The sequence below is a fragment of the Elgaria multicarinata genome, chromosome 13, assembly GCF_023053635.1.
Source record: "Elgaria multicarinata webbii isolate HBS135686 ecotype San Diego chromosome 13, rElgMul1.1.pri, whole genome shotgun sequence".
Lineage (NCBI taxonomy): Eukaryota > Metazoa > Chordata > Lepidosauria > Squamata > Anguidae > Elgaria > Elgaria multicarinata.
The window spans coordinates 23,258,478-23,318,857 of NC_086183.1; the positions used below are offsets into that span (position 1 = coordinate 23,258,478).

The following is a 60,380-nucleotide window of genomic DNA, read 5'->3' on the forward strand; positions in this document are numbered from 1 at the left end:
CAGCACATTAGGGGGTTCAGCGGAACCCTCTGAACCCCCTGTGCACACGCCAATGATCTACACTACTGCTTTATAATGGTTTATAACAGTATTGACAACTGTTGGGGCACATGACACATTCCATATACCATTTTCAAACCGCTTTTAAGTGTTATATCCTGCTTGGAGCTTGATGACCTTTCATCGGTTTGGCACCCTGGATTCAGTTCAGCCATTTGTAAACACACACACGCACACACACACCAGCTACTCAGCTAGCTAGTGGGTTTTCATTCTTTTCTTTTTTTAATTTTGAGCAAATGAAAACTGCCATTTCAATTGCCATTCAAGCTCAAATCAATTTCTCTAAATTGAAACTACAGTGTATATAATAAAAATAAAAGAAACAATTAAAATAAAAGAGGGTTACAGTACTTTCAATGCCCCAAATGGCTTGGGGCCAGGTGATCTCAAGAAATGCCTCCTCCCATATGTACCTGCCCAAACCCTAAGACAATTCTCAGGGGTCCTTCTGCATGAGCCCTTGACAAAGAAAGTGAGGCAGGTTGCTACCAGGAGGAGGGCCTTCTCTGCTGCGGCACCCTGACTGTGGAATTAGCTTGCTAGAAGGGTTTGCCTGGCACCTCCATTATACTCCTTTCAACACCAAGTGAAGACCTTTTTGTTTTCCCAGTGTTTAAACATTTTATCATACTTGGGCACATTTATGCCAAGCAGGATATAACAGTTTGAAAAAGTTTGGAAAACGGTATCTGGAATGCGTCCCGGGCTCGAACAGTTGTCAATACCATTATAAACCATGATAAAACAGTAGTGTGGGTCTTGCCTTGCCTTTTCACTTTGCTGTTTTAAATCTGTATTTTAAATTTGTATTTTAAATCTTTGCGTTGCTGCTTGGTTTAATTCTGGTTGTACTTTTCTATCGTACTTTAATATTGTGGTTTCAGTTTTACTCCTTAGGTTGTACTTCGTGGATTTTGGGTGGTATAGAAATGCAATAAAAAATAAATAAAGTCATCCCGACCAATAAAGTCATCCCGACCAAAAACTGCCCCTCCACTCCATTGTAACACCTACCAAGGATTGCTTGGTTATTGACAAAGTGACCTTGGAATTGGCATTTATAGGATTCCACAAAAGCTAAAATGCAGAGGTGTGAATTGATGGTCTCCCTACATTCAGGAGGTGGAGAACTCACCTCTTGCAGTTCTAGTCAAGCTGGACTTTGAAAGAGGACAAACCTCAAACAAATCCCAAACAAATACTTAATCCCCCTCTTCAATAGCACCAAAAGATTCCTCACTCACCTAGGAATTCAGCCTGCGTTTCACGGTTTCTCCCATCAACTACTTTTGGACTTTGCTACCTTCCTTAGAGTGATCTGTGCTCAATGAACAAGACAATCTCAGCTTGTTCATTAAGAATATTTTTAAAGGGGGGGCGGAGCTGGCCGCCTGAGCAATGGCGGGTTTCTTCTGAGGCTCTAAGCGGCGTTTGCCGGAAAAAGCAATTATCTCTCTTCTAATGGGCATAAATCTTTGAGCAAACGACAGAAAATGATTATAAAAGTCACAGGAGCTGGAAAAGTGGCGAGATTTGAAGAAGGGAGGTGAGATGATTGATGTTTAATACAATGTCTATCTACCCTTATCATCACACTATCGAAACCGAAAGTAAAGAGCAAACACTGACGCAGTTTAAAAAGAAGGAATTTATGCTTGCTGGACATTGATTTGTGTTATAACCTTTCATTCTTATCTCACATGGGAACGATTGAAATGCTGGCTTGTAAGGTGGAAGTTGTTGATTGGATTTATTGGCGTGGTGAGAAGGGGGGGAGAGAAGGTGGAAGAAGCTGCATTCGGCATTCGGTGAGGGAGATGTGGGAAGCTGAGAGGCTGCGAATGATTAAACTGATCCCCTCTAGTGAATGCTGTTGTGAACTGGATATTCCCCCCCCTCATGAAGAAGGAAAAAGTGTTTGATATATAACAGAGAAGCCAGCATAAGTTGCTAAGGAAGTGAGTTACACTCTAAGATTTATGCCCTACCCAGAAGAGTCCCATGCCTAACGTTAAAAGAAAGATCAAAAGTTGGGCAAAGCTTAATATACAAAAAAAGAAAAAAAAAAGAAAAAAGAAAAAAAAATAAGAAACCTTCAAATCATAAAAAAAAGGAACTTTCAAATCATAATTTGGCATACCTCTCCCTCCTGGAAAGGACAGCCCCTGGAGTTGAGCAAGAGGAGGAAGATAAAGACCCAGTCCCTTTGGATACAATACCAAATAAAGAAAAAAATATGACTGAAGGAGGAGAAAGTGGTAGTAACCCTCCCTCGTTGATGGAGATCAGGGCCATTATAGCTGAAAATAACATTGTTATATTTTAAAAAAATGGATCAGCATATGAGTGAATTTAGACATCAATTGTGTATTTAGCGGATAAAAAGGCGGAAAATTCGGATAAGATCAAAAAGATAGAGGCTAAAGCGGATTTGGACCAGAAGAAATAAGAGGCTTTTGAGAAATCAACTAATATACAATTTAAAGAATGGGTACTGTGATCGATTGCCTTGGAAGATTAATCTAGTAGATCTACTTTTTGAATAAAGCAGCTAAAGGAGTCGCAGGGAGAAGATCTTAGAGAAATCATCGTGAACTGGTTCAAGGAGCTGATGCCTGATATATCAATAGACGGATTGGATCCGGATCGAGTCCATCGTGTGGGGGGGCAAAACCACAAAGGGGCAAGAGACATTTTGGTGAAATTTGGTAATTATTATAAAAAAGAGCAAATTATGAAAGAATTGAGATTTAAGAATCAGATATAATATAAAGGCAAACCAGTGCAAATTTACAATGATCTTTCTCAACGTACATTAAATTGGAGACGTAGTCTTAAACCAATAACGGAAACATTAATGAAGAATAAAATTCCTTATGCATGGGGTTACCCGGTTTTTTTAAGATTTACATATGGGAGGAGGGAACACAGAGTAACCTCATTGGATCAAGGTAAAGATTTGCTGAAGAGGCTGGGTCTGGATGGGGAAGCAGATGGGGCTGGAGTGGGTGGGGGAGGGAATGAGGCTGGGACATCTGGAGAGTAAGAGAATTGTTAATTATGTTTGGAGATAATTGCAAATAAAAATGCTAATATAGAAACCTGCCGGCCAGGCACAGCACTGCCTCCCCCCTCCCCCTTTAAAGTAGATGGCTGGAGTACTAGACTCACGGGGATATGGGGGGGGATTAGAGTGGGGGGGTGGGGAGGGGGGGAAGGTAGGGGAGGAGGGATTGGGGTAGGAGGGTGGGGGTTTTATGTATGGAGTTTGTGTTTTTATGTAAGCAAGTTTGAACTGCTGAGCACAAGGGATCGGAAGAGATTTCAAAAGGGTGATTATGGATAAAAAGATAAAGGTATCAACACTCAATGTTAAAGGTTTAGGGGCAGTCGTGAAAAGGAAGAGAATAGAACAAATGCTTAATAAAGAGGGATCAGATATTATAATGATCCAAGAGACACACCAAGGCTCCGAGAATTCGAATATGATAAAATTAAAGTGGTTAGCCTATTATGAAAAGTCATTAGGGACATCAAAAAAAAATGGAGTGGCCACTTTGATTTCAAAAAAAAGTGGGTTTACATTAGAAGAGGTAAAAAAGGATGATAAGGGTAGATATCTTATGTTAAAAGGTAAAATTGAGGGAAAGGTCTATACTTTGATTAATGTTTATGCCCCAAATGAGAGGCATAGAGAGTTTTTTATAAAGTTGTTTAAAGAAATAGAAGAATTTAAGGAGGGGTATGCTATATTAGCTGGGGATTTTAATATGGTTATGGATAATAAAAGGGACAGGTCAAATCCCACTAATGCTGAAAAGAGGAACAATATGACTATATTGAATAAATTAGTAAAAGAAAATGATTATTTAGATTCGTGGCGTTTACTTAACGGGAATAGGCCTGGATTCTCATACTTTTCCCCAGTTCATCATACATACTCCAGGATAGATCATATATTTGTTTCAAAAGACTTTGCAACGAGGATTTGTAAAATGGAAATGGGGGTAATAAAAGTAACTGATCATGCCTTGTTAAGTTTAGAATTTACAGTTAAGAAAGATTATAAAGAGGCATATAGATGGAAGTTGAACACAAAGATATTGAAATACAATAAAATAGTAGATAAAATTCGGAAGGAACTGTCGGAGTCATGGGAAATTAATGAAAAAGGAGGAACAGCTGGGTCAGTCATTTGGGACACCATGAAGGCTGTAGCAAGAGGAATCTGTATTAGAGAAACATGTAGTTTAAAAAGACAACAACGTGCAGAACAGGAAAAGTTAGAGATAGAAATTAAAAACTTGGAGGAAAGATATTGGCGAAGTAAAGATAAATATAAATTAGTGGAAATACAAGCTAAGAAGAAACAATTAGAAAACTTAAATATAGAAGAGATTCAAAAGAATTTAATGTATATGAAAAGGGAATATTTTGAAAACAGTGATAAGAACTCGAGGTTGCTTGCCAAGCTCACACAAAAAGAAAAAGGGAGGAATGGGATAGAAACGTTGTTATCAGGAGAGAAGATACCTGAATCATGGGAACATTTAGTGATAATTCTGATCCCAAAACCAGATAAAGATTTGACTAATCCCGATTCTTATAGACCTATTTCTTTAATAAATCAGGATGCTAAAATTTTTACATCTATTATGGCCAAACGACTAAATAAATTTTTGGCAGAATATATAGGAGCAGATCAATGTGGGTTTGTGGTAGGAAGACATATGCATAATTTAGTGGGTAGAGTTTTAAATGTAATAAATGTAATAAAAAAAGCAAATATTAAGGCAGGTATTATGGCATTAGATATTTTTAAAGCTTTTGATTGTGTGAGCTGGCAGGCACTAAAGAGTATTATAGATAAATTGGGATTTGGAAATAAATTTAAAAATGTAATAGAACAGCTATATTCCCAAAATACGGCGGTAGTGGTGGTAAATGACGGACTTACTGAAAAGATACGACTAGCCAGAGGAACAAGACAAGGATGTCCGCTCTCGCCGGTCCTTTTTGTAATGGTTATGGAAGTTTTGGCGAAGGCACTAAGGGAGGATAAAGAATTAGAAGGAATTGGAGAGGTAAGGGAAATAAAGCTAAACATGTTTGCGGATGATACTTTATTGACCATTAAGAATCCATTAAGAAAATTAGAAAGAATTAAATATCAGTTGAGGGAATTTGAGGAAATTACAGGGTTAAAAATAAATTGGTCTAAATCAGAGATGATGTTGTTTAACTATACTAAGATGGAAGAAAAGGATTGGGAATTTAAGGGAATGGAATTGAAAGTTAAGAACGAGATTAAATATTTGGGAATTAAAATTACAAAAAATCTAGAGAATTTAGAAAGGGAAAATTTAACGAGGTTAAAGAAGGAGGTACTAGAGAAATTGGAAAAATATAAAAGATTAAATTTATCTTGGTTTGGGAGAATAGCTTTGATAAAAATGAAGATATTAGCTAAAATTAATTTTGTATTTAGGATGCTACCTATAAAAATATCAGAAACCGAGATAAAAAGTTGGCAAAATATTATTAATAAATACTGTAATGGAGAAAAGAGAGCAAGAGTGAATAAAAATAATTGGTACCTAAGCCAAAAAAAGGGGGGAATGGGTCTCCCAAACATAAAATTATACTACGTAGCAAATAGATTAAGACATGTTGTAGAAGCAATTATGGGAGTAGGAGATTTATATTGGATGGAAGAAAAAATCATAAGTAAGGTAGAGATGAACCTGGAGAATGTTTTTTTTAAAGATGGAGGAAGAAAGTGGGTTGGAAGTATAGATAATCCACTCCTGAGGACTCAATGGGAAATTTGGAGTAAATTTAAAGGGAAGCTGCTTTCGAGCAACTCTCCCTTAGCACCGATAATAATGTTAAAGAATTTCCCAGAGGATCTAAAGGGCAAATTATGTAAAATATTAAAAGAGAAAAATAAAATAAAATTAAAGGATTGGGTAAGAGATATTAAAACAAGAGAAGATATGGAAAATTTGTTAAAGGAGAAGAAGCTATCTTGGCTAGAATATGGTCAATTAGAACAATGGAATAAAAAGTGGATTAAAGATAATAGAATGTGCAGAAAGATGACGAGGTTTGAAGAATTAGTAGTAAGTAAGGAGAAAGGAAAAGGAGGTAGTATAGTTTCAAAAGGATTAATGAGTGAAATATATAAAATATTGTTAGAGAAGGAGTTTAGAGAGAATACAGAGAAAATGATTTGGGAATCAGATTTGAAGATACAAATAGGGCGACAGAGCTGGGAGGGACTATGGAAACAAAGAGTGTTGAGAAGTTTATCAGTAAGAATAAAGGAGAATTATTTTAAAATTTTATGGAGGTGGTACCTAACCCCGGTTAGATTGAATAAGATAAGTGATCAACATTCAGCAAATTGTTGGAGAGGATGTGGGGAAAAAGGAACGTATTTACATATGTGGTGGCAATGCAAATATGTACAAAGATTATGGAAGATGGTGTTTTCAGAAATTGAAGAAATAGTGGGAATGAAAATAGAACAAACACCAAAAATAGCATTGCTGTCACTATTTGAAGATATAAAGTGTGGAAAAGGAACTATAGAGCTGATATCGAGTTTGTTGGTTGCAGCACGATTGTTGATAGCTAGGAACTGGAAGATCCAAGGGGAATATTCTATTGAGGAATGGTATAAAGTAGTATGGGACATAGCCATTAATGATAAACTGACATGCAATATTAAGTGGAGAAAAGGCGTAACTAAAATAAATGAGTTCGAAGGAATCTGGAAACAGTTCCTAGTGTTCGTGTTTACTAAGGGAAGTGGGAAACCACCAGCAGAAGAAATGATTAGATTTTGGACTCAAGAATGATCCCGAGGTGGGGGGTGCACTTTTATGTTAAGAATGAAGATGTTGTAGTGTGATAAGGCATATGTAATAGTTTTTGATATTTGTACTCAACAATTATTCAATATGTATGCAGCAGATATTTGATGTATTTTTTTCTTATTGTGTTTGTTTCAGTTATATTTTGGAAATGTTTATCTATGTTCATATAGTGTTGAAAATGAATAAAAATTATTATAAAAAAAAAAAAAAGAATATTTTTAAAAATGGGGAGGGAAGAAGGCACAGGAAAGGGAACACAGGAACTCTGGCATCAGTACTTAGAGTTCCAAAGTTCTTCTGGCATCATTAGATATGATAAAAACACTCCAGAGTCAGGAGAAATAAATGGGCTGGCAGTGTCCTCTCTTTAGAGCTGATTAAATTAATTTTGCAGCCCCATCTCTGCAATGTATATATTTAAAGAACACGTCAGCTGTATGGAGGCATTTACCTATGACACAAGTGAGGTGGGTTGTGTGAGAGCAGCCATGGCAAATTCAGCTCCTGTCATCTGGGTCCTTGGCAGGCCAACAGTGCTTCCAAGGCCATTTTCCAATCTTCACACCGAACACAAAAAGTTCAAAGTAGCTAAACAGGTGGAGTGTGCATGCAGACACATGCCCCATCCCCACTTTAGCCGTACTCATGTGCCTGGGCCATTGCCATTCTTCAAAGCATCTCACGTTTGCCCAAAGGATGGTCAGTTTTTCAAAAGAAATGTAATTTCAGTCTGTGACATTACCCAGACAGCTGGGGAGCAAGCAAGGCTAAGCTTGACATCAGCCTAGAATTAAACATATAATGTATCCATGCGGCTTTGGGCATGTTTGCACTTCTCCCCTGTTTGGACTGTGAAATTCCTGCTCAGCTTCCTTCACATCTGGAGAAATAACACTACCCTGGTAATACAGCCCAATGATTTATTAGAAGGAACCTGAGCCATATGAGGCAAAGACAGGAAGAAAACAGAACAGCAGAAGCAGCAGTCTGGCCTTCTTCAGTCCCATGGGAAAGTCACATTCACTCCCCGCATCTTCTCCTGATAAACGCGGTCAAAGTGTTCACTCTGAGCCACTGTCAGGTGGCTCTTCCAGTCCCCGGAGATCCCTGGAACACCACAAGAGGGAGCAGTAAATGCAAAGAAGTTGAGTTGGCACACAGAAACGAGTCCCCGACTAGTATCCTGCTCCTGATAAGTGACAAGTCAGCACTGTTGGGAAAGACCCCTAATTGAACAAGTAGGCCGAGAGGCTTCCAGGCCAAGCCAGAGACAAGCGATGTTGGAGAAATCTGTTTGAGTGGGAGGTGGGAGGTAGTGGAATTCTCTGAGCTTTCAGCAGCTTGGTCGTCCAGACACAGGCTCCCTTATCATGGATTTTTTTTGGGGGGAAGGGCTCCTGAAAAACATCCGACATCAGCAGTGGAGCTCTGCATCAGCAAACCAAATGATAAAAGCTCCTTCCATAAATGTGCAGGGGTGGATTAGTGTGTGTGTGTGTGTTTAAGGGGGATAATGATTTGGGGGAAAATATAAATTCCTAAAACATCGGCAAGAATGGATCTGCTACAAACTTGGCATACCAAAAGCATTCCTTTAGAGCTAACTCCATGCCCAGTTTCATCTCTTTATATTTAAAAATTACGCAGATATATCCAGTTGTTAACTTTCATTTTAAAAATTCCTAAAAATCAAAGCATGAACTGATCTAATTCAATTTTTGTGAGCCAAGTTTCATCTCTTTATCTTTAAAAATGAAGGCTCTTTAAGCAATTGACTAATTTCATTGACTAGAGCAGATATTTGAAAATGGGAGGTTCTCCGATGGGTCATCTGGCAGGGCGAAATAAGGGGAGCCGCTCCAAAATCGGGGCAGAGAATCACCTCAACAGAGCTCTGGCTCGAACTTCAAGGTGAAAAAGACCCACTTTGCACAGCCCTAGTATTTGTCAGTAGGCCCTTTTTGGGGTTTGGAGCCCTCGGCAAGTGCCCAACTATACTTACCTTTGATGCTGGCCTTGGTCCTACCAAGCCCTTTTTATCACCTTTTGCTGGTTTGCAAACTGAGCCATAAAGGACCATAAAGAACAGGCTGTTGTCATTCATGCTTGTTCGCCACCAGTTTGGATTATGCCAATGCATCCAAGGTGTGGCTGCATTTGAAACAGGGCAGCAGAAGCAAACTCCGTTTTATTCTTGCTAAGTGAGTTTAAATTGCAAAACTTCACACGCTTTGGAGTATTTTCTTCTTCTTTTCAATCAAAATTTGCAATTGGATGTTTTGTCTTGGTTCTTTGTTTTTTGCTTTTTACCTTTTAGTATCAGTCATGCAGAAGCAATTCTGAAATATGGAATAGCAGGGCGATGGTGAAGAAGGGACATTTTGGATGCCTGGATGACAGCTGAACTGATACAACATGGCTGTGTTTGTATTCTGTGCTGCATTTTGCGGTTTTGATTTTTGTGAACCACCCAGAGAGCTTCAGCCATTGGAAGGTACATAAATGAAATAAATAAATAAATAAATAGGCTACTTCATAAGACAAGTCCAGAGTCACAAATTATATAACATGAACCTGTGCTCTGCCACAAATGAAAGCATTTCCTCTTACTCTTGTACTGAATGGTTGTTATCCAAATGTCCTTGACTCGTGACATTGAAGAAGACAATGGGAGCAGACTAACTGATACCACTGCCTCTAGTGAAATCAGAGCCTGGACCCAATTATGTCTGGGCCCAACTCCATGTATAGAAATGTGACAATAAAAAACAAGATTAAGACATAAAAGATCCTGCCTAAAGGTTGTTACCATGTAGGAATTAGTGCTTGCGTAACGCAGTTCACACCCTACAAGGAAATCTACTCGGAATGTATTCTACTTTAGTCTCTGTGAATCTCTGGACAGTGAGGAGTAGTGAGGTTAGGGAACTATGCAAAAATTATGACAAAAGGCGGTCAGTTTTTCAAAAGAAATGTATTTTCAGTCTGTGACTTCACCCAGACAGCTGAGGGGCAAGCAAGGCTAACCTTGGCGTGAGCCTAGAATTGTATAATGTATTCATGCAGCTTTGGGCCTGTTTGCACTTCTCCCCTGTTTGGACTGTGAAATTCCTGCTCAGCTTCCTTCACACCTGGAGAAATAACACTACCCTGCTAATACAGCCAGATGATTTATTAGAAGGAACGTGAGCCACATGAGGCAAAGACAGGAAGTAAATAGAACAGCAGAAGCAGCAGTCTGGCCTTCTTCAGTCCCATGGGAAGGTCACATTCACTCCCTGCATCTTCTCCTGATAAACGCGGTCAAAGCGTTCACTCTGTGCCACTGTCAGGTGGTTCTTCCAGTCCCCGACGATCCCTGGAAGACCACAAGAAGGAGCAATAAATGCAAAGAAGTTGAGCTGGCACACAGAAATGAGTGTCGCTTTAAAGGTTGGCCCTACCATTAGGCAGTGTGAGGAAGCCGCTTTAGGATGGGGATAATGGTGGGCAGCAGGGGCAGCCTTCCAACCTGGCTGTTCCCGTACGTACTATGATGTTCTTTTGAGCCAGCCCCATTCGTGCTGGTGTTTTTGTGTTCTTTAATGACCTGGGCCAGCTGGATGTAGGATCATAGCTTTCTCCCAACTGCACTCACAGAGCACCATTTGGGAAAGCTTGATTAAGCAGGCAGAATCACAGACTACTCAGGCAACAACAACAAGGTCGCCATTTACCTCCATTTTAAAACCTCTTAATGGAAACAAAATTATTTCCAGTTGGGTTTTTTCACAAAAGGCCACCTGTCATTAGAGCAGGATCTTATAAGTCAGAAGACAGCTGATTGGGCTGTAGGAATGCCAATCTCACACAAATGCCCCTCCCACCACAGGCACAGGAAAAGGCAACCCTTCGCCCTTAATTCTAGTTGAGAGAAACATGTGAGGAAGCTCAAGGCAGTGGGACATCTTCCCTGCCGCCCATCTCTCTTGGGCAGGATCTACACTACTGCTTTAAAGCACTTTATAACAGTTATAAAGCGCTTTAAAGTGCTATAAAACTGTTATAAAGCGCTTTAAAGCAGTAGTGTCGATCCGGCCTTGGTCAGTGGCTGCCACTTGACCTCCAGCAAATGCACACGTGACAATACCAGATACCCAAGAGGCTCTGCTTTTACCTTTCCTCAAGAACTTCCCTTTCTTGTGGTCGAAAAAATGATCTGGCACTGTGGTGAGGTTGGACTTCGGGTTGTCCTTCATCTTCTGGAAGGAGGCATTTTCCACCACAGAATCAATTTGCTGGCTATTCAGCTCCTTCCCAAGGAAACGGCAGATCTTCTCCACACTGCCTCGCAGGTCCTGGCAGAGAGACAAGCAGATGGCCTGGGAAACTTCCTGCCTGCTGCAGGGCTTGTGGACATCACACACCATCTACATAGCTTTGTAGACATTGCTGAGGTGGAGTCAGTAGTGGTGGCTTATGATGGTTCCCATGACAGGGGGTCCTAGAGACCACAATAAGTCTGTGAGGTAGGAGGACAGTACTGCCAAGGTGGCTTTCTCTTAAATGCTCCCTGTCCTAAATACAGGGCCATCTAAGCAGGCAAAATTGAGGAGTTTCAATATGTGGGTGAGATGGTGGTGTAGAGAAGAATGTATCAAATTTATAGGGTGCTGGAAAATGTTTTGGGACAAGCTGGGCCTGTACAAGAGAGATGGGCTGTATTTGAACCAGAATAAAACCCGACTGCTGATGCTTAACATAAAAAGGTGAAACGGCAGCTTTTAATTGGAACCCTGGAGGACAGCTGACAGTGCAAGCAAGGGGAAAGGCTATCAATGGCTACTACCCTAGAGCTGTGTACTGTATCAGATTGTATGTCTATGTACACTAGTTGCTGGGGAACAGGGGCAGGGGGGTGCTGCTCCACTCATGTCCAGCCTGTGGGTTTCCCATGAGCAAATGCTTGGCCACTGTGTGAACAGAATGCTGGACCAGATGGACACTTGACCGGATCCAGCAAAGTTCTTCTTATCTTATGTTCCTAGAGACTCTCTGCACTCAAGAGCTTCCCATTTTAAAAAACCTTCACTTGCAGAATTGAAGAAACAACGTATGCCAGGATGGGTGTGTATATAGCTGAAGGTCAAACCATACCTGGTGCATCTCTTCATAACTGTTGAAGAAGACATTGGGTTTCCCCTTCACCTCCAGCCAACTTTTCACATGGTCAAACCAGGAACCAAATATCACTGGAACAGCAAAGCACAGCCACAAGTGGCATGTCAACAGTCCGGGGGGGGGGGGCAGGAAGGTTACACTTCCTGCCTTCAGAGACAGATATGCATTATCATCTCAGAACAGTGGAACTGTGGCTTCACCATCTCCACCCTCCACATCTTAAGGTGATTCATATCCACCTGTGAATGGCATTTATTTATATTTTAAAAATGGAAACCAGTTTAATTAATGTGGCACATTTCCCCTTCCTTCCCTTTTGCCCTGTTGGGAATTACAGTTCTGTGATAAGGTTATGAGGATGGGGTAAGAAGAAAGCCATCATGTTGTGGGGCATAGCATGTTGGACCAGCCCAGGGGAGACTGGATTTCCCATCTTCACTCAGTCATGAGATACACAGAGTGGCTTTGGCCTAGTCTGTGGCAGTCAATATTTCTACCTTTCTACCTTTAAGCTCACACCACGATTATGAGGGGTAGCATGGGACAACTCCTCCACTCTTCTACCCAGTCTTGTAGCCTTGTGGAGGGCAGGATAAATACAATAACAGGTCCAGTTCACCACTCTGACAAATGTACGAGATTTCTTCAGAGAAGTCAGGATAATCAAATGAAAGACACTGTTGCAGCTACAAGTCTGAACTTCTGCAGGGCAGTGGAGTTCAGTGGTTATATTTCTCAGTGAGTCTCTTGGGCGGGGAGGAGTCCTACAAGCCAAATGGAGGAAGATGGTTGATTGGACTCTTTGCATACCGTTCCCACTCAGGAATTCCTCCAAGAACTCTTCCACAGTACCAGGGTCTTTGACTCCCTTGTAGAACTTGGAGAGGTGGTAAAATGAGACCAGCACATCCTTGGGATTACGCAGAGTATAGATCACCTGTAGGAGAGGCAGGGGTGACATTGTGAGTGGGCAGCATTTCGCCCCTGTTACAAAGAAGCTCCAAATGCACTTCATCTGGAACATGTCGTGTGCATTATTGTTTTACCCTAAGGCCCTGGATCAAGTTTTTTTTTCCCTGGAAGACATAGCCAAAAAGCTGTCAGGAGTACTGTTAAACAGTGGCAGAGGCAATGGATCCATAGAACGTATTTGCCTCCTATAAATGGTTTCTATAAAAATTCCTTGCTTCCTATCAATGGAAGGGGAGTCGACTCAGAACTCCCCATATAGCTGAGTTGCAGACTGGCAGGAAGTGAAAGTGGGCTTGATGTGAGAATTGTTTCTGTCTTACCTTAGCCTTGGAACTGAGGAACGATTTGGGGAAAAGCTGAAATGGCAAGTGAGAAACCATGAGTCTGGGTGGAGGATGTGCCAATACAGCCTTCATACCATTACTAGACGCCAGCCATGGTGACCGTTTCCACGCAAATGAGCTGCGAACCCATGATGGGTCCCCATTGTGCCAGATTAAGCTCAAGATCTCCGTCATCCAATTGGTACCTGGAAGGAAGTCCAATAATCATACGGTTGCCTCTTCTTCCCCTATACCCTTTTCACTTACCCACTTTCACCTTCCCTTCCACTGCCCATTCATAATTCCCTGTCTATGGAAAATCATAAGAACTGGAATGAATTTCTGTTAAGGGCTAGGAGCTACTGTAAACTCTACAAAGTCAGGATTCCCTAAATTCATGCCTCATTAACAAGGCCATGTCTAACTCAGCATATACCTTTCTCACTGGGGGCAAGGAAAGATGTTAGCAAGGAGACCAGAGTACCAAACAGATGCTCATCTTTTTCTATCATGCAATCAACATTCAGAGATGGCTGTCCTTGAATAAAACCCCTGCTGACATGACCATGTTTCTTTCCAAAGATGGCTGACTTTTGTTCAGCATCTCTCAGCATCCTCCTGATTCTTTTAAACAGTTAAAACCTTTGAAGATTGCATAAATTCATTGAGTATTCTCAGGAATGCAACATTCAGTATCTGAGACATCATGCCTTTGAATCCCATTTCCGAGGGAATGCAAGCAAGAGGGTGATGTCTTCCTGTGGTTTTCTCAAAGGAATCTGGTTGGCTTCCATAGGGAAAAATGCTGGTCTGTATCAGCTTTTCGCCTGATCCATCAGGGCTCTACTGATTTTCTTCTGCTGCCTCCTACTGTATGTTCTTAGGGTCATTGTACAAGAAAACCCAGAGAGCTTCAGTTAGCGGGTGGTATAAAAACGTAATAAATAATAAATAAAATAAAATAATAAATAAAACATAGGGCAATAGCCAATGGTAGTCCTATGTAAACTAGGCCCATGTGTCTATTCTGTGCAGGGGTACTACTAGATACTGCCCATACATACAGATACACAGCATCACCAGAAACTGGGCCTCATGCTGGACGTTTGAGAACAAATTCCCTCATTTCGCTCTTGGTTTTGTTAACGTTCAGCACTTAGTTCGCTTTGTGCACAGAACTTTGTATGTAAAGAAGCAAGCCTGAAAGGGGGAGAGAAATTAAGTTCTGGGAGGGAGTGGGTTGACATACATTAGCTGTAGAAGCAAATCCAGATCTAGAAAAAAAAAATACAGATGACTATGGTCCATTGGTGGTCATAAGAACAGAAGAGTATTGCTGGATCAGAGCAAAGACCTATCTAGTGTAGCATTCTGTTCCATTGTCCAACCAGATTCCTCAATGGGAAAGTCACAAATGTAAACACCCTTCCAGGTGTGCTGCCTAGAAAGTGATATTCAGAAGCATACCTGTCTCTATGACTATGGGTAATATACAGTTATCATGAGTAGTAGCCTTTTCACCCATGAATAGAACATAAGAATAACCATGCTGGATCAGACCAAGGGTCCATCAAGCAACCTTCAAGCAGGACATGGATGCAGCAGCACCCTTTCCACCATGTCCCCCAACAACTGGTGCATATAGGCTTGTGGCCTCTGATATTGGGATATAAGGAATGACCGCTGTAAATCATGGAGTGGGTTGGAGGAGGTCAAATATCTTGTTGTTCAAAGTTTATTGGGTGCTTCACATTTGACATAGGTGTAATAATGCACATAATCTTCCAAGCCAGGGCCCATGTAGGACTACTAGTCCAGGAACTTAATAGCACCACTGACCTGACTTAGGATAAGTGACGTTTAGTACATCGTCGTCCAACAGTTGGAATTCATTTTCCACAAACTTGATTGTTTCCACATCGTATCCAATATTGGGGAATAGAATCCCCTTGTGGGTGACATTCAGTGCAGATGACATTGAGGAAAAAATATCTTGAAGAGAAATGGAGATGCAGCGTTCTTGCCGCTTATTCACAAGTTTCCGCCCTGTCTCTGGAATAAAGAGCAATATTTTGTCTATGGAAGAATGTCATTCTTCCTCTTCTCAATGGCACATCCACTGAAATTTCAGATTTATCATATGTACTGGATTTCTGCCTATCATGCATTGGTTAATTACCTTGAGGGTAGGGTGGAAGGAAAACCCAGCACCTCCAATGAACACAGAAAATGATCATCCATTACGATATTTGATGTGGCTCTTTTATTCTGAACTAGCGATGTCAGTGGACTCCACTAGGCGGATGGAGCCTGATGACCTTCATCGGCTGTGCCCCTGGATTTGGTTCCTCTTCCACTAGCTGGCCCAACTCGGACAATAGTGAGTCAGGTTTGTAAAGGTGTTGGACATCGGATAGACTATGCTTATGCTAGTCATGTAAAAAGAATTAAATGGTTTGGGTAGTTTTACCACGACACTTTAAAAATATAGAAGGAGAAGGACACCAGACTGAAGAATCAACACCAAGACACCTGGGGATGGTTGCGGAAAGATAGGAGAGGCCTTTGTGCCAGAGGAGAGCTGTCTTATCAGGCCTCCAGGGATGTGGAGCAGGGTGGCAGGAAGGAGTTGCTGCAGCTGGAGAGGTGTGAAACCAGGCCTCTGGGGTTGTGCTAGAGGGAGGGGGGAACATGGAGGGAGTTGAGAGCTTTGGGGTTATAAAGTTCGAGGGCTTCCCCCTGGTCTTGGTCTCATCTTTCCATACGGTTTGGATTGTTGTGACTGCGGCCGGCTCAGAATACAAGGCCCTACTTTGGAGTAAGTAGGTAGTCTAGCTAGGTTTTATTGTTTTAAGGTTACTGAGTTTCCTAGATTATGCATGCCTGCATGTTTGTTTTACTGTTATCCTTCCCACAACCCCTCCCCTTACGTGTAAATAAACCCCTTCGACCTCAACTGCTTGTGCTGCTGCTGTCTTCTTGCTACTTGGGTCAGTGCTAAATCCAGAGCTTCTGTGCCAGGATTCCGGTGTCCTTCCAGAGGCTTCTGGTGCCAAGAGGACTCAGCAGGTGGTGGCAGTGGAGACGAGGGAGGTAAGCCATTTGTAAACACACACACACACACACACACACACACACACACCAAGCTAAGGCCGGATCTACACCATAGGCGTGTGCAGCACATTTCATTAGGGGGTTCAGCCACCAGGGGTTGTTTTTTTTAAGGTAAACATTGATTGAATATACAGTAATAAAGGACTTTTTTCACTCATCAAACAAACGAAATAAACGAAAACTACCGCGCTCAGCTCCTGCTTCCTCCTCTAGTTGCTGCTGGCTGAGCTGATAACCAGCTTGCGTCACCATAGAGGAGAACGGGAGAGCGTCCCTGGGAGATGCAGGGCTGGGCCAGGGCCCCGATAATTTTGGGTAGGAACAGCAAGAGCGGGGTAATCCGAATTAAACTGATCTGATTCGTGGTTACTGAGCGAAGGTTTGTGCGTGGGCATGAGTCTTCACCTTTACACTCCCTCGTTCGTGGTAGTTCGCCCTGGGGGTGGGTGGGGGGGTGTCCTGGATTCCCCCCCTTCCAACACTGAATTGCAACCCATCTCCTTTCTCCTGCCTGCGTTTCTCTGGTCTTTTCACGTATCCCCGCTTCCCACGCCTCGGCCCTGGCGTGGGCCCTGACGGGGGCCGCTACCCCTTCTGCTGCCGTCGTGGCCAGCCCCGAGCTGCCAGGCAGGGGAAGCTCCCTGCCGACCGGCGAGCGGAGCGGGGCTCGGCGGCGGCCTTGGGCGCGCGGGGCTCGGGCGACGCCCGTCGCACACACACAGTCCTGCTGCTGCGTGTCACTGCCGCTGGTCAGCCCTGGCGACTCCAGCAGGCGCCTGCCGCTCTCCGTGGCGCCCTCGTCGGGCTGGGCGGCCCCCAGGTCGCCAGCTTCTTCCAGGTCCAGCAAGTGGCTGACGGAGAAGTTCTTCTTGGCCTGCAGGCTGTCGAGGCTGCTGCCGGGGCTCTCCAGGCGCGCGGGCCGGCCGGCGGCCTCTCCAGGACATGCCCGTAGCTGGACGCCATGGCTGCGCCCCCGCAGGGCGGGGGCAGGGGGCGGGCGCGGCCCGGCCCCAGGCGTCGCACCCGAGCCGGCCCGCGGTAAGCAGGCCTGTGGCGGCGGCGGTTGCGTCTTGGCCCCGCCGGCTGTCGGGGCGGGAGCGCCAGAGGGGGCGGGGGACGCCCGGGCCCGGAGCGCGCAGCAGAGCAGCCCCGCTCGGGGGAGCGGCCAGCCGAGCAGGGCTCCTCCACAATCTCGCGCGGCTGGGAGGCCGGCAAGCAGGCGCCGCCGAGGAAGCCGCCGTGCTCCTGCGTCTCCCGGGCCAGGCCGGGCACGCTTCTTCAGTGGCCGGGCTCGTAGCGAAGGCGCGCGGGCGGACCGCTGGCAGACTGTCGTCGCCGACCGACAGACTGAGCGCCGCCGCCCGGGCTCCCCTCGCCTGCCTGGAGGAGGAGGAGGGGGAGGGGGAGGGGGCTTGGGGAGCTCGAGCGGGTCTCTCGCTCGCTCTATTCCTGCTGAAACCGCCGCCGCCGCCCCCCCGCCACCGATCGAGCGGCTCTCTGGCACTTCAAACGGCCCAGCCTGGCATGTGCGCGGGTGTGGGTGGGGAGCGGACCGGACCCCGGGGAGGGCAGATCCAGACTTAATAGGAGCCTCTAATTACGTGGCAAAGGCTTTGTGCTGTGCCTGACATTTGACAGACCTCCTTCCTCCATCCTCCCACCCCGCTGCCTCCCTCTTCCCCTTCCAAGGCAGCCACACCAAACCCACGCTCCGATGGAGGGAGACGCTTCTCCGCCCGCCCGCCTGCCTCTGATGGCTGAGATTTTCCCAGGCAATCTCTCCGTGAAGTTGCTCAGCAGGGACGGGGGGGGGGGGGAAACATGGCGGCGGCAGCACATTAGGGGGTTCAGCGGAACCCTCTGAACCCCCTGTGCACACGCCAATGATCTACACTACTGCTTTATAATGGTTTATAACAGTATTGACAACTGTTGGGGCACATGACACATTCCATATACCATTTTCAAACCGCTTTTAAGTGTTATATCCTGCTTGGAGCTTGATGACCTTTCATCGGTTTGGCACCCTGGATTCAGTTCAGCCATTTGTAAACACACACACGCACGCACACACCAGCTACTCAGCTAGCTAGTGGGTTTTCATTCTTTTCTTTTTTTAATTTTGAGCAAATGAAAACTGCCATTTCAATTGCCATTCAAGCTCAAATCAATTTCTCTAAATTGAAACTACAGTGTATATAATAAAAATAAAAGAAACAATTAAAATAAAAGAGGGTTACAGTACTTTCAATGCCCCAAATGGCTTGGGGCCAGGTGATCTCAAGAAATGCCTCCTCCCATATGTACCTGCCCAAACCCTAAGACAATTCTCAGGGGTCCTTCTGCATGAGCCCTTGACAAAGAAAGTGAGGCAGGTTGCTACCAGGAGGAGGGCCTTCTCTGCTGCGGCACCCTGACTGTGGAATTAGCTTGCTAGAAGGGTTTGCCTGGCACCTCCATTATACTCCTTTCAACACCAAGTGAAGACCTTTTTGTTTTCCCAGTGTTTAAACATTTTATCATACTTGGGCACATTTATGCCAAGCAGGATATAACAGTTTGAAAAAGTTTGGAAAACGGTATCTGGAATGCGTCCCGGGCTCGAACAGTTGTCAATACCATTATAAACCATGATAAAACAGTAGTGTGGGTCTTGCCTTGCCTTTTCACTTTGCTGTTTTAAATCTGTATTTTAAATTTGTATTTTAAATCTTTGCGTTGCTGCTTGGTTTAATTCTGGTTGTACTTTTCTATCGTACTTTAATATTGTGGTTTCAGTTTTACTCCTTAGGTTGTACTTCGTGGATTTTGGGTGGTATAGAAATGCAATAAAAAATAAATAAAGTCATCCCGACCAATAAAGTCATCCCGACCAAAAACTGCCCCTCCACTCCATTGTAACACCTACCAAGGATTGCTTGGTTATTGACAAAGTGACCTTGGAATTGGCATTTATAGGATTCCACAAAAGCTAAAATGCAGAGGTGTGAATTGATGGTCTCCCTACATTCAGGAGGTGGAGAACTCACCTCTTGCAGTTCTAGTCAAGCTGGACTTTGAAAGAGGACAAACCTCAAACAAATCCCAAACAAATACTTAATCCCCCTCTTCAATAGCACCAAAAGATTCCTCACTCACCTAGGAATTCAGCCTGCGTTTCACGGTTTCTCCCATCAACTACTTTTGGACTTTGCTACCTTCCTTAGAGTGATCTGTGCTCAATGAACAAGACAATCTCAGCTTGTTCATTAAGAATATTTTTAAAAATGGGGAGGGAAGAAGGCACAGGAAAGGGAACACAGGAACTCTGGCATCAGTACTTAGAGTTCCAAAGTTCTTCTGGCATCATTAGATATGATAAAAACACTCCAGAGTCAGGAGAAATAAATGGGCTGGCAGTGTCCTCTCTTTAGAGCTGATTAAATGAATTTTGCAGCCCCATCTCTGCAATGTATATATTTAAAGAACACGTCAGCTGTATGGAGGCATTTACCTATGACACAAGTGAGGTGGGTTGTGTGAGAGCAGCCATGGCAAATTCAGCTCCTGTCATCTGGGTCCTTGGCAGGCCAACAGTGCTTCCAAGGCCATTTTCCAATCTTCACACCGAACACAAAAAGTTCAAAGTAGCTAAACAGGTGGAGTGTGCATGCAGACACATGCCCCATCCCCACTTTAGCCGTACTCATGTGCCTGGGCCATTGCCATTCTTCAAAGCATCTCACGTTTGCCCAAAGGATGGTCAGTTTTTCAAAAGAAATGTAATTTCAGTCTGTGACATTACCCAGACAGCTGGGGAGCAAGCAAGGCTAAGCTTGACATCAGCCTAGAATTAAACGTATAATGTATCCATGCGGCTTTGGGCATGTTTGCACTTCTCCCCTGTTTGGACTGTGAAATTCCTGCTCAGCTTCCTTCACATCTGGAGAAATAACACTACCCTGGTAATACAGCCCAATGATTTATTAGAAGGAACCTGAGCCATATGAGGCAAAGACAGGAAGAAAACAGAACAGCAGAAGCAGCAGTCTGGCCTTCTTCAGTCCCATGGGAAAGTCACATTCACTCCCCGCATCTTCTCCTGATAAACGCGGTCAAAGTGTTCACTCTGAGCCACTGTCAGGTGGCTCTTCCAGTCCCCGGAGATCCCTGGAACACCACAAGAGGGAGCAGTAAATGCAAAGAAGTTGAGCTGGCACACAGAAACGAGTCCCCGACTAGTATCCTGCTCCTGATAAGTGACAAGTCAGCACTGTTGGGAAAGACCCCTAATTGAACAAGTAGGCCGAGAGGCTTCCAGGCCAAGCCAGAGACAAGCGATGTTGGAGAAATCTGTTTGAGTGGGAGGTGGGAGGTAGTGGAATTCTCTGAGCTTTCAGCAGCTTGGTCGTCCAGACACAGGCTCCCTTATCATGGATTTTTTTTGGGGGGAAGGGCTCCTGAAAAATCACAAATTATGCTCATAATTTGCTAACTTTGCACAAATTGCAACTGCAACTGCAATTTGTGCAAAATTAATCATATTAAGGCTGCAATTTGCACAAATTAAGCAATTTGCATCTGTAATTTGCACAGATAGTGATTTTACAGGGAGTGAAAAAATTCTTGCATTGGGGGGAAAAGCCCACCTCGCAAACACAAGCCAAGCCAGGGGCTTCGGGGAAATCTGGCAATCCCAAAACGGGCTGGATTTCTCTGTGGTGGTCATCCCTACCAGAGACGAGCCATGCAACCTGTTCGCTACCACTGATGCTACACAGCAAGCAATTGTTTGAGTGGATGGCAAGCTGGTAGCCAATGAAATAGTTAGCAAGGTGTTGGAGAGTTGCACGCCCTGCACCCCTGAGGCATACCTGCTACCCCGAGGCATGGCGAACAACACTGTCCAGTTACCAGCGTTCAAGGAAGGTACAAATTCCAGTCTAGTCAAGCTCTTTATATGGGGGGAGATATCAAGGTCTCCATCTCAATGGAAACAAAAAGGTTCATACTTGCCTTTTTCTAATAAGAGTGCCATTTAGATAGAGCAGAGGGACCCAGTCATATCACTTCAGAAAACATCTGATTGGGCTGCAGGAGTGCTCATTTCACATTGGTGCCCTTCCCTCTACAGAAATAGGAAACGGCCTGCCTTTACCATTAATTCCGGTTGAGAGAGAGAAATGCCTGCCAAAGTGATATCTTGGTCAGTAGCTGCTATCCGTCACTCCGCCTCATCCAAACATGCCCCTGCTAGATACCTTGGAGGCTGCACTGTTACCTTTCCTCAATACTTTTCCTTTCTTGTAGTCAAAATATTCATTTGGCTTGAAGAAGTTGATACTTTCATCTTCCTTCATCTTCTGGAAAGAGGCATTTTCCACCACAGCATCAATTTGTTGGCTGTTCAACACCTTACCAAGAAAACTTCAGATCCTCTCCACACTGCCACGCTGGTCCTAAGGATGACAAAAGCAGAGACTAAAGATGAAAGAGCGGATTCTCGCTCTTCATCACCTTGTGTAGATCTGCCTGGGGATAAGAGCCATACAGATGTGAGTGGTGGTATTTTGTGGTCTGCATTTGGCATAATATCTGCCATTTGTGTTTTGGCCGCTTAGCTGTAGCTGCACAAAACAGTCAGATGGGCGGGAGTAGAATCCTCACCTCTCCTGGTCAGTTGAAGAATTGCCTGCCATCTTGTCCCAGGTTGTCTCTCAGCTACCACAACATCCAAGGAACATCCAACATCTGAGGGAGGGGACTTTGAACTAGGTGCAGAACACCACAATGTATTTATCAGGCGAAGATGCACGACGTGAGGGCGGCCTTCCTAGGGGACTGAAGAAGGCCAGATGGTTCTTGCTGCTGATATGAATTACCATGAGTGGGAGAACCCAACAGTAATGGTGACTCTGCATGGGAGAAGCATTTTCTAAATCTTTTCCTTAGTGCCATTTCCCTGATAAAAATTACACCCCAAAGTGAAACACATAAACTCAGGCCATAGCTAGACGGGGTGATATCCCAGTGATCGCCCCGGGATCATCCCTGTGCGTCCACATGACACACAGGGGATCCTGGGAGCAGGGAGGGATGATCTCTCCTTTTCCCTGGGATATCACCCTACCTGTTTTTTGCAGTTTTTCCGTGATCTCGGCATGACCCCGAGACCATGGAACGTGTGGCTGGGTGTCACGGTTTGTCCTGGCCGCTCACGAATAACCGCAAGGAGCCAGGACCTGGACACAGAGCTCCTCAGGAGTTCTGTGCCCATCGGGGGGGGGGGAGCGGGAATTTTTTTAAAAAACCACAACCTTACAGTTTTGTAGTTGAGTGCTCGTGCGCTCCTTCTCTTTTAAAAAACACAAAATGGTGGGCGTGATGTCCTCTTTCTTCCTGGACGTCGTGTGCCACATGTAGGCAGAGGGGGAGATCTCGTGATTACCATATCGCGAGATTCTCACCCCTCCGTCGCACTAAACCCGTAGCTCTAGCCATGGCCTTAGTAAAAGGCGGCTTCCTGTTTATGCAAGTTGTGTCATCAAGGGCTGTGCATATATTTCCAATGGTGCAAGAAGCAACTTCATGGGCTATTTGCATTGGGGAAATGGCACATGGGAATGGATTAATCCTCTCTGTGATGGATTCTGAAGGAATTAACTTTCAAGAAAGCATGCTTAGGATTGCAGCCTCATTTTATTCCCAGTTTGTGATTCAGTTATGGTTTGCATGTGAAAAGTGTCATGTCTTCAATTCACCTCAGGGATCCATAGTTGGGGTAGAAAGAGCTTCTTGTCTGGGGAAAGGCTCCTCCCAACTCCCCAGACAGTGCCCTCTCTGGCACAGTCAATTTAAACAAACCAACTCACAAAAAGATACAACATTTTCCATACGAAGTCTGTAGTTGCAGTTCCTTGCCAGTAGATGGCATGATATCAATAGTGTTTTCATTACATGCAGAATGAGTTGGAGAAATCCACAACAGAATCAAATGAGTTCTGATTTCTATGAATCCAACCCACAAATTCTACAGCCAACTCAGCTTTTCCTGGGTTGCATGGATTCCATGGACTTGCAGCCAATTTTTTTATTTTCCGAAATTTTGCAAAGTGCGAATTTTGCATAAATTAGTCATTAGAAAAAAGATGCAAACTAAAAACAATTCACTGAAAATGCACATTTATCCTACAGACTAAAGCAAGAAAATACACATTGCGAGGGGGGAATTTGTGCACTTTTTGTAAAGTATTTGCACATTTTTGCAGCTGCAAATTTGCACAAATTTGGCAAATTGGGGAAAAATTCAACTCCCTCAATAAACAGATGAACAAAAACCACCTGACAATCTGCAAAACACAGACAGAGACAGAGTGGATTTTATAAAATCCATACAACCCTAAGAGTGAGCGAGGGGAAATTTAGCTAAATTATTAATATTTTGGATGTGGAAATTCCTGGGATGCAAATGTATGGTGTGAACTGCAACATGACAATTGAAAAATGAATGATTCCCATGTACTACTGTACACAGGAACCATAATGACAGAAACAGGATTAAGCTTTTATTGTTTCCCTCCTTCCTGTCTTCGAAGTAATTTACAGTGGTGGCCAAAATTGTGGACACTTTTTGAAATTTCCATGTTTTGCAACTTTGCATGCTTATAGAAAATGTTCTGTTTCACAAAATTCAAATGTTTATATTTGGGCTGTGCATGGACCCCCCCCCCCCGCCCCAATCCTCTCTGCTCCTGATCTGCAAATTGAGGATCAGGCCTGCTCCGCCCTGCCTCAATCCACCTAGGGTCCGCTCCGCTCCGCTGCAGAGCTCCGGCTCCGAATCGGAGCTCCGCAGCGGCGGGGGACGGCACCAGGTAAGTCTCCCCTCCCTCCTCCCCCTTACCTGTGTCCTTCCCAGCCCATCGCCAGCTTCACTAGAGCCTGCGGCTCAACCAGGAACTGTAGGCCCTGCTTGCGGCCTACACCTCCTGGTTGAGCCGCAGGCTCTAGTGAAGCAGCCGTGGGACCACGGACGGATGCAGGTAAGACCCCCCCTCCCCCTTGCCCCCTTACCTGGCTCTGCCGCCATCGCCAAGTAAACCCCCCTTACCTTTTTTGCAGAGCTTCGGATTGAGGCGAAGAATCCGCCTTCACTTCGATCCGCTCTGCGACGCTCCACTGCTCCCCCAATCCTCTTCGCCACCGACTTAAGGGGAGGCGAAGCACCCCAATCCGCTTCTGCTTCTCCGGTCTGAGGAGAAGCGGAGCACAGCACTAGTTTTTATATCAATTGAAAGAGAATTGCAAATATCTGCAGTACTTACTTTAGTCTAAAAACAAACAGGTGTGATTGAGTGAAGAAGCGGACTGGAATTGCAAACCCTACTGGCCAATCACAGCCCTTGTTCTGGGGACCAATCACATGGCAGTAGCTGTGATACATCATGTTTCAAGTTGGGGAAAGTCAGTTTTGCTGTTTGTTCTGTAACTGAAGCGCAATTGGAGATTGTGCGAATATTTGAAGTATTTCTCAAATTAAAAGTGTACGGATGTACATCGTAAATAGAGCAAGGGCACCAAAGAAAAGAGTTGATTGGACACCCAGGAAAAGAAGCAGGATTGTTGTATTATGTGAATCAGGTCTTTCAATTGATATATAAACATTTGAATTTCATGAAACAGAACATTTTCTATAAGCAGGCAAAGTTGCAAAACATAAAAATTTCAAAAAGTGTCCACAATTTTGGCTGCCACTGTACCCTACAGGCAAAGCAGAGCAATCCTAGACCATGTGGAGGGATGAGGGTGGAAATGCGCCCTTTGCTGGTGGAGCAGCAGAGGCCTCTGATATGCCTGCAGACCTGGTCAACTGGCAGTAGGCTCTGAAACAGGCCTTTCTGGGCTGTGTTGGAGGCAGCCTCAAATCCTTTGCTCCCCTGAGATACGGTGACCCTATGGAAAAGAGGACAGGCCTCCTGTATCTTTAACAGTTGAATAGGAAAGGGAAATGCAGCAGGTGTTATTTGTATACATGCAGCACCTGGTGAAATTCCCTCTTCATCAGAATAGTTAAAGCTGCAGGAGCCCTGCCCTCTTTTGTTCTTATTCAAGGGCCTGTGTCATTTGTGAGGTTTCACAACTATGGGATCATCTCTTGGAGAGAGGTTTTCCGAAGCATGTTATCAGATCTGCTAGAAAAAGAAGCTTTCATTAGAAGAGAGATTTTCTTCGAAATAAACAGAGGACTTCAATAGACTTCACTTTCATTGGGCTTTTTGTTTTATGAGCATAACCCTGTGCACCGTAGCCTGAGAATCCCCAACGCATACCTGCAGGGAACTCCAGCTCTCGCCATGCACCCCTTCTCCCACCTGCTGCTATGTGCCACTATTCCTGCCAGTACCCCACCGTCATGGCCACATGCTGCTTCACTTGCCCAGAGCATGCCACTTCTCCCGCTTTCCCACTCCACATAGACCACCCCACCCACTACCTACTGCCACTTCTGCCTGCCAACTGCCCAACACTGCATGTTACTTCTCCCGCTCACCATACGCTACTTTGGCCACCTTCCCGCGGGCCCCCACCTGCAGGCATCCATCCACTCTACCTGTTGCTCCTGCCTGCCCGCTACTGGGGCAATTTACAATCCTGAAAAGAAAAGAAACAAAAAGGTAGGTTGACCATATGGAAAGGAGGACAGGACTCCTGTATCTTTAGCAGTTGCGTAGAAAAGGGAATTTCAGCAGGTGTCCTTTGTATGCATGCGGCACCTGGTAAAATCCCCTTTTCATCACAACAGTTAAGGCTGCAGGAGCCCTGCCCTCTTTTGCATCTGGTCACGCTAGGCAGGCCTCCTGCAGCTTTAACTGTTTTGGTGAAGAGGGCATTTCACCAGGTGCTGTGTGCATATAAATGACACCTGCTGAAATTCCCTTTTCTACACAACTGTTAAAAGATACAAGAGCCCTGTCCTCCTTTTCTTATGGCCACCCTATGTAAGGCACTGGTAGATGAAAGGAATTGGCATCAGTAGGAAGTAGGGATGTGCTCCGCTCCGATTAGGAGCGTAGAAGCAGTAGCGGATTGGCCTGCTCCGCCTTACCCAGAGGCGGAGTAGGAGCGGACCGCGGACCCCCTAGAAGCAAGGCGAAGAGAAGCGACCATTTTTCGGAGCTCTGAGTTCAGGCGGAGCGCTCCGGTCGCCATCTTGAAAACATTTCGCCATAGGATTGCATTGCGGCAAATAATCGCGCATAACTACGTTGTTTTTGAAGCTATCGTACTGGAAATTCTTGTGCACAGAGAGTCGTGGATGGGGGTCATTTTGAGACCACTCTCAACTTTCTGCGTTGTCTGGGTCGCGGGCTATATTTTTGTGAAAATCGGGTCAACCGCGCGGCTCAAACTGCGTTTTCGGCTTTTCGCCCATAGGATTGCATTGAGGGAAAGAATCGGGGATAACTGGGGGGGGTTTAAGCTATCGTTCTGAAAATTCTTGTGCACAGAGAGTCGTGGATGGGGGTCATTTTGAGACCACTCTCAACTTTCTGCATCGTACGGGTTGCGGGCTAGACGTTTTTAAAAAATCGGCGGGAAAAATACCTTTTTCAAAGGGCTGAGGGGCAGAGTCAGCTCCCGGTCATGATGATCCCAAAGTTGGAGGAGGGCATAGGCAAAACAGGTAACTTGGGATTCTGGGAAACTTCTCTTTCTTCATCTGAACGGGCTTTTCCCCATGTTTTTTAACACAGTAGCCCCACCAAATGCACAAACACAACCTGAAATCATATACTAAGCCAAGAATAAGAGATAGAAACACAGCACTGCTCCCCACCCTAACCTTGGTGAACAACTGAATCGATGTGGTGCAAGGGGATGAGCTCCCCTGGGGCATCTCATCGTGGACGTGCCCCCACTCTCTCCTGCACTGGAAGGCCATTAGAGCCTTCCAAAGGGAGTAAAACGGTGGAGCAATGCCTCTCATGAGTTGAAGTGAATGGTCACTTTTCAGTGGTGGAGCAATGCCTGTTCTGAGTCGAAGTGAGCGTTTTACTTCTTCTCGGAGCTGTGGCTGTCAGTGTCTTGAACTGGCAGCTACTTCCCCCTCCCCCGGGCACGTCCCCCTATTGCTGGTAAAAGACAGATATAGCCTTTTAAAAAAAGTTCTTCTTGTTGTTTATTGAGCAACACTGCTGCTTTTAATTCCACCCCTCCTTTGTTTATTGATTGATTTATTCCATTTTATATGCATTACTGGCTTATCCTTGGCTCACTTCCTTATGCCCCCAGAAATGCCAGCTGCATGCCTGCCTGCCTTCCCTCCCTCCTCCCCTGCCCACCTCGCAGGGATGGTGTGTGTGGGGTGCCCGATTTTCAAAAATTCGCCAAAAATCAGGGGATGATGGGATTGCTTTGAAACTTGGCATGCGTGTGTATATCCCCATGAGGTGTCATGGTGCCAAACATGAGGTTTCTAACTTGAACAGAAAAAAAGTTGTATAATTTTTTAGCTTTCAATGCAAGCCTATGGGGGGGGGAAACGGAGCTCCGGATCCGGATCCGGAGCTCCGGGCGGAGCGGAGCGGAAGTGGGCGGAGCGGGGGCGGGGCGGAGCGGCCCGATCCGAAAAATGGCGGATCTGCAAGTGAAGCGGAGCGGGGGGTCTGTGCACACCCCTAGTAGGAAGGTGGAAGAAGCATTTTCGAGCATTTTCACATCATTACAAAAGTAAAAAAATCATTGTTTATCTATACACGGCACCAGAACTCGTCTCTCTTTCTTCCACCACCCTATGTAAGGGCCATCCCGGGATATATGACACAGCTGTGTCATAAAGTACTGATTCCAAGTGCAATCAATCAACAGATACAGTACCTTGTCCTGCCAAGCGGAATGTGATCAGCAGCAGCAGGGCCCAATGGATTTCCATGATGAACAAACATTGAGATGTTCTTCCTGGAAGATAAACCTTCCAGAATGACTTATAGAGACATGCTAGTATCATAGTGTAATTCATTGGTAAAGATAATTTCTTTTCCATGGACAAGAGAATATGTAGTAATTTCAACCTGTATGTGTTGCAGTAATTATTTCATTTGATTTTTGTTGTTTTTTTAATAAGCAGGGAAGATCCAGAGTTTTTCTACACGGGGGTTGTTAATTTGCTGCATATACTTTCACTTTCATCACAGCATTGAGGTCTGAGCACTACACGAAGAGTGTTTGCTTTCCTGTTTTTCTGCTACGTAACCTCTAGGTGGCACAATAGTATAACAGAATAGCACAAATACAAAAGGGGAAATTGCACTTTCTTTCACCATCAGAAGTAACAGCCTGTTTCCCCTACTCTTAAAAAAAAAACCTCACAATGCTATTTACAAATAGAAGGAAAACTGAAGGGTCACAACATCATCGAAAGAACCCGTAAACAACCATTAATAGGCAAAGTCCAGCACAAATGACTCATGTGGAAAAGCTCATAATGATAGAGTTTATACTTTAATGACACTCCCTTACCATTGAGTTGGTAATTTGCATTTTGCATTGCTGCTGTTTTTATCTGGTTGAGCTTTTATATTGTATTTTATATTATGGTTTTATACTGTTGCTTTATACTTTGAATGTCTTTAATTTTTGTGAACCGCCCAGAGAGCTCCGGCTATTGGGCGGTATAGAAATGTAATAAATAAATGAATAATTTGAGGACTTTCCTTAAATTATCACATGACCTGAGCTATTCCAAAGTCCTGTTGGTTATTACACAAGAGATTCTTAAAGGCTCCTAAAAGTAAGGCTATATTTTAAGCAATTCCTCATTCCTTTAGCTTATTTTGGACTTAGAAACATGACAATAACACAAACTGAAGGAGAAGCCATCTATAACCCAAACAGACTTTCTTTATTGAAATCATCATAATTATGCAAATATATACAATCTGAGCAAACAGATCCATGGTCACATAGGACAGTAGAGAGCCAATATAGTCATCTATTTACAATGTAAGACATAATAAAGGAATGTTCTGGGGTGCTTCCTGACCCCAGAGAAGTATTGGCCACAGCCACCTGCACATAAAATATATTTCTTCAGTCAGGAGGACATCAAATGTACCTGATCAGCCCAGCCAATAACTTATGAATTAACACTGGATCAATGAGTATGTGCAACTGTGCACAGATATGCTGGAAAAGCACAGCTGCTTTAGAACGGCGTGATTGGGTGCTCATATATTCAGGGCTGGTGTCAGCAGCTGGATTGTTCCTTGCTGTGATGGGGCATATTTTGGAGAAAGCTTGGTCTTGAATGGTCAATGAAGTCCCACATTAGCTTTACAAAAGATCCATTTCTAGTGGAGATGCAAAATACTAGAACTGGTTTGTTGATCTGGACCACTACAATTCCCTGGATTTTTGGACAACCCTATGACCTAGAGAATTATAGAATCATAGAATAGCAGAGTTGGAAGGGGCCTACAAGGCCATCGAGTCCAACCTCCTGCTCAATGCAGGAATCCACCCTAAAGCATGGTGGACAAGAAAACTGGACAGCACAGCCCGAGAGCCAACATCTCAAAAACCAAGTCTTGAGAGTGATGGGAGAACCCATTGTGGGGGTTACCTTCTGGCCCCAGAGATATTGACTAGATCTGAAATTACATTTTTGCACAAATCCAAAATCTGGCAAAATGTCAGATTTGGGCCATCATTTTTGAAACTTGACCGGCCAGAATTTAATGCTTAGGAACATAGGGGAACCCAGGAAGCTGCCTTATACTGAGTCAGCCCATTGGTCTATCGAGCCCAGTACTGCTGACACTGACTGGCAGTGGCTCTCCAGAGGTTTCAGGCACCAATTCTTCCTTGCCATACCAAGAGATGGCCGGGGTTGAACCGGGGACCTCCTGTATGCAAAGCGGATGCTCTACCACTGAGTTACAGGTCATTCTATTTCTAGGACCTTTAAATCCAAGCAAATTCATTGCTGTTGCCCAGAAATGCAGGCAAGCTGGCCATGAGCTAGACCAACGTTAGCACCTGCAGCAACCTCTCATGAACCAATCTCAAATGCCCTGGAAAGCAGGCTGGAAATTCATTTGTGGGTGGGCAATTAAAGGCCCAGAAGCACCATTCTCACAGGCTGATGTAGCAAAGGCATCGTCTTGGCAGGGCGAAAGGGCCAACGAGACACTGTGACCGCACCAACTGGCAACGATGTCCTTGGCTCGTCCCCATCACGTCGGAGCAGGCCGAAGTGCAGAGTCCAATGTGGCTGTTTGTTCCCTTTAAAACATTCCCCTCTCTCCCCCACCCCTTCTTTTAAAGCAGCAACACCAGGAGGCTGGCAAGGAGGCGGCTTGGCTTCACGATTCCCGGGGCCTCAGTTCTGGATCACCATCCCGCTGGCATGGGAATAAGTCTGCAGAGGGAAAGCAAGAGACAGGAAGGCCCAGGGTTTTCATCGGCCATTTAGCCAGACAGTTCTGCTGGTGAGGATAAACAAAATTAACTGAGGCTGATGGCTATGCTGCTGTGGAAGAGCGTGGTGCTATTTGTTAGTTCTCAGGGTGCCACAGGACTCTTCTTTGATGTTGCTGCAACAGGCTCACACAGTGAGCCCTCTGGAACAACCCACACTCACATGCCCTTTACCTTCATGGCGCGGTAGATCCATCCGTGGAAGTCATTGACCTTGGTGTAGACACCTGGCTTATTGGCCAGGGCGCAGCCAGTGCCCCAGCTCACAATGCCACAGAGCCGCCAACGTGACGTCCGTGAGATGCCATCCTCGCACACAAAGGGACCACCACTGTCGCCCTGCCATGGGGAAGAAAGCAAGGGGCTTCCGTCTGTCCTCATACCACCTCTACTAAAGACAAGTCTTGGGATGGGGTAATGGTACAGTAACTAGGAGCGTGGATAAGATAAGGCCCCAGGGTCAGAGATGGAAACACAAGCCGATCGAGGAGGGGGCTCAAAGCCCATTTCTTGGGATTGGAACATTGTGGCAGTGGCAGCTTTCAAGTCAAATAGCACTGGGGCGGCAGGAGGAATTTCAACAGGAAAAAGGCACAGGGGAAGGGTCAGCTCCCATGTAGATCTGGACTGGGCCTCCACCCCCATTATTTGTTTATTTATTTATATAGCACCATCAGTGTACGTGGTGCTGTACAGAGTAAAACAACAAGATAGCTAGGCCCTGCCGCATAGGCTTACATTCTAATAAAATCGTAAGAAAACAATAAGAAAGGGAAGGGAATGCACCAAACAGGTACAGGGGAGAGTAAACTAATAGTATAAAAGTAAGGTCAAAATCAAGTTCTAAAAGTTTTAGAAAAAAGAAAAGTTCTGAGCTGAGCTTTAAAAACTGTGGTTGAACTTGTGGTTCGCAAATGTTCTGGAAGAGAATTCAAAGCATAAGGGGCAACGAAAGAAAATGGATGAAGCCGAGCAAGAGAAGTAGAGACCCTTGGGTGGATAAGAAACATGGCATCTGAAGAGCAAAGAGCATGAGTGGGACAATAGTAAGAGATGAGTGAGGAAAGATAGGAAGGAGCTAGACTGTGACAAGCTTTGTAGGTCAACAGGAGAAGTTTATATTGGACTCTGAGGTGAATTGGAAGCCAATGAAGAGATTTCAGAAGTGGAGTAACATGGTCAGAGCGGCGAGCCAAGAAGAGGATCTTAACAGCAGAGTGGTGAATAGAAACCAACAAACTGATGTGAGAAGAAGGAAGGCCAGTCAGAAGAAGGTTTCAAAAGAAATGGCTTCTATTTCTTTAAACGCACAGGCCTTGGGGAGATTACCGCATGAGAAATGTAGTGTCTCATTCAGCTCTAAAAGTTAACAGCAAAGATGCATGAAGGGGTAAACTCTTCAGGCAGGGTAGGGAAGGGTTAAAGAGCCCTGGGCTTGCACCTTGGTAGTCACTGATGTTGAGCCAACCTTTGTGATTCCCAGTCAAAGGAAATTTCCAATGTGTCCCACTCACTGCCCAGTGCCTTCTCTAACACACACCTCAACTTGCCCATCTTCAGTACCACACATTCTCCTGCCTCCCCCGTCACCCCAATGACCCTCTGCCAAAGGCAGCCTACCTGGCAAGCATCTATGCCCCCAGCAGCAAACCCAGCACAGAACATCCTGGGCCTGATCTGATTGCCGTAATAGTCAGGGCTGTTGCAGACGCTGGTGCTGATGATGGGCACGCTGGCCTCTTGCAGGACATCTGACTGTTGCCCTGCAAAGGGGGGAAGGATGGAGCATCATGGGTCAGATGTTTGGTCCATTTAACCCAGTAGTGAAAGGGCAGGAAGAAAGTAGAACAGAATCTCCTGCTAATTTTAATTGTGCTTTTAATTTATTCGCTTTCCTGATTGTTTTAATTAAGTTTTGTTTTAATCTTGATCTTATTATTGGCCAATTTTTGAGCGCCATTTTTTCGGTGGAAAGGTGGGATAAAAATCAAAATTGTTTTAAATTTTGTAGATTTATATTTATGCTGTATCATATAATGTATTTTATTAACTTATGAATTGCTGTAAACCTCCAAAAGAGCTTCAGCTATTGGGTGGTATAGAAAGGAAAATAAAATAAAATAAATAAAAATAAACAAATCTCCGCATGAAATGATTGAATCAACATGAATTTCTGACTCTCAGTGGTTTAACGGTAGTGAAAATAAAAGGGCACTTTCCCTTCCTAATTTAGACTGTTAAAGTCAAGAAGGCTTAGAGGAAAACTTAGAAGTAGAGTCGTACGTGTAAAGATTTGTGTGCAAACTCAATATTGAGTGCTGAAAATTAAGTCCTGGGCTGAGCATGTGCTCAGAAAGTAACTTGTTCCTCAATTCTGTGTCTGGTTCACATGTAACGACAACCCAGAGCGTGAGTTGAGTTCAGGTTGAGTACAGGTTGTTGTTGAATTGTGGGTTATCATTATATGTCCATCCTGCACCATGGTTTAACTATGGGTTGTTGACCAACAACAATCCAAAGTTTATTGTTGAGTTGTGAACTCTGGGTTGTTCATGGTTAACAACCCATAGTTAAAACATAGTGCAGAATTCACATGTAACAAGAAGCCACGATTCAATAACAACACACAATTCAAGGGCAAAATGTACTCAACTCATACACCGGGTTGTTGCATAGCAGGTGGTCGCCTCCACTTCGCCGCTTCCCAAGTGAAGGGAGCTGGGGGAACTGATAAGTTCTTTGACAACTAAGGAATAAGGCTCTGCTGGGCTAAATGAAGCAGAGTGGGGAGAGGTTGAAACTGACAAGGATATTAACAAGAGGGGGATATGCCTCTAAGGGGCACATAGCAGGCAGGCAGGCAGACTTGCGATCGTGCAAGATCACCAATGAAAAGGGTTTTTTTTAAAAAAAAAATGGCGATACCATCTGTGCAAATTTCAAGATTCCCTCACCAATAAAATAGTTTGCTGAAATTGCCACCATTAAAAAAACAAACAGAATCTGTATATTGGCTCAGATCACTACAGGTTGAGTCAACGCCATCAGGGGCAGGAGAAACAGAACAAAATCTGCAGGGTCAAATCAGTAAAATCCATCATGTTTTCACACCCCCACAAACAGAATTTTCATACATCCCTAACCCAGGCCCACCTAATAAATAAGAGAACTCATAAGGGCCGCTGCCATCGATTAGTGGCAAGGGTTACTTCTTACCATAATGCTGTGTGTTGCCCCAACCAGTCACCGTACAGATCTTGCCATCCACCAGTGGTTGACCCAATGCCGGAAGGCAGATGGGCTGGATATATTCTGTGGGGAGAAAGTATTGTCATCAGAGGAACTAGTCCTTCCACCCCATCTCCAATCTCCAGACTGCTCATACAGAAGTGTTTTGCACACACAAACACACATATTTGCACAATGCTGGTTCCAGGGGCGAGGTTCCAAGGGACATGTAGACTCAGAGAATGCATAATCTGTCGCTACACACACATAGCAAACAAAAGAGCAGGTGGTGGGCCCTATCCAGGTGACAGATTTTGTTTGGCTCCTTGTTCCCATTCCGAAATCACTATTTGGGTAGAAGTTTGATGATGCAGGCCCGCAGCGCACCGAGTTATAAGCCGGTCTTCTCCAATCAGATGCCCTCCAGAAGCTTTGGACTACAACTCCCATCAGCCCCACACAGCCTAGCCAGTGGTCAGGGATTATGAGATTTGTAACTCAAAACATCTGGGAGGCACCAGTTTGGGGAAGGCTGAATAAGCCATATATCCTGGCTTTTGCACAGTTTTCCCCCACCCCATTTTAAAAAGTTAAAGTGCTTCACCTAAGGCTTCATTGCTGGCAAGAAGCTTTAAGCTCAAATGAGCTGGTATTACGACCCCAACCCTTTCGGTTTCAGCCCCTCCTTCCACTGGAAGGCAGTCACTGAGAATTTCTCCAAATGTGGTTCTCAGGTCGAAAGAGGCTCAATGCCCTCAGATTAGAACCAGACAAAGAACCGACAGCCTGGGCCCGGAGGAAGAGAAGAAATGAATGGGCAGTGATGACCAGCAAGATGGTGAGCCCACTTAAGAGAGCCTCCGGAAGGCATGTTACCTCCCCAAACCTGAAGGAAGCACGGTTCATATTGGTTCCCTTGGAGGAAGCACGGTTCATACTGGTTCCCTTGGTGATTCCTTATCCCCATCTCCCACCCATCCACCCCAGTAAATGTTCTCACCATTGAAAGAAAGGGGTGTTGCCAAGTGCATCAGGGCAATGTCGTTGCTGTTCTCCTCACTGTTGGGATCCAGGAAGGGCAGGTACGTACCGTGGTACACGATGTTCGTCACACCCACCTGCAGCCCCTTAGTGGAGACCTGGGAAACAGCACCCATGAACACCCGCCACCGACTCACCACTCGATTCCTCCTGCGGAGAGACAGGCAGGCATGAAAAAGAGACCAGCAGGAGAAGAGCATTATACAACGTTGGCTGGGTGGACGACTGATTGAGCGGAGGGCAAAGAGAAGGCTCCATTCCAAAAGTCAGGCACACTCGTAATGACCATCCTAAAATGTCAGGTCAAAGAGTCGCCCTATAGGTGAAGCTCTCAGGGAGACATACATAATTAAACCAAACACAATAAAGCCAATGATAATATACATTAAATGTATTTTTAAGTTTTAAAAGCTGCACAATAATTTAACATCATTTTAAAAGAGGTAAATAGACAAAGGAAAGGAAAGGAACCTCTCGTGCAAGCACTGAGTCATTACTGACTCTTGGAGGGACGCCAGCTTTTGCTGACGTTTTCTTGGCAGGCCTTACAGCGGGGTGGTTTGCCGTTGCCTTCCCCGGCCGTTATTACCTTTCCCCCAGCTAACTGGGTACTCATTTTACCGACCTCGGGAGGATGGAAGGCTGAGTCGACCCGAGCCGGCTGCCTGAAACCAGCTTCTGCTGGGATCGAACTCAGGCCGTGGGGAGAGTTTCAGCTGCAGAAACTGCTGCTTTACCGCTCTGCGCTAACCAGGTAAAATATAGGAAAAGACCATTTAAGAGGCAGCATTAAACATATTAAAAATGTAAAACAAGCAGTACTTCAAAAAAAACTTTTTGAAAGCCTCAAAGATTATTTTTAATGTCATTCCCTGGTGCAAACACAGATCTGGGCTGGGACTTACTCTGGGAAGCAGTGCGCAGCTGTAATAACCCATTCGTTCGAGATAACGGAGCCTCCGCAGAGGTGCGTCCCATCGTAACGCAAGCTGACTTGCCACGGCCATTTACCCAAGCTGGCATCTTGGCCTCCCACAATCCGGTCCACAGGTAGTTTTCTGCGTCCACAGTCTGCAAAGTACACAACAGAAGAGGTGGGATTTTATTTATTTATTGTTGATTTATATCCCACCTTTTTTCCTCCAAGGAACCGAAGGCCGTGTACATAATCCTCCTTCTCTCCATTTTATCCTCACAACAACAACCCTGTGAGGTGGGTTGGGCTGAGAGTCTGTGACTGGCCCAAAGTCACCCAGTGGGTTTCTGTGGCTGAGTGGGGACTAGAACCCAGACCTCCCGACTCCCAGTCCAACACTTTAGCCACTAAACCACAGGCTTCCCAATTCAATTGGGAAAATCCAGTTACTTAGATCCAGAGCATTTCCCAGCCAGGCTCCCTATCTCTGCACAAGTAGCAACTTGAAACTTTTTCCAGACATGACCAAGGCATAAGAAAAACAGTTCCCCTTCCTCCCAACTGTTGTAGAACAAACCACACACACACACACACACACACACACACACACACACAGAGTAGTGTGTGATGAGTTGAGTTTCATCATATGCAAAATGGTGTTCTGAACATGCACACCAAGCAAGTCCAAACAAGAAAGAGGAAAGTGGGATATGGCATTTAAATATGTCTAAAAGGGAATCGAGAAAGACTTGAAATAATGTTAGCATGGCAGATGGGGAAAGGAAAAGATGGGGGCAGGGAGAGAGTAACTGACCCATAAGGACAGTGGCCTTGGATGGTTTCAGGACTTCCTTACCTTGGCAGAGTGTTGCTAGGAACCGGCCTGATGGACATTCACTGTGGAAGAGAAAAAGAAGAGAAGGTTCAGCTGTGGAAAGGGAGGGAGGAGGAGGAGGCAACACCATCAAAGGTGTGTGTATTCCAGATTCCTTGCTAGTCGAGCTTTCGGTTGGCTGCAGAATTCATGACCCTGGATAGTTCCGCCTTTTCGTTTACTTGCTTTCCAAATGTATTCTTTACTTATTACATTTATGTGCCACTTTCCTGCCATCCTGGATCTCTGCCCACTTGGGTTTTTCCTGGCGGTCTGTCATACAGTCGCAGGCCAGAATCCAGACCACCTCTGCTTCAGCAAAGTGACTGTCTCATGTGCCTTCAGACCATGCCCTGGGAGAAAGAGGCTAGTCCTCATTACTACACATAGTTAAGCCTAAAATTGTATGGGCAATTCCTGGGATAAAGGGTGAGTAGTATTTACTAAAAAGTTCTTTGACTTCCTGGGGGCTAGAGGAGAACAATACAAAATAGTCAAATCAAACACATGTACATATATTTTCTTAATTTGCACAGAGTTTGGAATTCAGCTTTTCTTTGTGCAGAACTGGGAGGGGCCAGTGAGTACACACAGGCTTTGGCATCATTCTGAGTCAACAGGATCTGACCTTGGCTAGGTCACAGACACACAAAGACAGTACTCTTCCGTAAGACCTGCCACTCATGATATTGCAGAAAAAGGATAAGGTCCTTTACATGATCGGCGAGAAGAGAGACATGTCAAAACCAATCTGGAGGCGCTTTCACCGCATTTAGTCCAAATTTACGTATTCCTCTCCAGGGTCAAGCTCTTTTAAAAAACCCAACAACGTGCGGTTCTGCAAGTTTGCAGCAGAGGACAGCTGTGCATAGTATTGATTAGTTGTTCCCGCCAACACCATGATGTCATCAGGAAACCTCCCCTCCTGACTACCCAGGGCAGCTTTGCATTAAAAAGACATACTTCACAATAGTGTCCAAAGGTGTGGGCTTAGGGAAAGATCTCAGCATCCAAGAGCAACAAAGGAGGAAGGCACCAAGTCAGTTACTTCAGATCTTAGATCTCCAGATGTTTTTGACTTCAACTCCCAGGGTTCCTCTCCATACGCATTGCTGGAAGGGGCTTCTGGGAGCTGAAGTTAAAAACCACTGAAGAGCCACATTCTGCCCATCCCTGGGATATCGGGATCCGGAATCTATGACATCCACCAAATGGGATCGCCAAACTCCCTAGAAAGTTCAGAGTATAGATAATCCTATACAGAAGTCTTTCCAAACTTTAGGTCGCTAGATGTTGTTGGACTACAACTCCCATCAATCCTGACCATTGTTCATGCTGACTGGGGACTATGGGAGTTATAGACCAACACCATCTGGGGGCCCAAGGTTGGGACAGGCTGCTCTAGAGTTTAGGTGAAGGAAAACCAGCAGAGACCCCGGGGAGGTGGGGTGAGGTAACCCAGCCCATCTTGTACCTTACCACACAACAATGGCCTCGCTGAGCCTTCGTGCAAAAGGTAGGCGAGACTCATCCACACAGAAATAGCCCAATGTCCCATTGGCCCCTGCGCTGTCAACAGACAGGACCGAATGAGAAAGTGACCTGGAGTGGAAACAAAGAGTCAGACAGACAGACAGACAGTCAGCTCCTATGGAATGACATGACTGCATTGCAACATTCCCCATGTCTCCACCAACTTTAGGGCAACTGAGTTGGTTGGTTTGCAAAGGTCTTCTACATCAGAACTGAGTAGACTTTAAATTGGTAGGATCCATTTTGTTTTTCTCTAGAATCCCCTGAGGTCCACCAAGCAGAGCCGGGTGCAAAACATCGGGTCAGGCAGGTATTGAATTTCAGAAGAAGGTGCTTTGGAGCACATGCCCATCCAGGAATCTGTGTTTGGTACCAGAACTGGAGCTTGTACCGATCTATTCCTTCCATGCACAACTCTATTCCTTCCACCACTACCACCCACCCAAGGCTTTTTGTTTTCAGCAGCCTAATTTAGGAGAGGAAAAAGGCACCCTGTTGTCGCTATTGTTAACACATTGGGAGTCGGAAACCCTTGCTAGTCAACTGCAAATCACAGGAAGGTCTACCAGTAGTTCCTGGTCTACCTTCCACCAGTCCTTTTTCTACACAGCTATGTAAAGGTACATCCTGCAGCCTCCTTGCCTCCCTCTGCCCATATTCCTCACCCTTGTCACCCCAGCAGTGCTCTTGTTGTACCTGACAAACCCCATCTCTTCGCAACTGAGGGTCGCCACCTGGGCATCAGAGGAGGAAGAACAGAGGAGCCTCCATTTCCCTTCATTCTCATCGTACACGGTGAGGCGCAGGTCCCCCGAGCTCACCTGAACTACATAGACCAAAGAGAGTCATGAGCGTTGGCAACAACTAACCATGCTTTACATCAGGGATGGATAGAAAGTAGATCTCAAGGTATTGGGGACTTCAGCTCCTAGCCTTCCTGACCATTGGCCATGCTGGCAAGGATTTGTGTGGGTGCTGAATTCCCAAACATCTGAAGATCTATCTTCTGTCCACCCCTGCCTTACACCAAGTGGACTGAACTCTTTTATTCATTAATGGCCGTTATCTCCTATGAGGTCACCATGGTCCAGCCACATTAGAAATACCAGAATAAAATTTCTTAGGTCTGGTTTTTTTTTTTTTTGGAGGGGGGTAGGGGAACTCCCCCAAATATTCCCGTGCTCCAACTTACAGCACAGACCAGGTGTTCAAGCCAGATTTAGTCATACTTTGAAAAGACACACCAAAATGAATGGGACTTTAGTCAATAGGACTAATTTAAGTCCAATTGATTTCAGTGGGTCTAACTCCAAGTGTGACTAAATCTGGATCCAATCGCAGGAGTACAGCCGGCATGATGAACATTCAAATATTGGCTACAAAATTATGCCATGGCTGATGGCAGAATGCTTAAATCAGTCTTCCCTTACCTGGTGTCCTCCATATGTTTTGGACTACAGTTACCAACATTCCTGACCACTGGCCATGTTGGCTAGGGATGATGGGTGTTGAAGTCCAAACAATATGGAGGGTACCAGTTATCCTTGCAGGAGCAGGCTGCATGCTCAGAATGGAGCTACATGGCATCAGAGAACTATGTGCTTAATTATTCAACTGCAAGGATTCTCACATTTTCCCCTGTGGTATGAACACAGGAAGGGTTCTACTGGTTAAGACCAAGGGTCCATCTAGTCCAGCTTTCTGCTTCCCACAGCGGCCAACCAGATGCCCCAATAAAAAGCCCACAAGCACGCCATGAGTTCAACAGCCTTTTCCCGCTGATCTTCCCCAGTAACTGATCCTGGAGACAACATATAGCCATCATGAATAGTAGCCTTGGATAGCGTTATCCTCTATGAAATTGCCTAATCCCCTTTTATAAGCCACTTAAATGGGTGACCATCTTGTGGGAGCAGATCCCATAGTTTAATCATGCGCACACCTGCACCACACACCTGCCATAAACTCACTGCGTGGCCTTAGGCTGACCCATTCTCTCATCTGAAATATAGGGATAAAAACATACTGATCTACCTTACAGGGTTGCAGCAAGGGTAGCTGGAAAATGCATGTAAATGCATGAGCAATAGCATCATGTGGATAGTGAATATTATATGGATCTTCAGAAGGACTAGTGAACTGGGTCCCATGACACTATCCCATATAGATAAAAGAGAGCCTACACACACGCACACACAGATCCCTACCAAATACTCACCAACATAAAGGCTTTCACCTTCCCTTCCAAACACAGACACCACTGCAATGAAGTAGAGACACAAAGGCGAAGTTAGAACATAGTTCAGCATGGAGGCGATGACAGGACCAGCAGAGTCAAGATCCGTCTTCTGCAGGTGTTCACACTAGCGCAGGTAGGCGTTTTTGAGCCTGTGGCACATTTGGCAATTTGAGAAACTGTCATGGGTACCCTACAAAATGGGAGGGGATGCTTCAGGCACCAAAATGTCTTCGGCTGGCCGTGACACACACACACACACACACACACACACACACACCAGGAGAATCCACCGCACCATTCAGGATCACTGTTTGTAACGTGTTTCATTTCTAGCTAACAGTCTTTCTCACCTATGGCCCAGATCCCAGCTCCAATCCCAGCCAAGAGCAAGACACCGCTGGCAATCACAGCCACCACCTTCAGCAGAGTCCATCTGCGTGCTTGAAGGCCTCCTGGAAGACACAAAGAGATGGTTAGGTAGCAGAGCTAGGAGGCTCTCCCACTATTAGTTTTGATTGATTGATTGATTGATTGATTGATTGAATTTCTATACCGCCCAATAGCCGAAGCTCCCAAAATTCACAAAAATTAATTCACAAAAATTAAAACCATTCAAAGTACAACAGTATAAAAACACGATATAAAATTCAATATTGTCTTGTTTTGTTTTATTCTGTACAGCGCCATGAAAATTGATGGCGCTTTATAAAATAATAATAATAATAATAATAATAATAATATCACCACCAGGATAAAATCAGCAGCAGTGCAGAAATACAAATTTAAAACAGCAAAGTTAAAATTAATTTATAGACTGTTAAAATGCTGAGAGAATAAAAAGGTCTTCACCACTAGCGGGTGGTACTGCTACGCACAACCCACGTACCGTTTGCACAGACACAAGATACGGCTAGCGGCTCACCTGCCCAATTATCAGGGCCACCACTAATGAGGCTTCCCTTGATGCCTCAAGCACCCAAGATGACTCCAGTTCTTTCACACATCCCAGTCATCTCACTGTGCTGCCCTGCAATGTCACCCATTCTCACTGTCTTCTAGGCTGCCAACATTTGAATGGCTTTCTATGCCTCAAGTCTGGCCAGAAAATGGAGGATGCTGCCATTGCAAAGCAACCAGAGAGCAAAAATAAAAATTACAGCCACATGCTAGGAAAGTAGAGATGTCCAGATTTTCTGAAATCTGTGCCATGTGTGTTTCATGCATTGTGGGGTGTCCTTCGTTCCAGCATCCATTTGAGGAAGCAGCAGCCAGGCACCTCTCCATCGGGTCTGAGTCCAGCTCCAGCTGAGAGCCCCCCCTCCTGCTACCAACTGTCTCTGGAGAGGCCACCAGTGGGGGAGGAAGCAGCAGCCAGGCACCTCTCCATCATGCCTGGGTCCAGCTCCAGCTGAGAGCCCCCTCCATCCTGCTACCAACAGTCACTGCTGAACTTTGCAACTAAGAATCTAGTGCCCAAATTTGCTTTGCTTTTTCCCCTCCTCCTCCCTCCCAATCCCCTTTTCTTTTGAGTCATGTTTTTTAGATTGTAAGCCTGTGGGCAAGGACTGTCAAGAAATATTTTTGTAAGCCGCTGTGAGAGCCTTTTTTGGCTGAATGGCCGGATAAAATAAATTAATATAAATAATAAATCCGTTCACAGGCGGATTTGATTTTTTTTCCATTATGCAGAAAGTTTGCAAGAATTTACATAACTTATGTTAGTATATATGATTTAGCATATTGTCCCCCATTCCATCCAACTTTTCCCCATGTATTATTTTCCAGCATGGCATATGTCTCAGGAGAAATGTGCATATTTTCCAGCAAATACATTTGCGTAAATTTTGGAGAAGTAAAAAAATCCAAAAGTCCACAGACTCCATGCAGCCTGGGGAGGCCAGTCCACAGCGGATTCTTAGCAATCCAAACTCATTTGAGTTTGTCTCGAATTTCTCAAGCAACCCTAAAGAGAAGTACCACTATAAGGAGCCCAGCAGCCATCCGCACTCAGTGGAGGTCAGCATGCATCCAAAGAGCATCATGGACACATAAGTGAGTGTCTTTATGCCACATCAGATTATTTTTCCAGCTAAGCCAGTATTGTCTGCTCTCCAGGGTCTCAGACTTTACCATCATCTGTTACCTGATCCTTTGAACTTGAGATGCCAGGTTTGAACCCCTGACCTTCTGAATGCAAAGCAGGTTCTCCCCTGGTGGAGCCAAGGGGTACTGCTACCCTGCCCATTCCTTCTGGCCTAAATGGAGGATCCCCATTCCAAGCTCAGAGCAATCATTTCACCAGTGGTGACCCACAAGTCTGCAGGAGATGCATTGGCAGAGGGTCATTCTACAATCAGTGGGTCTTTCTACAATCACACACCCTTTGCTGCCGACATACAAGACGCCTTGCAACCATTCTTTCTGCTTCCTGCTCCGTTGGAGGAGCCAAAAGAGAAAGAGCGGGCACACCCTTAAACCTTTTCAGATACTAAGTCCCAGGGCTCTTGTGGTTGCTTTGAAGCCCACTCAAAGAAGGAACTGGTTTGACAACCAAGAAAACTTTCTTCGGTCCTGTCTCTGCTTGTTTTCTGGCTTGCTTGCACACTCTCTATAACCATTACATTTCTTCTGGCTTGTACTCTAATTTAGGCTTGACTCTAATGTAGGGTGCACCAGAAAAACAGTAACAGCAAGATCCAGTAAAAATGAAGCACATATAAGTTCTTTGGATTTCAACAGGTGAGCTACTCATGTTCTTAAGACTCTTCCTCCTAAGTCAATGGGGATTCCATTGGGTGTTACATATGTGGATCATTTAATTTTTATTTGAACCTTTAAAAAAAAACACCAGTCTTCTCATTCTCACCTGCCTAAATGGGAGTATGATACTACTGTTCCTCTCTGCTTTGCTTTTCAGCTAAGAAGGAAAATAGTGCCTATCTCATAGTGGCTTGCATTCAGAAACATAGGATATGGCTTCAGAAAGGGTCCCAGGGCATGGTCTGAATGCATGTGATAGAACCACCTTGGCGGGAAAAAAGCAGGTCTGGCTTTGGTCAGTGCCTGGATGGGAGACTGCTTTGGAATCCTATGTATACCACATAGGAAGCTGCCTTATACTACATCAGACCATTCACCCAACCAGCCCAATCTATTAAGATGGAAAGCTCTTCAAAGTATTAAGCAGTAGTCCTTCCCAGCCTTGCTTCCAAAGATCTTTTTTTCTGTAGATACTGGGGATTGAACCTGTCACCTTTTGATGCACAGCGTGTGCTCATACCACTAAGTTATGGCCATCTTGAGTTTCATCATGGAAGAATGGTGGGAGATAAGTGTAATAGTACACATAGGCTTTATTCACTACTGTACTTCTTCCTGCAAAAGCTTATCCCACAATGAACAAAGCCCTCCAGCATATAATTTTCCATTTTGACTCCTTTGCTAGATATTACCTGCCATAGCGTTGCTGAACAATTGAAGAATACCTTTGTTTGCTTTGGCAATCCTGACGAACTCGCGACTGACAACAATGCAATACATTTACACCAGCAGAATTCTGATCGTTTCAGACATCTTACAACTTTCACAGTAGTAACACTAGCCCTCACTACACTAAAGCAAATGTTGAAGCAGAGAGAGCAGCACAGAATGACTCATAGAATCATAGAATAGCAGAGTTGGAAGGGGCCTACAAGGCCATTGAGTTCAACCCCCTGCTCAATGCAGGAATCCACCTTAAAGCATCCCTGACAGATGGTTGTCCAGCTGCCTCTTGAATGCCTCTAGTGTGGGAGAGCCCACAACCTCCCTAGGTAACTGGTTCCATTGTCGTACTGCTCTAACAGTCAGGAAGTTTTTCCTGATGTCCAGCTGGAATCTGGCTTCCTTTAACTTGAGCCCGTTATTCCGTGTCCTGCACTCTGGGAGGATTGAGAAGAGATCCTGGCCCTCCTCTGTGTGACAAACTTTTAAGTATTTGAAGAGTGCTATCATGTCTTCCCTCAATCTTCTCTTCTCCAGGCTAAACATGCCCAGTTCTTTCCGTCTCTCTTCAGCAAATCTCTGTGGGGAGGCTGTTCCCATAATCTGGGTGCCACCATTAAAAGGGCCTTTTTCAAAGAAGCACAACGCTGTAGATCCAAAGAGCCTTCAACTTAGATTCGAAAAGGTCACTGAGTGCCCAATAGTCTTTATCCCAAGATATCAGCCCTACAGACCATCATTGGTGGAACACAACATTGGAGTGGGTAGGAAATAAGGCAGAGCTGGATTAATCTCTTTCCTAAGGGCTCTATAGAACAGAGTTCCACCAATTGTCTGGTGGCCCACAGCGACACCCACAGAAGCTCCACCTGTGAATTCTTGCAGCATAGAGTCGGCTGCAGAAAATTAACTCAACCAGGAGTCTTGTGGTCCCTTAAAGACTAACCCATTTATTCCGCCATAGGCTTTCGTATGGACACTGCTCACTTCATCAGACGCAAGACTGAAGCCTCTGATGAAGTGGACAATGTCCATGAATGCTTATGGTGAAAAAAATGTGCTTGTCTTTCAGGTGCCACAGTGGTCATGTTCAGACAACATAATAGTCAATGGTGGGTTAACAGTCAACTCAACAGTTGATAATCTAGGGGGTACTCTCCACACGACATGATTATGATCAACCATGCTGTGGATTAAGGCCAGCATCGAGTTGACTATTAGTCAATGGTGTGTTTGATTGACACCCCCCACCTTCTCTCCCCCCTCAGTCCTCCCGCTAGTAGTCCATCAGCCGAAAAACTATCCCGCCAGCTGGACTAGAGCGGCAGGCACTACTTTGGCCACTCTTGCCAGGGGACTCTGTTGTCTTGCCAGGGGACTCTGTAGTTATCGAAAATAACCAATGGGGTGCTATGAAACAGTCAACGGTGCCCGCCACACGACACGATGACCAATGGTGGTTCAAACAGTCAACTCTGCACAGCATTGGTTATTTCATCCAAATAACCAAACGTGGTGTGAAAAACTCCCGACAGATGACACAATAACCCACCATTGGCTATTTAACCCACTGTTGGTTATCATGTCATCCAAACCCAATCACTGTCTGGGAATTGTTACAGGCTAACTCAGTTCACCCTAAGGTGGCCATATACATATTGCTAAAAAATAGAGGAAACGAATCCCCAAAAAAAGACATACGATTATATAACACACCATTCTTACTGTCATTTAAATGGAAATATGCAATGCTTGCATCTCACCATACTGGGGAAGATGGTGACCTGTAGAGCCTGCTCAGTTGGCAATCCAGCTGCTAACTCTTGATGTGTGCGCTCTTCTCCCTTTTAATCATTCTTTATCTTTAAACCAAAAATGGACTGGACAACCCTTAAGATAGCGGATGCCTTCGAATAACGGGCTGCCCTCTGTAAAGTAGGACAAATGGCCACTGTAGCTCACCCTGTGGAATTTGTCCACTTACGAAGAAAGCGGAGTCCTGGAGAACAGGTGCCAAGAAGGTCGTTCAATGGGCAAACTCCTCACTGCCGTTCCCAGGCCAGTACAAAGCAGCCAGAAATGTTAATGTTTAAATCCTGCTCTAGCTGGACGGGGGTAGGAAGACCACAGGATTAGAGAGGAGGGGGAAGGAATGCAAAGCGCTGGGGCCTTTTTTGAAAAGTCCAACTCACCGTCTTTTTCAGCCATTTCAGAAGTGGTTAATCATCAAACCCGCCACACTGTCCCTTCAGAAATCCAGCCCCCTCCAGGACAAGAGGCCTTGGCGGTGGGGGAAACTGGAAGCCCTACAGACCAAAAAGAAAAAAGAAAGAACGTTAACTCTCCAGAAATCTTGGACCATCTAACAGCCAGCACCAGAAGGTGGGAAGGCTGGGCATTTGCCAGGACCCACCACTCTGAAAACGATACCATTCCTGGTTTGCATAGATTACCCAAAAAGATTATAGAAGTCTGCACAGCCTAAGAGAATGCATGGTTTTCAGGTCCCACCTCTTCCAAGTGGGATGGGGGGGCATGCAATCCATTGTGTTTGTCATGACCGAGGGCCCCCCAAATCCTGGATCTTGTACTGCCATCTAGAGCTTTTCTCTTTCTGGAGTTAGAGTTGGATAAGCTGCAGGCCTACGTATTATTACTTATGAGTAGATGCCCTCAGAAACAAGTCCTACCACTGAACTCAGTGGGACATGCTTCTGAGTAGACTATCATAGAATCAGGCTGCATGAGTGCGAGATGAAAAACCAGAAAGTCTCCAGTCCAAATCTCACCTCAACCCTGAAGATGACCCCTAAGCAATCCACTGTTTCTTAGCCTCTCCAACTGCAACAAGGAGATACTACTACGGTTCTACCCTGCTGGGCTGTTGTAAGGATTTCAGAAATAATGCTTGTGAAGCACTTTGAACATGCAAAAATATGATGATGATGATGATGATGATGATGATGATGATGATGATGCCACCGTTTCTCCAAAGAGCCCAGTGTGGGATCACATGATTCTCCCATAACCACATTACCCTCACAATAATCCTGCAAGGTGGGTTAGGATAAGAGAATCCATCTAACCCAAGGTCACCCAGTGAGCTTCATGGCCATGTGGGGATTTGAACCCTGGTCTCAGTAGTTTTTACTCCAACACGCTAACTACTACACCACAGTGACTCTCACTACGTTCAGCATTATTCCAGGGGGCTACACACGTGACGATCAATCAGCCAGTGTGGGGAAGGAATGGCAAAGCAACGCTACCTGAAGACTGCTTCGCTCGGCGGAGGACGCAGTCGAGGTGTCAGCAATACAGAGGCAGGTTTCTCGGCTAAGAAAGATTGCTGCTTCAGTTTCAATTCTTTCAATGGATCAGATGGCTGACGATCATGGGATAGAGCTATGTTGTTTTTGACCCTTATATCAGGACTGCAGTTCCAAAAGGGCCAAATTCCATTTCAGAGAACCTCTTGGGGGACATTCCGCTGGAGGGCGTGGCCAAATTCACAAAAGGGCGGGGTCAAAATGCCAGCACATTTCAGCAGAAAGCTCTTAAGTGTCAATAAGTTACCTTTAGGAGAGGCGCTGCAACCTTTTTAAAGAGGGGGCAGCTGCACAAAAGTGAAGAAACTACTAAATGATTGGTGGAGGGGGGAGCTGGAAAACTCTGAGGGTCCATCTTGGGCCCCTCAAATGGGCTGCGTATGTCCCCTTCCCCCCACCCTGGACCTGAGGTTCTGTACCCCTGCCTTCTATCATGTCAACAGCAGTGGAATATGTCCACTGGAGAAAAGATACAGTTCTCACTGGGCCAGTTGAGGATCTTTTACAGAAGGTTGGGAAATGGGAATAGGCAAGACCTCAACATCCGTCTCTCATACGCACAGTTGTCCAATACTATATAGAAGCAAATCCAGGTTTACGTCGAGTGTACACACAGAAAGGAGCTAAAGCCATCCTGGCTCTCTGATGAGCATCCTATATAAAAACAGCAAAACTCATTCTCCTTCTATAGTTGAAATGGCACCAGCTGCGCACGACAGGGAGGTGTCAGGGAACTCCAAGGTTCGCAGAAGTGCAACAAAACTTTAGAAGTATTCTTAAGGGCGATATCACAAAACCAGCTCAATGCTGGTTCCACATGGACCTATGTCCCGATTGGAGTCCACCCGGAGAAGAGCCTTCCAGGTGGTGGCCCCTTTCTATGGAACTCCTTGCCACTAGAGGTCAGACAGGCGCCAATGCTGCATTGCTTTCAGTATCTCCTGAAAACTGCTCTTTATCAGGTAGCCTTCCTTGGCTGACCAGCCAGGCTTTAATTGGCATTCTGCTGTTGTTTTTAAAAAGAATAATGATAATACTGTGATTCATTCCTTTTATCTTTGCAACAATGTATCTCTCATTGTTTACCACTCAGGAATCCGTTTAGATGTGGAAAGGTATACAAATGTTGCAAATAAATAAATAAATGCAGGCAAAACACAGTCAATAGCCATAGAACATGAAGTATCTCTATGGGGGAGAGGGATGGAAAGCAAGAGAAGTGAAATGGGCTGGAGTATCCTAGAGGAGGGCATGGCTGGCTGAAACCCTGAACTGCAGCACGTCACACTGCAATATTTTGTTGCAAATCCCCTTGTATGATGCACTTCCCCCCCACCCCCAAAATGTGTTTGTCTTGTTCACACCGTAGACTTTCAGGCGCAGACTAAAAAGAATTCATCTGTGTAACTTAGGTGATAGGTGGGGGGAGGCAGTAACAGACAGCACAGGGGCTAAAGCAGCCTGGTGCCCTCCAAACATTGGAATGCAATTCCCATAATTCCCAGCAACTCCCATAATTCCCCACTCAGCTAGGAAGCCCACTGGTGGGCGATTCAGGCCAGTCGCACACTCTCACACTAGCCTACCTCACAGGGCTGTTGGAAGTAGGGGAAGATCACATCAACCGCCCTGGGGAAGGGGCAGGATAGAGGTGTAATAAATCATAAATACCAATGCTCAATTGCGAGGGAGAAGGAGTCCTAATGAAATCCGCAAGAACTATACCCTGTTTTAGCAGGGCCAGCCCAAGATATTTTCCTGCCTTTTTCAGACCACCACCTCAGACGCGCGTTTGGCGGTGACCCGAGAGAGGGCGTTTTGGAGGCCGCTCCCAGGCTGTCTTTATTCAAGAAGCCTTTGCCCTGTAAGTGGATTTGTTGGGTTGGATTATGGTTTTTATGGTGTGTGTTTTTAATTCTGTAATTGATATGTTCTATTATATTTTAAAATATCTTGCTTTAATCAGTTTGAATTGTGCCTGCAAGCCACCAAGAATGTCATTTTGTTTTGGTAGACAGGCGGGATACAAATAAAATAAATAAATGTCGCCTTCTTCCACTCTATGTACAAAACATGACCTGACTGGCAGTTGACTCTTCCTTCAACACTGGTGACAGGTCAGTATCCTACGCTGCACCTGAGGGTACCAGGCTAGCTTAGGTGGTGCAAGGCGGGATGCATGGTACACATACCTCTGCCCTCCAACACCTCCTTGTCACTCCACAGAATCTGCCGCCTGAGGTAGCCAACTCACTCTACCCAATAGCAGGGCCCGGCCCAGCCCCATTTAAAAAAACAACAGCAGCACCTCAGGAAGCCATTACAAAAGCCAAGGTGGCTGATTTTCCTCTGCCCACTCCCACCGTAATTTAAGCACTAGGCAGTAATCTGAGGTAAATTTTATTTTATTTTACTTTCATCAGAGGCAGTATGCTTCTTAATGCCAACTGCTAGGGAACATGAGGAGGAAGCTGTTGTACATACCCTGCTTGAGGGCTTCCCAGAAGCAGCATCTGGTTGGCCGCTGTGGGAACAAAACCTTGGACGAGATAGGCCTTTGGCCTGATCAAACAGTGCCCTTCATATGTTCTTCCTATGGCAAGGAAATGGTGTGAGAATCCGGGAGACTGAATTAGCCGTAGAGTTCTCTGATGCCATATAGCTCCAGCTTGAGCATTTGTTAAAGACTGCTCCTGCAAGGATAATTTAGGGCATCCTTTCCCAATCTGGTACCCTCCATATCGTTTAGACTTCAACATCTATCAGCCCCAGCCAAGATGGCCAACAATCAGGAATGCTGGGAGTTGTAGTCCAAAACATCTGGAGGCCACCAGGTAGGGGAAGGCACAGCTCTTCCTTTTGTTCTCTGAAGGGACACAGGCCAATTTTATTTTTTTATTTTTTTCCCTTTAGCTCAATCAGATGAGTCACTTCTCAAACAAGAACATCAAATTTCAAAGGTATGTTCAATTTCCCAGCACCTAGCTACGGGGACAACAGTCACAATAGAACATTTCCCTAGTCCTCCTCCTCCACCACCACCACCACCACCACCAACTTCTGCTGTTAGAACTGAAAGTATTGTCTGGATCTTGAGCGGAACAGATGTACTTCTCAGGACAAACAGCAGCCAAAGGTTGCCCAGTGGAACCTTTGCATTACAAGAAAGGGCTTTATCAAAGCAACTCTGCGCAGAGTCATTCCTGCACTCACACAGAGACATAAGAACATTTAGAAGAGCCCTGCTAGATCAGATCGAGGGTCCATCTAATCCAGCACTCTGCTCACACAGTGGCCAACCAGCTGTCAACCAGGAACCCAAAAGCAGGATACAGGTGCAACAGCACCCACCCACCCATGTTCCCCAGCAACTGGTGCACACAGCAACCGGAACACACAGCAACTGGTGCACACTGGCACAGACACCAAGGGCTAGGAAGCCTCAAGCAGGATAGATAGAGAGGCTACAGTTCCACCATTCCACCTCACTTGTTGGCCAAGGATTGAGAGACCAGAAGAGGCTCCAGCATCCATGCGAGCAAGTTTATGATTACAGAGGTGTCTGGCTTTCAGGGCCAGCCCTACCATTAGGCAAAGTGCAGTGACTGCCCCAGGCAACTGGTTCGGGCTGCCCTGAAAGGGCTGCAAATTGTTGGTTAATTTGTTACTGTTGTGTGTGTGTTGTTTTGTTTTACTGCCAGGGAAGGAGAGAGGCACTTATGGGATTTTCTGCCTCGGGTAACAAAATAATTTGACTCACCTTTGGAACTAAATACCAATGTGGGGCGTCACCATTGGTTGCTCTGCCTCTGGCCACAAAATGTCTTACCTGCAAAGACATTTTGTGGATAATAAAGGATCGGGACAGAAGGTGAAGTGAGCCTTGCCTCAGCCATTTCCCCAACCCTGCTGGAGCCCCCAAACGCCGCTGCCGCCTCCCCACACACAAACCATCCGTGCCTTTCATCCTCAATTTCCTCTGCAGTCTAAAATATTGAAACTCACCGTCCCACGCAGCTAAACCTACAACCTTTTCGCCCAGTCATGCTCTCAAGGCATGTAGCAGTAGAGAACCATTATTAGGGGATGTTAGCTGTGAGGTGTCTTCCCACCCATCTGGCTGCATGCCAAGGCCTTTCTATTATTTGGGATGCTCGAGGCTGATGAGGGATGGGAGTCAGGGAGGTGGAAGATTGTGTCAGCATTTCAGAAGAAAGACCTGGGCCAGATTTACACCAAGCAGGATATGACACTTTGAAAATGGTTTGAAAACTGTATATGGAATGTGTCCTGGGCCCCAACAGTTGTCACTACTGTTATAAACTGTTTTAAAGCAGTAGTGTAGATCCTGTCCTAGTCCATCACCTTGGGGAACTCAGGGATGAAACTACCCTGCATATCCAACAATTTTCCCAATGAAAACAGATAACTTGTTTTCAATAGACGACACACCATCGAGATCACCTTGCAGGCTATCAATTAGTTCTTAGCACCTGTAGCCCCCTGGGCATGTATTCTATCAGGGCAGTTAAAGAATAATAAAAGTCTCAATTCATAGGCATTACATTTGTTTTCCTCTTCCCTCCCCCATCTCTTTTTCTTTGCGTGTTATGTCTTTTTTGGACTGTTAAGTCTTTGGGCATGGAGCTGCCTTGTTTACTGATTGATTGTACTCATGCAGGGAACTTATTTTGGCTGAGGAGTGGGATAAACATACTAAATAAATAAAATAAAATGAATGCATACATTGAGTAAACTGGGGGTGCATTTTTAATCCACCTCAAGGACTGGGGTTACCTGCTTATCCTATTTGTATTCCACCCTTTCTCCAAGGGACTCAGGGTGTCCACCCCACAATGCTATTCTCAAAATACTCCTGTAAGGTCAGCTAACCTAAGAGAGACAGACCAGCTGGAAGTGACCCTGTGAACTTCATGGCTGAACAAAGAAATTGAATCCTGCCGTCCCCAGCCAGGTCCAGCGTCAACACCCAGCACCCTTGGGCAGCTCCTGGGCCCTGGCAAGGCCCACCACTGCCAATGGCTTCCCTGCCCCCTCCCCTTACCCAAAAATGATGTGGAGATGCCCAAATAGTTCTGGGCATCTAAGTCTTGCCACCATTTTAATGCCCCACAATAGCCCTATTGTATTGTCGCTACAGGGCATTGTAGAGAATTAAAATGGTGGAGAGACCCGGCCACCCTGTGATCAGAGCATTGCTGCTGCGGTCCAATGTCAGTTTAGGCCTGCCAGAACCAACCAACCGAGGAGGTGGCCTTCCAGGGGAGACTTTGCCCAGGGCTCCGTAAAACCTAGAGTCACTCCTGTCTCCAAATCCCAGGCCGACACTAACCACTCAATCAACCAGAGCAGCTTATATAGGCTGAGTTCGGATGACACGCCAATCAATGGTTGTTTCCCATTCTCTTCCTATTTCCCCCCCAGTTGATTAGTACGTCATCTGAACTCAGCCAAAGAGTCCGGAGGTGGGGAGAAATAATTAATTAAGACAAAATCAAATTAATTAATCCAGAAATCCTGGGAGGGGAGGCCTGTGGTCTTATGCGTCATTGGCATTTGTGAGAGAAGTCCCTCTTCCACAAAGGCCGTTGGCTGCCTTACATCCACAAAAGAATCTCAGAAATTTTAACTTTGAGACAAAAACAGAGCAGCTCCTCCCTACCTTCACTTACAGAACAGCTAACGAAAGTTTGGGAAATCGTAGAACTGATAAAACCAACAGAGTTTATAAAATCAGGGGACGGCCAACAAAGACATGTTTAATTTTAGCTTTTCTCTTTTGATTTCTTTCGTCTTCTTTTTAAGAAATAATTTCGATATTGATAAGTGTATGGGGTTTTCCACGTTGTAAAAATTTATATGACAGTTATATAGATTGATTTAATTTTCTACTATGCGTTCTCTATTGTTACCCCCCCCCCAAAAAAAAAAATATTACAGGCTGTATAACAGTTCCTATTATGCACAATCCTGGCTGTATAACATGTAATTTATATAAATAATAAGGCTTTTAAAAAGACGGAACGGAAAGATGTTGACACTGAGATCTACTTTTCCATAATCCCTTCCAAACTTGGTGTGGGGAGAGGGCAGAAAAACACCAAACACAGACAATTTAATGTTTAGAGAGGATGCACGTTCAGTCTTTTACATCTACACTACTGCTTTTAGAATGGTTTATAACAGCAGTGACAACTGTCGAGGCCCGGGACACACACCATAGACAGTTTCCGCACCGTCTTCACACTGTCATATCATGCTTGGTGTAGATCTGGCCACACCATATCACGTTAATAAATAAGACGACCCAAAGTTAACAGAAGGGTAACGGAGAAGCCAAGCATTAATCCAAATGTGGGGCCTGCGGGCAGCTGGAACGCATCCCAAAACAACAGGTCCTTTCTTGGGCCGTGCAAAGATTTCAAAGGAGTACCGGGGTAGGCATGTTGGAAAGGGAGGGGTGGGCGTCCAAAAGGAGGCGGGGCTCCGTCACACGTACAGGTACAGGTACATCGCCTAGCCTTGGTCATCAACGCTGGGCGACGTCCAAATCCTGGTCCCCCAGGAATGGAGGTTCGTGGGAAAGGCGATGGAGCAGGAGCAGCAGCGCACTTACCTGGGCGCCCTACGCCCCTGGGTTGCTGCAGGTCAAGGCTCACCGCCGGGGCACTCGCCTTCCAGCGAAGGGTGGCGGGATCTTCATGGCGGGGGAGGCAGGCAAGGCTCAGCGGTGCCTCCGCGCGCCGGAGCTGTCGAGGGCTGCCTGGCACCCACCTGGAACGGCCGGGAAGGGGCGAGGGGGGGAGAGCGGAAAGACTGGGAAGAAGAGGTGGGCAGGGAGGACCGAGATAGAAGCCAATGGAAGCCGCAGCTACGATCAGACGGACACCTGGAGAGAGACGGAGGGGCGCTGGAAGGGAAGGCGCTGGGAGAGACCACGGGGTGGGCGGGGCTAACAGGTGGGAGGGGCTTTTTTAAAAAGTTCTTGGATTCTCCCCCCGGCTGAAAAAATCATGATATTTGCGGTTCAAAGGAGGGGAGCGGATGTGGTTGAGACTGCTGCTGGGTTGCTTTCAGGGAAAGGGAAGGATGGGGGGTGTCCGGATTCCTGGGTTCCGTTCCCAGCCTCGAAAGTGGGTTCTGATCCAAAGCAGGGAAGACCATGGCCGGGACTCCTGGGTCCTTTTTCCAAATGGCATGGGAGGGGGGGGGGTTCTCAGTTGAGGGAGTGGGGGGGGGGAATGGCCCGTCGCCAACCTAAATGTCTTGAGGGGAGGTTGCCCAAAAAAGCAGAGGGAGAAGTTCATCTGGTTGGCAGGCCTTTTAAAGACAAAATTGTAAACTATTTTTTTAATGATTTATTTAAAAAACGGGGAGCAGAGAAAATTTAGGGGTGGGGCACCTGCCGCCCCAGCTGAATGCCTGGGTCTGACAACATAAGAACTGCCTGAAGTGGATCGAACCAAGCACAGCGGTGTTTCTAGCGGGGGGGGCAACTGGTTGCTCCTGGCATCTGAACATAGGGGTGGGCAAACCGCATGTTTGTGGTCAGAGGGGTTTGTTTCTAGAAGAAGAGATGGCCATCATATAAATACTCTGGGAACCTTCCCTCTCTAATCCCACAGGGACTCTGAAAGGGAAATGCACTCTGCACGTGCTCAGGGGCACTTTCATCTAGGCCTCTTTCCTATATTTCTAGGGTTAAGGCACAGCATTTGCAGAAGAATAAATGTCCCCCCGGGGGTCACAAATTACACTCTTGAGGGGGGCTTAATTTAACCCTTCCCTTTTACTTTTTCCTTCTTAAGGCCAAGATAACTTCCTAGAATGGTGCCAACAATGAACGGATCTCCCCCAAATTGTGGAATGGAGGAAAAGGCAGGAAGTAGATCAGAATCTCTCGGAACATCTCTGAGTGATTTTCAAGCTCCCAAACATTTCCCCCACCTACATCAGCCTGCTGAAACGAGGCAACCAAATTGGGTGTAAACCCAGGGCAGTTCTGGGACTGCAAACAAAATCCCACGCTCCAGGTGTGCTCAGAGGCCCCCTGTTCTTCCCATTCTAGGCTCTTGTTTGGTGGATCTAGTACAACAACAATAACAGCAACAAATTAGACCCCACCAGACTGAAATCCAGCCATTAAAGGCTTTTAAAAAAGAGAGGAGGGGGACAAATGGATCAATGCAAGAGAGTTTTAAGGAAATGTGTTCTTTTCCAAAGAGTTGGCGCTGCCTCCCTGCACTACAGCCGGCGCATCGATAGAGTGCTTTGGGGTCATCAGGCCTGGCAGTGTCCCAGCTCCTACCCAACAGGCTCCCTGCCCCCATCAGTGAGGCTCCTGCCTCAATGAGCTCATTGTCCCAGGCTCATGCCACACCTGTGAGTCGAGGAGCTGAGAGAGAGAGAGAAGGAGGAGGAGGAGGAGGAGGAGCAGCCCATGACAGCACAACCATCTCACACCCACACAAAACCCTCTGAAAAGTATCCCAGCCCGCAGGCACAAAGACCAACAGACCTATCAACACCTGTTCCTCCACCTTCGCCTCCTCCTCCTCTAATGATGCCTTCACCATCCCTCCATCTCATCACCCAAGGAGGAAAGGTGAGAGCTAGTGAGTTTAGTTCCATGGACTAAAGAGCTGTTCTGGGTTCAGATCGTCAGGCCCAAGCCTGTGTGTGTGTGTGTGTGTGTGTGTGTGTGTGTGTGTGTGTGTAAAAGTTGAATATCCAACAGGAGGGAGCAGAACAAACAAAAACCCATCACACTTCATGCCAGGGCTCTCCCCAACCCCGTTTTAAAGAAAGATTTGGAGATTTGCAATGATATGTGATTGTGATTCAGGTATGCCACTGCAACACATCTGTAGCTTTTCCTTGTGTGGGCATATGTACTGTGTTGTTTTGAATCCTGTTCCATTCCATTTAGAAGCCTTCATAGAGCTCCAGTGTTTATTGCATGCTTGTTACTGGGCACTCATGGATTTTTGTGGGTCCCTCTCATGACGTCGTCTGCCTCCTGAGTGCCTCCCACCCCTTCTAGCCTTCCTTATGCAAAGAAAACCCCACCCCCAGTAGGTCAGACTTGTTTTTAAAGACGGAAGTTGCCACTCTCTCCTGCTGTGTGCAGGAGAAGCAGCGGGATCAAAGCAGCCCACTGAATGGGCCACGTGCACATTGTTTACTTCCTCTTTCAAAAGAGGAAGTCATTATTATTATTATTATTATTATTATTATTTATTTATATAGCACCATCAATGTACATGGTGCTGTACAGAGTAAAACAATAAAATAGTAAAACCCTGCCGCATAGGCTTACATTCTAATAAAATCATAATAAAACAATAAGAAGGGGAAGAGAATGCACCAAACAGGCACAGGGTAGGGTAAGCAGGCACAGGGTAGAGTAAAACTAACAGTATAAAAGTCAGATCAAAATCAAGTTTTAAAAGCTTTAGGAAAAAGAAAAGTTTTTAGCTGAGCTTTAAAGGCTGCGATTGAACTTGTAGTTCGCAAATGTTCTGGAAGAGCGTTCCAGGCGTAACGGGCAGCGGAAGAAAATGGACGAAGCCGAGCAAGGGAAGTAGAGACCCTTGGGCAGGTGAGAAACATGGCATCAGAGCAGTGAAGAGCACGAGCGGGGCAACAGTGTGAGATGAGAGAGGAAAGATAGGAAGGAGCTAGACCGTGAAAAGCTTTGTAGGTTAACAAGAGAAGTCATGAGGGACAAACGCACTGGCGGAGAAGCTACAGTTAGCAAACACAATTATTCTCTGTGTGATGGTGGTCATAGAGTCAGGGGGAATCCTGAAGACTTGCAATCCAAGCTTCACAGTTTTTGAAGAGCACAAATGTCTTTTTAGAATGGCACATATTCAAGAGTGTTATCTTCAGGCTTTGCCATTTTTGAACTGCCCAATTGTTCTTTTTGGAACTGCACTTTTTTTCCCATGGAACTGCACATTTTGTACCCGGTTGCATGTTTTGAAAAGTGCTGCTTCATATTAAATTGAAAGTTATGAAAGATGTACAAGAGCACAAAAAGTGCTCTTGCGTGAGCTTCTGTCATTTTAATAAGGCTGGAGCATCAATACATCCAGGGGTGGAGTTGTGCGCCATTAATTAATTTCTTCTTCCTTCAAGAAGGTCAGGGCAGTGTATATAGTTCTTTAGGGTGACCATATGAAAAGGAGGACCGGGCTCCTGTATCTTTAACAGTTGCATAGAAAAGGGGACTTTCAGCAGGCATCATTTGTATATGTGGAGAACCTGGTGAAATTCCCTCTTCATCTCAACAGTTAAAGTTGCAGGAGCTGAAGATGGTGTTTATTGAGATTAAAGATATTTTAGGAATAAAGATTGAAGAGACACCAAGAGTGGCATTACTATCACTTTATGAAGATGTAAAGTGTACCAAAGAAATTAAAGAATTGATAACTAATTTGCTGACTGCTGCAAGATTAATTGTATCAAGGAACTGGAAGACTCAAGGAGATTATAGTATTAAAGAATGGTATAAAGAAGTTTGGGATATTGCTATTAACGATAAACTGACATGTAATCTTAAAGTAAGAAGAGGTATAGCAAAAACGAATGAATTTGAGGGGATTTGGAGACAGTTCCTGGAATATGTGTTTTTTAAGGGAAGTGGGAAACCGCCTCCAGAAGAGGTCTTAAGGTTTTGGAATCAGGAATGATCCCGAAGGGAAGGGGGAGCACTTTGTTTTCTTTTCTGATTATGTTATGGATAATATATATATATGCTAACACTTAAATAATCAAGTAATTTGTCATGTATTATGATTTGTTTACGTGTGTGATGTTTATGTTGAAGTATTTTTTATTTAGTGTTTAATAAAAATTATATATATATATATATATATATATATATATATATATATAAGCTGCAGGAGCTATACTAGAGTGACCAGATTTAAAAGAGGGCAGGGCTCCTGCAGCTTTAACTGTTGTGATAAAGAGGAAATTTCACCAGGTTCCCCATATATACAAATGACACCTGCTGAAATTTCCTTTTCAATACAACTGTTAAAGACACAGGAGCCCTGTCCCCCTTTTCATGATCACCCTAAGTTCTTCTCCCCACCACCACCACCTCTTCTATACTCACAACAGCCCTGTGAGGTGGGATAGGCTGAAAGATGGTGACCAGCCCAAAGTTGCCCAGAGAACTTCATGGCTGAGCCAGAATTTAAGCCTGAGTTTCCCTAGCTCCAGCCATTTATTTGTGTTGAAGAGGACAATACTTCCTCTTTTTCTTTTCTTTTCTCCTGTTTTCCTCCAGGAGTCTTTGAATTACTTGTCATTTGCTTACCTAGAATATTTACATTGTTTTAATACAGTTCTACCACGAGATGCATGCAAACTAGGACTTCAACCAATCATACCATTTTTACCCAATTTGTTCTCTGCCTTTTAATTAGTTAATTAACCTATTAAACTTCAGTACATTGGCTGATTCCCCAGATCTCCATATAAGCAGCTTTTATACATGTATGGAAGGAAGCATGAGATGTAGAGCTCCATCATTTATTGCACACTAATTGCTGGGCACTCACAGATTTTCACGGGTCCCTCTCACAACAACGTCTGCCTCCTGTGTGCCTCCAGCCCCTTCTGGCTTTCCTCGCATGACAAAAAAACCTTCAGAAAGTCTGATATATTTTTAAAGACCAAAGTTGCCACTATCTCCTGCTGTGTGCAGGAAAAGCAGCACGATTAGAATGGCCAACTGAATGGGTCTCGCGCACGTTGCTTACTTCCTCTTTCAAAAGAGGAAGTAATGAGCAATGAAAACGGGAAGCGTGATTTCCCCCGTCTGATGGAGGTCGTAGTTTAATTAACAAAAGCCACCCTTCATTGGTAGAAGGAAATGCCAACTTTATTTTTATTTTTCATCCTATCTTCTATCTTCTCTCTATATAAAATGCTTAGGTATGTTTCCATAAAGGCTTCAGCTGATACAGGTTGCTAAGCAACAGTAACAACGTGTAAAATCAGCTGATACAGGTTGCTAAGCCCCTCGCCCGACACCTCCAGGCTTTCCAAGTTAATCCTACCCCCCTTTCTGCCTCTTCACTCCCTCCACGAAGGGGGTAGCGCCACGGTCCGGAGCATGAGTGAGGCACAGCCAGGGCCCTTGGTGGCCGGGTGGGAGGACGCTCGCCTGCTGCGAGCCCAGGCCCCGGCCTAATCTCATGCGAGCTGGGCGGGTGGCCCAAGGCTGACAGGAACCCTGGAGAGAGGGGGACACCTGCTCCCCCTCCCCCCGACCTCCCTGCCCCCCAGGTCTGCCAGACAGCGCTGTATCAGCGGCCTCCAAGCAGCCCGCGCCCCCGCGATGATATTGAATTAATAAACTTTAAGATATGCTACAACGGCGTCTGTTATGCCGTGTACAGCTAGTTTACATTAAAACAGCCAGTGCCTCGTTTCTAGGAAAATGAATGCTAGGACTCAAGTCAGTTTGGATTTATCACCCTCCGCTCTAGAAGTCCCTCCCACTCTGTGGTTATTCTTTGCTGGAGAAAATGTATTCTCTTTCTCTCTCTCTCTCTCTGCTCCAAGGCACTTTCATCTAGCCTTTCTTCATATATATTGCAGCTAAGCTCTCTCAGTGTCCATCACAACCAAAATAGCCTGGAGCAAAACAAATGAGTCCTTTGCTCTCAAAACAATTGCTTTCAAAATTAGCAAATTCGTTTGCCCTCACCAATTAATCAGCTAAA

The 60,380-nt window shown here is 45.4% G+C and overlaps 3 protein-coding genes across 5 annotated transcripts in view; all 3 read right to left on the reverse strand.

The window, feature by feature from the left end:
- LOC134408489 (sulfotransferase 2B1-like) overlaps positions 1-1,417 on the reverse strand; it is a 9,853-nt gene extending 8,436 nt beyond the window's left edge. The window contains exon 1 of the mRNA XM_063140790.1: positions 1,308-1,417. The gene's annotated coding sequence lies outside the window, so the exon portion shown is untranslated. The remainder of the gene's footprint in view (positions 1-1,307) is intronic.
- Positions 1,418-9,899: 8,482 nt separating this feature from the next.
- Positions 9,900-19,810, reverse strand: LOC134408522 (sulfotransferase 2B1-like). Its single transcript, XM_063140846.1, has 7 exons — positions 19,652-19,810; positions 15,239-15,451; positions 13,397-13,605; positions 12,915-13,041; positions 12,081-12,175; positions 11,101-11,281; positions 9,900-10,302 (listed from the first exon to the last, which is right to left on the reverse strand). Exons 2-7 carry the CDS (start codon positions 15,375-15,377, stop codon positions 10,193-10,195), a joined length of 861 nt encoding a protein of 286 aa, XP_062996916.1. The 5' UTR covers positions 15,378-15,451; positions 19,652-19,810; the 3' UTR covers positions 9,900-10,192.
- A 9,562-nt stretch (positions 19,811-29,372) lies between these two features.
- Positions 29,373-54,511, reverse strand: HPN (hepsin). 3 transcript variants are annotated; one of them, XM_063139646.1, is made up of 14 exons: positions 54,294-54,511; positions 51,374-51,442; positions 46,477-46,590; positions 41,152-41,253; positions 40,781-40,822; positions 39,259-39,388; positions 38,509-38,631; positions 37,012-37,052; positions 36,145-36,310; positions 35,199-35,389; positions 34,187-34,282; positions 32,591-32,733; positions 31,145-31,309; positions 29,373-30,911 (listed from the first exon to the last, which is right to left on the reverse strand). In XM_063139646.1, the coding sequence occupies exons 3-14, from the start codon at positions 46,490-46,492 to the stop codon at positions 30,873-30,875; spliced, it is 1,254 nt and encodes a 417-aa protein (XP_062995716.1). In that variant the 5' UTR covers positions 46,493-46,590; positions 51,374-51,442; positions 54,294-54,511; the 3' UTR covers positions 29,373-30,872. The 3 variants fall into 3 exon arrangements, with proteins under 3 accessions (XP_062995716.1, XP_062995714.1, XP_062995715.1); XM_063139644.1 differs by having other exon boundaries at positions 54,251-54,511; XM_063139645.1 differs by lacking the exon at positions 51,374-51,442 and having other exon boundaries at positions 54,251-54,511.
- Between the last annotated feature and the right edge of the window lie 5,869 nt (positions 54,512-60,380).

Excerpts from the sequence above, each read along its gene's own strand:
- LOC134408522 (XM_063140846.1), bottom strand. The coding sequence starts at position 15,377 with ATGTCATCTGCACTGAATGTCACCCACAAGGGGATTCTATTCCCCAAT. Across the intron at positions 13,606-15,238 it reads CGTCACTTATCCTAAGTCAG|GTACCAATTGGATGACGGAG; the intron begins GTCAGTGGTGCT and ends ACTTCCTTCCAG. Across the intron at positions 12,176-12,914 it reads GGAATTCCTGAGTGGGAACG|TGATATTTGGTTCCTGGTTT; the intron begins GTATGCAAAGAG and ends TTGCTGTTCCAG.
- HPN (XM_063139646.1), bottom strand. Across the intron at positions 34,283-35,198 it reads AACACCCCTTTCTTTCAATG|AATATATCCAGCCCATCTGC; the intron begins GTGAGAACATTT and ends TTCTCCCCACAG. Across the intron at positions 31,310-32,590 it reads GGGGCATAGATGCTTGCCAG|GGCGACAGTGGTGGTCCCTT; the intron begins GTAGGCTGCCTT and ends TCCCCATGGCAG.